The following is a 60,948-nucleotide window of genomic DNA, read 5'->3' as shown; positions in this document are numbered from 1 at the left end:
TACGGACAAAACTCTGTAAACACTGTTAGTAATTATTTTTTTGTGTATTTAAAAAACCTCGAACGTTAACCATCTTAACATTTGACACGAGAGCCATTATCGGAAAATAATGGTATATATTTGGCGCTTAAAATAAAAGCATGCGAATTGAGTGGTTGTGAGAGCCGTCAACACTGGGAGGGCGGGAAGCAGGGGGAGGGAGAAACAGTGGGTGAAACGGCGTGTAATTATCACGGTCCTGTATGCGTAGCTGTGCAGCAAACAAATACACGCGCATTTGGCGGAATTTATGTAATTATGTAGCTACAGGCACCAATTTTAATATTAGTGTTGGGAATAAAAACCCGAGCGATCTAAGAAAACAATAGTTTTAATTAATAAAAACAAACAATTTTAATAAGAACTTGGTGTAGGGGATTATACCAATATATTTTTAATTTGTTGATGGGAAAACTAGCCAGCGTTTACAAAGGACAGGAAGGCAGTCCTAGGTTGGAGTAAGCCAACGTTGCAAGCGTCGACAGTGGTTGCAAGGCGTGGAAAGTGCGTGCTTGAGTCCTCATTCCGGCCTTCACTGAAGCCGGGACCTGGAGTTTGGAAGAGCTGAAGAGTCGATATGGCGGTAAACTTGGACAAAGAGGCATATTACCGCCGAATTAAACGACTGTATGGCAATTGGAAGGTAAATACATCAGGTCTGGGAGGTTGTAAGGCCGGCTGTTGGCCGAGACTAGTAAATCTAGTCTTGCTGTTTACAACTGGTTAGCCGTTATCTGTCCGCGTTTTGACGTGCGTAGTGCCGTTTGTTGCCTGTGGTGATGCGCGAGCCATGCACGAGCCATGAGCATCAATAGGAAGGCCTCCATCATCGTCTCGGTGTTGATTTACATTTAACTGTTACGTCTCATACTCCGAGCTCTAACCGTGTGTGGATCGTTTGTAATGTCTAAAACGTGTGTACAAAAATAAATCGGTCAAAAAAAAAAAAAAAAAAATCAAAGCAATAGCTTGCTATTATAGTAGTTTAGCCAGACCGTTACCAATGTAGCTAGCTCGCTCATTTGTCAGGCTAATGCTAACTAGCTAACTTTAGCTAGCAGTGCGTGTTTAGCCATTTATCCTAGCCACCTGCAGAGTTGGCACTGGAGGGTTTTCTTTAATTAAACCGTTAACTTAATTCTTAAACAGTTTGTTTACATAGTGCTTTTCGTGACTATAGTTTTTGTAGCTAGTTAACAATGTCGATTTATTGTGACACATCGGGCTTTTAGATATACTAGCTAACGAGCTCTGTAACTAGCTAGCTAGTTAGCCAGCTAATGGGCTAAAAGTTTAGCTAGCTAGCTAAAGAGTTAGCTAACGCTTTAGTTGCAAAGTTTAGTTTGTTGGATGTTTCGTCTGAAATAAAGTTTAATGCTGTCCCCCTTAATATGTCACAATGCAAGAAACTCTAAAGTGGTAATGGGTGGTTAATGGTTAGTGTTCTTTAGACTGATGAAACATTGCTTTCAGCTTCACATTTGCTAACGCTACCTACACAAGAGGCATTACTTTTTAATATAATGGCGACGCAATAAAAACTATATAAAATATTCTGCAAGAGAGTCTTATGTCTATACGTGTGTATTTTTAAATTTGTGCATTTTGTTTCACAGAAAGGCGAAGATGAGTTTGGTAAGGTGGATGCCATCGTGGTGTCTGTTGGAGTGGATGAAGAGATTGTGTACGCGAAATCCACTGCACTTCAGGTAAAGTGATGGGGTTTGCAATTCTAGTTACATATTTACACAAAGATTTTATAGGTTATTCTAGGTCACTTTTGTGTTCATGTAACTGGTTTTACAATAAAACATCCTCTGTCGCACATACAGACATGGCTGTTTGGTTACGAGTTGACAGACACTATCATGGTGTTCTGTGAGACCAAGATCATTTTCTTGGCCAGCAAGAAGAAAGTGGAGTTCCTTAAACAGGTGGCCATTACCAAGGGCAATGAGAATGCCAATGGAATCCCACCCATTACTCTCCTGGTCAGAGAGAAGGTGAAGTACCCAGTAGACCCAATGGACCATTTTAACATTCTTTCTCTCTTCTCTCATTCTGTCAGAAATTTCAATCCCTAAATTTGAAGATTCCATGGACTCCCTGATGTGGCAATTTTTAGCACATTTGACATTTACATTATCATGCAGCATGGTTAATTCTGAAACTTGTCTGTCCATGATACTCTACATTATTAGCCATAAAATAAGTGTCGTAAATAAAACTTGTAAAAGTAACAGCAACATTCTCTTCCTCTCTCTGGAACTTGGGGTTCTTTCTCAGAATGAGAGCAATAAGGCTAACTTTGAGAAGATGATAGAAGCAATCCGTGGCAGTAAAGCGGGAAAGACGGTGGGCGTCTTTATCAAGGACAAATTCCCTGGAGAGTACATGAAGAGCTGGAATGACATGATCACAGCTGAGGGCCTGGAGAAGGTGGGAGAGCGAATTGATTGTATTTGTCGGGGGGGGGCGGTGGTGGGTTAGATGGTTAGTCGTGAAAATATGGGAAGAGATATAGGCAGCAAGTTATTTTTGCACACTGTGCGTCTGTCAGGTGGATATCAGTGCAGTGGTGGCATACACGATGGCAGTGAAAGAAGACGGTGAGCTGGCCCTGATGAAGAAGGCCGCTGCGATCACCAGCGACGTCTTTACAAAGTTCTTCAAGGAGAGGGTCATGGAGATAGTGGATGCTGACGAGGTGAGGAACGAACACACATGGACATATTCCTAACAAGGGACCAATAGGACTGTTGGTAACACACTATCAGATACCTGCTTTCTTTCCGAATCACTATATATCTGTGGGGAAATTGCCCGTCTCATACATTGCAGCATATAGGTATTGCCTTACATTCCTCAGTGTGTGTGTGTGTGTGCACATATGTATTTGTGTTAACAGAAAGTGAAGCACAGCCGGCTGGCAGAGTCTGTGGAGAAGGCGATTGAGGACAGGAAGTATTTGGGTGGTGTTGACCCCTCAACTGTGGAGATGTGCTACCCCCCAATCATCCAGAGCGGTGGCAACTACAGCCTCAAATTTAGTGTGGTCAGGTGAGAGGGTGTGATGACAGGCCCTTTTGGCTAATAGTGTAGGGGTCTGATGGGCTGGTTTATTTATATTAAAAAATAATAATAAAAAAAATCATTTGACACTTGACAGTCCTTCTGGAAGTATACAGTGTGACTGAAGTATTTAGAATGCGGTGTCTTCAATGTATTATATAATGAACAAGGTTTGGTCTTTTAATAGAACCCCACTTTTAATAGAACTGCATTCTTGTCTCCCTCTTGCTCACACTTAGTGATAAGAACCACATGCACTTCGGCGCCATAACGTGTGCGATGGGCATCCGCTATAAGTCGTACTGCTCCAATCTGGTACGCACCCTCATGGTGGACCCACCACAGGAAATGCAGGACAATTACAACTTCCTCCTGCAGGTGGAGGAGGAACTGCTCAAGGAGCTCAAACACGGTGAGAATGGTGAGAGTGAGGTGTGAAAAGTACAGAGGGCAAATGTGTCTATTTGCCTGCCTGGTCTTTGGGGGGGGTTGACCGGTGCAAGAGTTAGAAGATATCGGGGAAAGGATTGCGTTTCCTTATGCCTATGTGGCATGCTGTTGTAGTGATCCACTCATATGTAAACATATAGGCGTGAAGATCTGTGATGCGTACAATGCCGTCATGGAATATGCCAAAAAGGAGAAACCAGATCTGGTTAGCAAACTTACGAAAAACTTGGGGTAGGTTCAACACCCACAGCACAGAATGCAGGTTCATTCTTACACTTATTTATTTACATAAATGAATGTGTGCATGCACACACAAGCCTGTTTTAGATATAGTGTGGTGTATGTTTCAGGTTTGCCATGGGGATCGAGTTTAGGGAGGGCTCCCTGGTACTGAATGCTAAAAACCAGTACAAGCTGAAGAAAGGTGAGAACACCCTCCCCTATTTCAATCTTGGAGTACATGGACTGGTTAAAAGCAGTTGACTTCATCTGTGGGAGTATAAGTAACAGTCATGATGCTTTCCTTTGCTTGACTGCGCAGTATGTTGGTGTTGGAAAAAGGATCTTATTTCTCATTGAGCAAGTAGTGTGCTATTAACTGTGTATGGTGGGGGCTGTTTGTGTGTAGGCATGGTGTTAAGTGTGAGTCTGGGATTTGCTGACTTGGTGAACAGTGAGGGAAAGAAGGAGGAACAGAAGAAATATGCCCTCTTCATAGGAGACTCAGTTCTGATAAATGAGGTGAAGGTGCACATGCATTTAACATTTTAACAAACTGCTGGGTATATGTGCAACCATATAACACATCCTTAAAATAATGTATCATTACTCTGTGTGTCTGTCACAGGAGGACCCTGCCATTATACTAACTCCAGTGAAAAAGAAGATAAAGAATGTTGGAATCTTCCTCAAGGTATCTGTCTACCTTGTGTGTGCGTGTGCTAACTCGGACCACTGATGTATATGAATGCACTCCTGAATCTCTTACTCTCTCTAGAATGATGATGAGGATGATGAAGATGAGGAGGAAGATAATGCAGAGGAGCTTTTGGGTAAAGGAGCTCGTGCTGCCCTTCTGGCTGACAGGACCAGGGTACGATATGCAGCATGTGGTGTTTATCCTAACATGCAAGCTTGTGTACAGATGTATAATAATTATGGTGTGACTGCCTAATGAACTAATGCTCTAATCCAATTCATCAGAACGAGATGACTGCTGAAGAGAAGAGGCGGGCCCACCAGAGAGAACTGGCCAATCAGATGAACGAAGAAGCCAAGCGACGTCTGACTGAACAGAAGGGTGAACAACAGATTCAAAAGTAAGGGATAAACGTAAAAAGAAGGCATTGAGCTCCTCCTTGTAATGAGGCGTGATTTTACTTTAGTAGCTCAGTTGAAATGAAATCTGGGGGGGGGTTTGTTATACACAACTTCTGTAACATTCAATAAAACTTGAGTCTTTAGTTTTTTAATATTACACACAGACTACTGCACATGTATGCCTAATTGTTTAAGCAAATGCTTCTTGGTGCAACAGCAGTGTCCCCCAGCTGAAAAGCTGACTCTTCTTCCCCTTTTCCTTTGCAGGGCCAGGAAGTCAAATGTGTCCTACAAGAACGTGTCTCAGATGCCCCGTGAGAAGGACATTCGGGACATGAAGCTCTACATTGACAAGAAGTACGAGACGGTCATTATGCCAGTGTTCGGCATAGCCACACCCTTCCACATCGCCACGGTTAAGGTAACACACCCGCCCCTTCGCTCGGACATTGTGCAAATGGGAGAGCGGGGGTGTTGTCTATATATATATTTGGCAGGAGAAAGGTGTTGCATCTAAGCTGATGTTGACTTGTTTAAAAATATGGTCCATGTCCATCAGTATAAGCCATAGTTGAGCTGCTTTCACTCAGATGTGGCATATAGGAATGCAATGCTTTTGTAAAAGGGTGGTCATCACTCACAAGTGGCAATGTTCAGTGCTTGGTTCCCGGATTGAGAAAATGCTGTTTGTGTGTAGAACATCAGCATGTCAGTTGAAGGAGACTACACCTACTTGAGAATAAACTTCTTCGTGCCAGGCAGCTCGCTGGGGAGGCACGAAGGCAACATCTTCCCCAACCCTGAGGCCACATTTGTCAAAGAGATGTGAGTGTCCACCCCTTCATTAATCATGCATGAAGAGATGCCTGCGGTAGCAAGAACATGCTGTGGGAAAATGACGCATACACCTTTTGTATTCTTTACTTCATACGTAACATCTCGCGTCATGAGTCTGGCATGTCTGTGGCCTCTGCTCGTAGTACATACCGCGCATCGAACCTCAAGTCCCCCGGCGACCCGTCGGTACCATCTACCAACCTGCAGAATGCCTTCCGCATCATCAAAGAGGTGCAGAAGCGCTACAAGACGCGGGAGGCTGAGGAGAAGGAGAAGGAGGGCATCGTCAAGCAGGACTCGCTGGTCATCAACATGAACCGCAGCAACCCCAAGCTCAAGGACCTTTACATCCGGCCCAACATCGCCCAGAAAAGGATGCAGGGCTCGCTGGAGGCACACACCAACGGTGATTTTGTGTTTGGTTTTTTTTTAATTTTTATTGAACCAGTTAATTTGTAGAAATCTTTTGCTGCAGCTGCTGTTCTGCTGCTGCTGGGCACACCACTGTGCTACAATCAGTCATGGAGTAAATACTGAGTCAGCACATCTTTTTCTAGTAAAGGGACTGTGGAGGGGACGGGGTCAGTTTTTCATGTCAGCGCACAGGCAAGCCTCTGACTATCAAGCAGTAATATATGTCCTCTCTGTAGGTTTCCGGTTCACATCCGTGCGCGGTGACAAAGTGGACATCCTCTACAATAATATCAAGCACGCCATTTTTCAGCCCTGTGACGGAGAGATGATCATTGTGCTGCACTTCCACCTAAAGGTGTGCATGCTGTCATTGCATGTGGACAAGTCTGGCCAGTGCTTGGCTTTAAAATTGTGGATCTGGCAACAGAATCCTTCATGAACTGGTCATAAAGTTCCCTGAAATGAAAATGATTGGTTCTGTAAAAAATATCCTTATGAAGTCTGAAATGTGTGCAGCTCAGTGAATATCATGATTAACTGAAACTTTGATTGATGGAAAACAAACAAACTAGTCGTCTTTTACTTGTGAAGTTTCTTTCGAGGAAGTCGGTGTGCTTTCCATTCGAATCTCTACCGCTTGCTCCCAGAATGCAATCATGTTTGGGAAGAAGCGGCACACGGACGTACAGTTCTACACGGAGGTGGGCGAGATCACGACGGACCTGGGCAAGCACCAGCACATGCACGACCGTGACGACCTCTACGCCGAGCAGATGGAACGCGAGATGAGACACAAGCTCAAGTCGGCCTTTAAGAACTTCATTGAGAAGGTGGAGACCCTCACCAAGGAGGAGTTGGAGTTCGAGGTCCCATTCCGAGACCTGGGGTGAGGGGGAAAAACTAGCCAAGAGAGTGCAAAACGAACATTCTGTCTGTCCAGCTGTCCTTGCCTTTATTTTCTGTAGTTTCCTGGCATAAGAGCATTGAACTACAAAGCTTAGAACGTCTGCTGAGTTTGAAAGTTCCATTTGTGACTGTGTACAGGTTCCAGGGCGCCCCCTACAGGAGCACCTGCCTACTGCAGCCGACGTCTAGCGCACTCTGCAACGTAACTGAATGGGTGAGTGCCAGAGCAGTCGAAACACTAGTGGCCATTGCTGTAAGCACACCTGTCTCGACTCTCATCCTCTCTTCCCCATGTGTCTCCACTCCAGCCCCCTTTCGTTGTCACACTGGACGAAGTTGAGCTGGTCCATTTTGAGCGTGTGCAGTTCCATCTGAAGAACTTTGATGTTGTCATCGTCTACAAAGACTACAACAAGAAGGTGACGATGATCAATGCTGTGCCCGTCAACTCGCTCGACCCGATCAAAGAGTGGCTCAAGTATGTCCCAGTCCTTCGTATTTTAGTTTCAAGCTTTACATCAGGTTTAATCATGTATGCCTCTCCTTTGAAACTAAACATTATGGTGATTTTTAGTAGTAAGTTAATAATGACTGAAACTTGTAGTACTTGTAAATGCTCAGTTGTAGAAAGGCAAGGAGCTGATGTATGATCACTGATGTGGCGTCCACAATCTTTCCAGCTCATGTGACATCAAGTACACAGAGGGTGTTCAGTCCCTGAACTGGACCAAGATCATGAAAACCATTGTGGATGATCCTGAGGGCTTTTTCGAGCAGGGCGGCTGGTCTTTCCTTGATCCTGAGAGTGAGGTGAGTGGAGGAGGCTGCTTATCAGTGGATTGTTGGTTTAAGAAAAACATGGAAATGAATGGGATAACAAATGTGAAATGTACCTCCCAGTTTTAAGATCATTTTTGAATGAATTGTACTTGTTCACTTTAATAGTAGTTATCTGAAATTGTACACAGCACAATGATCATTCAGGATTCAAATTGAAGTAGACACTTGGGACAAGACATACGTTCACATCCAGGCTTATTTTTCCATCATTTAGGTACCATTTGAGATCATCTAATATCGAAGATGTCAACAAAAAACACCTTTAATTTTGGAGGATTACAAATATGTATCTGGGTGCTGGAGATTCATTTTCAGTCATGCTGTACATTTCCTGATTCACCAGGGTCTTGTTTATTAACCTGTCTAACACTTTTCGGCATATATGAAATTATTTAGGAGCTAGCAGTATTTTCCACTGTGTCCTTGGCCTCTCCAAAGTGCCCAAAAACCTCCAAATGCACACGCGCCCACACAGTCATCAGTCACTATACATTGAGTTTGCAAGATTTTTTTGGGGGGTGCTAAAACATAATGTTCAACCTGAAGACAATATTAGCTTCCTTGCAAGGCTATTGCCTAGGCTGTTGGGTTATGCTGGGGAAAATGCTATAAAGAAATTGTATCTATGCTTTCTTATTTATACTTAGAATTTATAGCAGGATTATGATTTTTTTCCAGCAGTAAATGGAAACATCTAGTGATTTTGTGATACAAACGTCACAGCTAGTCCATGCTAAAAGCCATTGAACCTTCTCTTAGGAACACTTCTACGTGAATTACGTGCATTTTATGGCAAATAAAGGCTTTTGTATTTTAGGTTACTAAGGAAAGGAATGCATGTTTTTGTACAAAGACATGAGCAATCAAAACTACTAGCGTTCTGTATACTTTTTAAACATCAAACAGATGCTTTGATGGTAATTGAATTTTGTATAACCAAAAATGCTGTGCGTTCAGCAAGGGATTTCTGGTGAACGGTTGCACATAGATGGCCTAAAATCGCTAAGCAGGTACTTGTATTGGTCCTGAGTGATTTTATGTTAATGGATGAAGTGTATTTTAAAAATATTCGGTGCCATCAGGTGATTGGTGTATGCCAGATGATTATGCTAGAGGGTGCAGGTGCAGTAACCAGTTAATGGGTTTTAATTTTGTGAGTGAGAGTGTGTTGGTTTTAGTACAGTGCACATAACGGCAGTCAAAGCCTCCCAACAAATCCACTGTAACATACTGTTTAATTAGGAATTCAGTCATTCTGTCCAACAGGCAGAATTTGCTCATCCTCTTGCCCACCACCCCAAATATTTTGTTGGTGGTTATTATGGAATTTAACTCTGTTTTCAACAGTAATGTTCTTGACCAGCAGGGGTCAGCATTTATCTAAAAACTTCTTAAATATTTATTGTTGATTTAAACAAATGATTTATACATTTAAAAGCAAACAAAATCACTAAGGCTTAAAATTGTGAGAAACGCAACCTTTTCCTTTGGAAAATTTACACAAAGCTAGCTTTGTGCAAAGGGAAGCAAACATCACATGGGCTGTGGCTCCGAAGTCCATGATGGCTGGAGTCGGGTGCTTCTGGCTGACCTGCTGTGCAGTGACCCTGGTTTGAAGTAATGTGGGTTGTGGTCATAGGGAAGCGGTGGTGAGGAAGACTCTGAGTCTGAAATGGAGGATGAGACGTTCAACCCTTCAGCTGATGAAGAGGAGGAAGAAGAGGAGGACAGTGATGAAGACTACTCTTCAGAGACTGAGGACTCGGGTAATTGAGATGAACCATGGTCCTGCTTTCATGTCCCTGAATGTTTGCTGCATTTAATGTAATATGTACATTTTCCTTTATACTTTCCTGCTTATATAAGTCATGCCTTTTTACTTTTCGCTTTCGCTCTGTTAGACTACAGCGCATCTCTGGGTAGTGAAGAAGAAAGTGGCAAAGACTGGGATGAACTGGAAGAAGAGGCCAGAAAAGGTGGGCTGACATTTCACCTTCAGCTTTAAACTGGTGTTGGAATGCAGCTGTTACCTAGAGCCAAGCGCATTGCATTACTTGCCTCTTTTTCTTGTATACTGTCCATTTAGCTGACAGGGAGAGTCACTATGAGGATGATGAGACCACCACTAACAACAGGAAGAGGAAGGGCAGATCAACAGCTCCACCCCCCAGCAGCAAGAAAAAGCGGCGGCATTAAGTTACACATGCATGTGTGCGCATACACACCCTCACCTGCACTGCCAATTAATGGTTTCTTCAACCCCCCCCCCCTCTGTGTGTGTGTGTGTGTGTGTGTGTGTCTGTCTGTCATTCTCACATACACACTGTAAATAAAGGCTTTTGCCCCTCGTGTTAAATGGTTGAGTGTCATAAAGAAATGCTCATGTACTAGAGAGCAGAAAGATGTTTGACTCATCTTTCTCAACTTTCATTCCTGTTTGGCATTGTGGGTGTGTGTAAGTGCGTGTATGAGCTAATGGCAGAGGGGTGTCCTGTAAATTTCATCCAGAATTTTTGTTAACCAACAGAGAGCTACAGCAGTGTTGGTGGGGTTTTTTTTTTTTTTTTTCCCCTCTCCTCCCTTTCCTGCCATGTGCTTTATTAGAGCCTTCTGTGTCTCTTCTCAGATTGTCCATCTCATTTTGCCCTGTATTTCCTTCCCCCCCCCAAAAGCTCTTGAACAGATTGACCTATAGATTTGTGTATAGATTCGTTTTGATTAATTTTTTTTTCTGCTCTCTTTTTGTTTGGGTGGGGGAGAAGAGGGAGGGTCATGGGTATACACCACATGTGGACATAAGGACAAACAGTTTATAGATGTGACGTAAACATACACTGTCTTTTGTTATTACCATTCTCTTCGTCCTGAATTGGTAGTCTTGTTAAAAAAAAAAAATAAAAAATTTCTTTTTTAAAAAAAAATTAAAGGAAATAAAAAGTCTTAATATTTGTGCTGTATTTGTTTTTATTTAATTGGGTTATTTGTCTCTTTTTTTGGGGGTGGGGCTGCTGCATGTTAAGATTGGTTGGTTTCTGGCCATAGCGCCAGTAATGTAGCGTGGTAAAAGTTGAGTAACCTCTTGTTATAGATTGTAACTACACCTCTAAAATCTGTGAAACCTAACAGGACATTGCTGTAAAATATAAGATCTCTACAAAGATGTGCAAGTGCTTCTTAATGAACTGCATGCAATGCATTAGCATGGCAGTGTCAGGAAAACTAGAAATGTGTGCAGATCTCAGCAAATGGAACATTGTCTACTTAGTACTGCCATCACCTTGCAGAGTGATGGCAACAGCATGCTCAGTGGCTTTAGGGTTAAAGTGGGCCAAGTTCATAGAAGTTAGATGTACATTTGTGGCCAAAAGTTGAGACATCATTTTGGTTTTCACAAAGTTTGCTTCCTCAGCTCTTTTTTTTTTTTTGTTTTGTTTTTTTTTGGTTGATCATTTTGTCAGATGTTTGTCATTGTACATTACTATACCAGATAAGGATTTAAAAACATTTTATTGACATACATCCAGTTTAAGCAAAGACTTTATTTACAGTGTTGATCTTTCTTTTTTAAGACTTATGCAATTTGTGTTGACATGCTGGATATCAGTTGACTGATGGCAACCCATTCTTGCCTAATCAGTGCTTGGAGTTGATCACAGTTTCTGTGTTTTTGTTTGACCACCCTCTTTTTGAGGATTGACCACAGGTTCTCAATAGGATTGATATCTGGGGAGTTTCCTGGCCATGGACCAAAAATTTCAATGTTTTGTTCACCAGGCTGCTTTTTCTGTTATCGATTTTGCCTGTTGACGTGCTGAAAAAAGCATTGTTCATCCCCAAATTGCTGCTGGATCATTGGGAGAATGCTCTTGGAGGGTAATTTGATATCATTCCTTATTCATGGCAGTGTTCTTAGGCAAAACCTTGTGAAACCCACTCCTTTGTGAACGGTCTCAGGATCCCTCACTGTTGGCATGGCACAAGACTTATAGTAGTACTCACCTTTCCTTCTCTGGACAATCATTTGTACAGATGTCCCAAACAGTCTGAATGGGGTTTCATCAGAGACAATAACTTTACCCAAGTCCTCTGCAGTCTAATCCTGATACTTTCTGCAGAATGTGAGTCTGTCCTTGATGTTTTTCTTGGAGAGAAGTGGCTTCTTTGCTGCCCTTCTTGAGACTAAGCCATCTTCCAAAAGCCTTCGCCTTCGCCTTACTGGGCATGCAGATGCACTCACACCTGCCTTCTGCCATTCCTGAGCAAGCCCTGCACAGGTGGTGACCTGATCCTATAGCTGCATCCTCTTTAGGAGAAGGTCCTAGCATTGCTGGACTTTCTTTAAAGCTTTCTTCACTGCAATTGAACATCTCTCTTTGAAGTTCTTGATGATTTGATAAATGGTTGATCTTTCAAGGAGCAATGCCCTTGGAGGTAACCATGGTTGACAGAAGAAAACTTCAAGCACCACCACCCTTCTAAAGCAACCAGTCTGCTCTTCTAATCAGCATGACAATGATATCAGCTGCCTTGTCATTTTGTGGCAGGGCTGAAATGCAGTGGCTGGATTGCAGTATTTTTTGTGATTAAGTTAATTTTCTTGGCAAGGAATGACTTTGCAATTAATTGCAATTCATCTGATCACTCATCACAATCTAGAGTTAATCCAAATTGCCACCATAAAAACTGAAGCAGCAAGCTGTGAAAACCAAAATTTGTGCTAGGCTCAGAACTTTTGGTCATGACTGTATGATGTATGTTGTGCTCAGTGTGATGACCACTTTTCTCAGTTTTCAAATTTAAATTCCATGTAGTTTCAGATAACTTGCTATTATCGGAACATCATCAAGCACTAAAAACACGCCGTGGTTCAGTTTCTCAGTCAGTGTTGCTGTCCTCAACGTTCGTGGCTTTTACAAAATGAAAATGGAAAACATATGTTCAGGTTGTCTGTGTTCTTTGCTCTTGTAAATTCAGTTAGCTGCCAGCACTGACATGGTCTCTCAGTGCTACACATACTCATTCATGATAACTGGAGAATATGCATATGTCATGCCTATTTGTATTAGTGTATAAATTGAATCTGTATGTGCATATTATTTTTATTGGTGTATAAATTGAACATGCATATATATTTAAAACTACTTTTGCAGTTACATTTTAAAGTTTAGACCAGGTACATAATGTTGCCACAGTCTCTCTGGGTCATACTAGAGGCATTTAGAAGGCAGAAAACCATGTGTTCTTTAACAGCACTTTCACAACAGCAATTTTTACAAATGTTTTTTTTTTTTTTTTTCATTCATCAAATTTCTAAATGACATGCTTAATGTGGCCTTTGTTAAGAATTATTTTGTGGCTTGGGCCAAACTGCTTGTGTCCAGTACTCTTCCATCCGTCGAGTAATCTATTACCACCAGGCCTACAGGTAAGTTTCAGAAAATAGATGGTTTTGTAGTTTATCAGGATAAGATTAAAAAAAAATCTTAGAAACTGCAAAACAATTGAGGACATGGCATTCTATTTTATTATAAGGTTTTTAGCAAATATACCTTGTGGGTATTTTTTTTTCTTTTTCTCTGTCTCTATATTTTCTCTGTATTTCAAACCCATCGGCTGCTTTAAGATGAAACTAGCTGCACCTGCATGACCATAACCTATTCTGGACCTGAGGCGGGAAATGTCTAAAAAAAACTCTCTTTACTATCAGGCATTCTTGTGGCTAATGTATTCTTCCCCATTTTGAGAGTTATAGTATGGGACCAGTTGTTAACATAGGGGTCTTAAGATATATGGTTAAAATCTAAACAGCACTAGGAGACCTTCAAATGGTTCAAGTTAAACTTTCTGTCATCTTAGTAGAGGCAGATGAAAGTAACGGTCCAGAGTTTTAAGTGCAGACAGTTGAGCTAATGAATTAAGTCATCCAAGATTTAGTTATGACATGGCTGAATTTTCGACTCAAGAACAGGAGGTCAAATCTTTCCTGGTGAAATATAATGAGGCATTTAGCCAGGGGCAGGGAAACATGGCTTGTACTAATTTACTTGGGTACTATAGTTTTAGATTATGCACTAGTACGGCAATAACATTGCCCCTCCCCCCTTCCCAGTTTGAGTTGGTGAAAGTTTATATTTAGGAGCTGTTAGATGCAGCTTTTGTATGGATGAGTCACAGTCCCCATTCCTCTCCCACTGTGGTTGTTTGGAAGAGGGATGGCGCTATTTGCCTATGTGTGGATTATCGGCAGTTGAAAAGATTATTGAGAACTGAGTCCTTGGATCCATCATCATTGGTCCAGTTTCCTTGAGAACCTAAGATAGCATTTTACTCCATTTGGATTATTTGAAGTTCAGTGGATGCATTTTGGCCTATGCACCGAATACTATTTTTTTTAGCGACTAATGGAGAGAATTATTGTTTATCAGCGGTTCCAGTTTTGTTGTGCCTGTGTGCTGTGAGCTTTCGATCATCTATTCAAGAACATCTTGAGTTGCTGGAGCTAGTAATATCTCGAAACGTCACTTCAGTCCATAGAAACATAGAATCAGCGACGCCTAGTGAAATCTAAAAACCAGCTAAAACAACCTCTTATCATTCACCTTTCACTGCCCCATGATGAGCAAAAGCTTTTCATGATCAGACCATGGGGTGTATCAGTTTAATTGTTCCAGCCTCCGTCCCTCTCTTCCACTGGGGCAGGCCTACACAAATTCAACACAGGGAGAAGCAACCATATAAAAATGGTACAGCCCAGCATTTTTAAACATATCCAGTGCTGGAGCGTCGGACCTTAGCCTTTCTTTCCTGATGTAATTTAACACACTTGTTTCTGCCCACTGATCAGTTTAGCTTGTGATGTTCTCTACGGGAAATGCAAAATGTTAACTTCATCATGCACAGCAGCTATCCTGAGGGCTGTACAGTGCGATTACGCAAGATAAGAGATGAACATTTTAGAATGAATGGCAAAAAACTCCCTTTGCATTGCCACCACTAACTTACTGAAATGAGTATTCATAGTATTTATTCATCCAGTATGACTGACATTGTTGTAAGTATTACAATTGTTAAAATCCTAAATATAGGATTCAAATTTCAGATAGCAGAGCCTCTCAATCTAGTGGAAATGGATTTGGTAGGAAAATGAACACCAGTACCAACAAGAGGACCTGAAACAGGCACTAAAAAGCAAGAGTACACAAGAGGTGAATAAGTGCATTAGACTTTTTCTACAAATTTGGTGCTGTCATGCCCTGATCATTGCACCTCAAAAATACTCATCCGTTCATCAGTTTATTGAATGATTAGCTGCACCTGTTCCTCATCTCCCCTTCTAATTAGGTCCCACAGGTGACCATCTCCGGTGCTTCACATTTGAGTACTGTTGTCACTTTTGAGTTTTGTTGTTCTGTTTAGGTCAGCTGTCAAAAAGTGCAGAGTCACCGACAAGACAACTTCTGAAACAAACAGAAACCCATGACATTGTTAGGAGATACAACACAAATACTCAACAAAAAGGTTTGAAGAAGAAAATGGAAAGATGACAGGAAAATCATTTTGTGAAACTAGGTTTTATTGAAAAATGTCAAGAATAGAGTAAAGGAAGGAAAGGAAAAATGACTCCAACCATGTTGATTCCATTCATATTCCTCACAATTGTGGGAAAAATGTCAACTTTGTGTCTAAAAGGGGAAAAGCTGCAATAAAACGAAAATAAACCTTTTAAGGAGATTACTTATCCAGAACCTTGCATCCCCCAAAATAGAGGACATCTGTTCCAACTGGCCAATCTGTTCAGACTCCACCATTGACTAGACACTCCTCCACATCACATCAGAATGCTGACCTCAGAACAGACCTCAACATATTCTGTGACAACCATTAGCCTGGCTTCCTTAAAAACCTCATCTTCACTTCAGTTTTCTACTTCCACTCCAAACTACATTCAACAATCCAAAACACATCTGGAAGCCCCTGAAGTTCAAATAACATTTCCAGGGCCACCTAACTTGCCCGTATCTAATATAACCTATAACTGATTTGGTGAAGTTTGTCCCAGATATTTCAGTTTGTCCCAGAAATGGATGTCTTACTCTGAGGCAACACGTTTTCCTAGTAATAACTGAAATAGGGCGAAAAGGTCAAAAGATGTATTGTGGAGCAAGATCGGTCCATATACGATATTTTCAAAATACTCGGATTTTGCCCCAGGTACACATCTGTAAAGTGAAGTAGGATTAAGTGTACATTCTTCATGCATTATCTGTAATTATTGCTCTCTTATTCATAGAGCTTTCATGAGGACAAAGGGCATAAATATTTCAAGGTGGGGCACTATTGTACATCCTATACAGCAGGATTGAACATACCTTGTTTCCAAAGTAAGAATTAGATTTTCTCTAGCCTTTCTTCAATATCTTAGTAACATGTGATTCATACATAACTATCTTGCAAAATAGCTAGCAGGACTTCCTTGTGGATGAAGCAGGAGTTAATTCAGAGTATATTGCAGTAACAACTGAATGAAATAAGTAGGCATAACCAATAACTTTCATATTTATTTTTCAACTATTCTGTTTTACACTTTAATGATATCTACTTTCAGTGTATCCATTTACTTTTGTATGTTTTATTAGTGTATTCTTAATCACACTCAGTTTTACTCAAAGTGTACAGTAAAAGTTACAGTTGGTCAGTTACAGTTGGTAAATATAATTGGGGCACAGGGATTAACAGGGAAAATGTACTAATTTTAATTAATTTATTAATGACTAATAATTCAGTCTCAACTCATGAGTCACCAATTCCATATATGATTATTTATCGTTTACGAAGCATTATAATACCACTCTGGGCTCACAAACGTAATAACCAAGGTATGTTTATGGAATAAGCAGAGATCAGAAAAACAAGCACAACAATTATTGACTGAGATTCATGAATGACCAGGAGTGGCCAGTTCACTAGAATCATAATCGCAAGCCTAACAATGTAAACAAGCAAAATTTAACACAAAAATGTGGTGGATACATGTAGCTAGCTAAATTAATGTAAATAAATAGAGAAACAAAGTAAATAGATTGGTTTACGTAACTTATGGGATTTATCAAACGGGTAATCTACTTATCAATCAAGACCAACAAAGGAAACTTATTAATCAACAAATTGGTAGTAAAAGTATGCCTACAGTCTAATAAGAGGATCAGGAGAGAAAGCCGTTGCAACAGTGAAGTGGGGAACTAATTAGGAGTTATGAGGCTGTGTCACAGGTGAAGGGAAATAGTTAACTCATCTAATTTAATTAACAAACATTAAAGCTAATATTGAAACCAACTGATAACATATAAAGGAAATGTCGGCTATCATGACTCGCTGGCGCTCGACCCTGTCAAACTGTCTGGAGATGCATGCATGTGTTTCATTGGCTCATCCAGACAGTGTGGAGAGAGTGCGGGAGAGTCAATTTAACTTCGGGTGTCAGGTCAGTGTGCCAGAAGATCAGTTTTTTGTCCAACTGCATGAATGGCAGTGAGTTTAGTGACCTTGCTGTGAAATTGTTCGGTGACTCTTAAGAGTTCGCTGTCCTTGGAGTCGTGGTCACACTAATGAATTAAATTAGCAAGATAATAACAAAAGAACAACGATATCAAAATTAAAATATGGTAAACTAAGACAACATGGATTTGAGTATTTCTAGCTGCTTAGTGAGAGGTTATTGACTAGTTTAAGAAACGAAAAAAATCTTTGTCTCCGCTGGCCTTTATTTCAGTCAGTCTTGCAGTTCGCACCTCAGACCAGAGCATACTAGACTGCCAGGCTGCTCAACTCAACTGCTGTGAGGTTAAAATTTGTCAGTTATATCTTGGAGGCCTGCCTATGCCACGTATATTCAATAACCTCTTTTCACGATTGGTGGCAAAGAATTTAGAGATATAGGAATACAGGAATGCATGGGATCCACCATGGGGGGGTGGGGGTGGGGGCATCCTCCACTGGCCGACAATGTTCACCACAATAATCATTTTAAGAGAAAAATAAATAAAAAATGAAACAATTAGAAATTAATGTCTAGTCCAACTTTCTAGAGGTCCTAGTCTTGTCCCAATAGTGTGCATGTGTCCGAGACCCATCCCACAAGAGAATGTCCATTAAGGGCAATGGAGAAGTAGTTGGCTAGGGTGAAGGTGTGGTCAGCTACAGGAGGGGACATCAGGGGATGGTGGGAGTAGTCATGGCAGCTGAGATGGGTTGAGGCTCAGTAACATCGTGACATCAGGGGTAGGTGTACCTCAGTAGAAAGAGGGACTGGATTATTAGGCATGTCCAGGTATGAGGGTGTGTAAATTAGGGAACTGTAATGTGCAATGATGGATACCAGCAGATCTAACTATGGCAGCACAGCTAAAAGGCTAGCTCTAGAAGGAAACACAGGCATGAGGACACCCTGGTTCTTCAGCACTCTCTCAGTCAACAAACTTGAGTGACAAAAGAGAGGTGAAGTGACAGCATCACAACATCCCAGTTTACCATAACTCTCAATGCACATGGATTCACAGATCTACACCTCTACCTAAAATGGGAAGTAGTTAATAAAATGCCTGAGTGTACAGATAGGTTTTCAGCCTTTCCTTAAATATTGAGACTGTGTCTGAGTCTCGAACATTTACAAGAAGGTTATTCCATAGTGTTTTCCATATTCAACAACATTATTAACACCGCTGCATCACAGGCTCTCTGTCAGTGAGATCAAAGAGGATTATGTGGTGTGCAAAAACCTTGCTGCTCTTGCACCAGTACATCACTCCACTAATGGTGTCAATTCATTTATCTAATTTACGATGTTAATGGTAGCTAATTCCATAATAATGTTAGTTAAGGGAATCCTAAAGTAAAGCAGTACTATCCTGTCATAGCTTCATGCGGTTACAACATGGCTACAACTCAGTGGTTTTGAAATTTCCATCACCTATTTCATTACTACATTTCTAGTGTTTCAATCTCTTAAGAAATATTTTAAGGTTTTCAGCCTAGCCTTAAATATTGAGACTGTGTTACGGGCAAATCCAGATTCAGAGTCGTTATAACGGTCCCGGGTCATTGGGCCAATATGGAGAGTACTAGGATACATGATAACAAACAAGCAAACAAAAGCACATGAAGGCAATACAAGGGAAGCAGGCTATAACAGGCTAATAAACACAGGATACCCATACAGACTAGGAGGCATGGAGTATAAACTTACAGGCATACAGGCATACAGATACAGGCTTTCAAAAACATCCAAACATACAGACATTCATTCAATGAACAGCAAAAACACAGAGAACCAGACAGGGTCTAAATACATGAACGAATGAACACTAAACAAGGCACAGGTGCAAATCAGGAATGGTGAAAACCAAAACATGGACTGGAATTGAAATGAAGAAAGAAACATGACATAGAAATCATGAAACATGGACGATAGGAGGGACCAACCGTGACACCTGTTATTTGTGTTTTTCACATTTAGTTGACTGCTGGGGTTGAGAAAATCTGTTATGAGACAAAGTGATAATTCAATCAACCATTTTTATTATGTTCCATATGTTCCAAGCAAAGCAAAAGAAAGCAGAAACTGTATCTGAACATTGTGACATGGCTGTTAATTTTATCTCAAGACAGGAAAGGCATAGGGAAAGGCATCACAGGCAGCATATACATTGGTTTTAAAAAACATTCAAATTGAATTTGCTGTAAAGGGTTCTGTATTATTTTCTAACCTCTTGTCCAATGAACATAAAACATAGGAAAAAAATGTACAATCAAAATCTAGAAGGTTCTGATCAGGGCAGTGAGGAAATCCAAACTAGTCACCTCCTTTTGCTGGACTCTCTATGTGTATGGGTTGTCTGAATTTTGTGATGTCCTCAGCTCTATAGCTGTGTTGTGTTGTGTGTGTGTTTATGATCTCTGAGTCCAGTAAACCATTCCACAAAGGAGAGGGTCTGAAATCTTTGTCAGGCTTATCACAGCAATAGTGATTACCCACATTTCCCAGTATTCCCACCAAAAAATAATTACGAGCACAAATGAAATATACGTAACTACTGTGAACACTACCAAAGCCAAAACTACAGGATGTGGTTTTTTGGTCCTGTAGGGGATGTCGTCAGTGTGGGCTGGCATTCTGCATGTGATTATCCCCGTTGTGGCTGTTATTGCAATCAAAAGTGATAGACTCAAGACAAAAATAGCAGTTAAGCTGAAAACCTCACAGAGGACAAAACAAAAGAATGCAATGATTGAAACTGTGATGGAGCAAGATGGAAAAAAAACATGAGTTGAACAGGGTGGATGTCTCAAATAGAGAACACTCTCCAGTGCCACCACCGGATGGAGATGAAGACCAAAGATTCTTGACCCTGACCATGAAGAAGACAATATTTTGCATGTCATGCTTTTGTACCAGCAGTTTTCATCCTGGAGCAGTTTTGTCACAACATATATATTCAGGAGGAGCTCCAACAGGTCATTCAGGAGGAGCATGATGATAAGAGCTGAGATTTGGCCTCCACTCTTAAGATGACGCCACAGAACATGGCCAGCCCATAGTAGCGCTATCACACTTGCACATGAACCAGTAATGAAGACAATGGATAATGTTTTCTTGCCAGCCACGCGTGCTTGATCAATATCAGGTCCAGAAAATCTATAATAAGCAGGAAGGTTTGAGAAAAGGACATGTGCCATGGTATTCTTCAGTTGAATGAGTTGTTCTTTGTCCTGTGATGAAAATTACAGATTAAAGACCTTTATTGTAGCAATAATCTTTTAAACATTACAAAGGTGTGGCAGTGTTAGACTACTCACAGAAGCGATCCATGGACTGCAAAAATGAGAGCTGCTATTCCACTACAAACGCCCAACTGAATGCAAATAAAAATGAGAAAAAATGTTTTGAATAAATCTATCATAATTTATGGTACAAGAGTCATAACATTGAGTGCTGTTTTTGCTATAATATGTTGGTGAATATTCAGTAGTATTAATGTTATCCAAAAAGGAATGTCAGTAGACCTAGATAAGAACTGTGAGCTGGGATGAAGACTATAATCATAGTCCACCCAAATGAAACCATATAGTCATCTCTACCAGTTTTGTTACTGTTTACTCATATTGACCATCCACCACCATCACCACCACCACCCCTCAGTAAAGCTGCCCTCAAACATCTTTGTAATTTTATTCATTTTTATGTGGAAAGGTCATAAAATATATAAAATGCTGTTGGGGCCCAGATTTAGGAAAGCAAACAACCTTTCATAAATGTAGCAGATGAACTTTCTGATAGTGCCTTGTTAGTGTGTAGTATATCATAAACATATAAAACATTTAACCATTCCTTCTACATAGACATTTAACAGCTGAAAATGTCTATGTAGAAGGAATCTACATGGACACTGGATATAAGTGCTTCTATACATTTAAATAACTTGTATACAAACTAAAAAATACAAATTTGTTTTACAGATTAAAAACATTTCTATATCAGACAATCTCTATATGAAATATATACATGCTAGATATGATTTGCTCTTACCTCTGTAATCAGTTGTTAGCAAGGTTTTTTGCAATGGAATGAAATGTTCTCTCTGAGAAGTTATTTCTTAAGAGATTGAAACACTAGAAATGTAGTAATGAAAGTGGTGATGGAAATCTTCCAGCTATGGGTAAATACTGTCCAAAATTTCAAAACTTCTCATTTGTAGCCCTGTTCTAACCCCATGAAGCTATGACAGGATAGTACTGCTTTACTTTAAGATTCCCTTAACTAATATTATTTATAGCATTAGCTAACATTAACATTGTAAATTAGAGAAATGAATTGACACCATTAGTGGAGTGCTCTACTGGTGCAAGAGCAGCAAGATTTTTGCACACCACATAATCCTCTTTGATCTCACTGACAGAGAGCCTGTGATGCAGCGGTGTTAATAATGTTGTTGAATATGGAAAACACTATGGAATAACCTTCTTGTAAATGTTCGAGACTCAGACACAGTCTCAATATTTAAGGAAAGGCTGAAAACCTATCTGTACACTCAGGCATTTTATTAACTACTTCTCATCTTAGGTAGAGGTACAGATCTGGGAATCCATGGGCAATGAGAGTTATGGTAAACTGGGATGCTGTGATGCTGTCACTTCAACCCATCTCAGTTGCCATGGCTCCTTCCACCACTCCTGATGTCCCCCTGATGTCCCCCTGCTGTAGCTCACCACACCTCCACCCCAGCCAACTAATGCTGCATCTCTGTTGTCCTTGATGAACATCCTCACGAGGGATGGATTTCGGACATGCGCAAGACGTCGAGACCAGACTAGGACTTCTAGAAAACCGGACTAGACATTGATTGCTTATTTCTTTATTTATATTCTTTATTTAATTTATGTTTTTTTTCTTCTTCTCTCTCTCACTACTTATTCTGCTTCTTATTGTTTATATTGTTGCTATTGTAGTGTCCTTTCTCAGCCAGAGGAGGATGAGCTCCCCTTCTTTGGAGTCTTGCTTCCTCTCAAGGTTTCTTCCTCATGCTCTAGGGAGCTTGTCCTTGCACTGTCACCCTTGTCTTGTTCACTGGGTGGACTCTGACATTTGTAAAGCTACTTTGTGACAATATCTGATAAAAAAAGCTCTATATAATGGATAATGGATAAGGGCAACATTCCTCCCAGTGGAAGTGGTGTAACCCTTACCCTAGCACAAACTTCAATGGTGAGTAATCTGATCACCCAAGAGGCACGATAATACCAGGTGTAAATGGTGCGCCAGATTCTGCTGTCCTGGCACCACTTCCTGCCACTGAATGTAATGTTCCTCCACTGGTATTACAGACCACATATATTCTTCTTCCTTCCCTCAAATCTCTCCCATCTTTTGGGTGCTCTAGCATCTAGTCACTTTGCTTTGACTTTGCTTTGCATTGACATGCCTGCATGTGCTATTATCTGAAATGAGAATTGTAAGGTTCCAAATAGTTATGACACTAAAATGCTAAATGTGCCCAACATAATATAAATTAGAGGAGTTAGTAAGTGTGGTGTCTGTATATGCATGTGTATATTTTCATACTACATTTTGAGGCAATAGAGTGAGGGCACAGAGCAAACACATTCTTTTAGAACAATTGGTTTGTCTCACTGTAGTGAGAATATCTGTAATTTCATTACTACACATTTGCTGCCTCACATTAACATTGATGTTTTAATGCAAAATATCATTTGTTTCACATATTTTATTCTCTAAGAATTATATATTTTATTCACTTTTATATTTTATTCTATCTGTGAGTTGTGCTGACTGTGTTTCCTCATTTCCTAATTGCATGAGAAGTGGTTAATAGACCCTCACTCTGTAAATAACTATAGTCCCATATGAAAAGACTGCTAAAAACACTTCACTGATCATTTTGATTATTACACATATTTAAATAAGGAAAAAGAGAAACAAAGACATATTTAAATAAATATAAAGTAATAGCCAATGAACCATCTTAACATTGTAAGGTTGGTTTCCATTTTATCACTAAGCAAACAATATTAACAACGCAACCAGAAAAAATAAAAAACAACCCAAAACCCCCAAAAACCCCAAAAAAACAAAAATGATATATTTAGACAGAGAGGTGATTTTGATACATTTTCTCAAGAATTTGCTATGGTGGGTTATGAAATGCTCTCTGAATACGACAAAACAGAAGACAGCGTACACATCCGAGTACAAAAGATTCTGCTGTGAACAGTGAGGAACCCTAACTGGTCACCTCAGATTGCTGAGCTGTGTGTTTTGTCGGAATTCTGTGATGGTGTCATCTCTGTAGCTGGGTTGTTCTCTGTGGGTGTTTGTGTTGTCTGACTGAGATTCTCCCTGTAGACCAGTATGCAAAGGAAAGTGTCTAAGATAATCCTTAAACTCATCAGACAGTTACCAGTCACCCGAAGTTCCCAGGAATTCCACAGAAATAAACACAGGACAATATATACCATATATGGGACAACTATGAACATTAAAAAAACCAACAACACATAAGGTGGCTTCCTGGTACTGTGAGAGGTTTCCTCTGTGAGGGGTGGTGTTCTACAAGTGACTATCCATGTCATGGCTATCATAGCTAACAACAGTGGTAGACTCGAGATATAAAGAAAAGGCAAGCCAAAAAATTCACATAAGAAGATACAAATGAACACAACGACTGAGACTATAATGGAGCATGAAGGAAAGAAAACATGAGCAGAGCAGAATTGATGTCTTATTGAGAGAACACTCTCCAGCACTACCACTGCATTTAGGTGAAGACCGAAGTTTCTTGCCCCTGACCACAAAGAAGTAAATGTCCGACATGTCATACTTGTTAACCAGCAGTTTTCACCCTGGAGTAGTTTTGACACTATGTATGGATCCAGAAGCAGCTCCAACAGGTCACTAAGGAGCAACATAATCATGAGGGCTGAGATTCGGAATCCGTTCATACGATGCCGCCACAGAATATGGCCAAACCAAATTAGAGCTGCCACACTTGCGCAGGCACCAATGATGAGGAGGATGGACAGCCTTTTCTTGCCAGCCAAACGTTCTTGATCAATATCAGATTCTTTAAAATAAAATGGAATTTTGGCAAACAGGACATACGCCATAGTTTTAGTCAGTCACTGAATAAGCACAATCCTGTAAAAATAAACAAAAACAAACAGGCTGAAAAAAGCTTGGAAAACAAGTTACAAATAAAGGCAAAAGCTCTAGTATGTGCAACAACATGCAGCTGTTATTGTAATAAAAAATAGATCAGTAGACACTGGAAACAAGGAAAAACCATTATTACATATAAAATTATTAAAGTCTACATTTTAGAATTAATAATCCTTCTTAGGTTCAATGTAAGATCATTATTATTAGTGTCTAACATTAATCTCAGTTAGAATCCAGTGACAGGCACTCTCCCTTCTCTAATTACTGATGCACATTGCATTTACTGTCAGAACAAATTGTTTATTGCATTTTTTTTTTTTTGTAGGTCTAGGTAATATACCAGTTGATTGATTAGCATTGCAGCTTTGCCTTGATTATTGCATTTCCCTGCCATGTGCCTTATTACCTTGAGACTGTGCCTGTTGTACTTGCATGCTGGTATTTAATTCTGTTCCATCACTGATGGATCATTTTTCTGTTTTACAGTAAACCAGAGTTACACTTTGAGAATTGTTGCTTGTGTTTGCCAATTCAGGTGACTTTTACCACCAGTATACATAATGGAGTTGTTTGGGATCACAGCTACTAATCTCTTTTCACCCAAAAGTCAGAGCATATACACACTTATCACTACACGTTACATGCTACACTGGCGTCACAATATCATTAGCAACATTTAACCTTAAAGACTGAAATGATCACTAAAATAGTAATAATGTACATATGATTTAGTCTTACCTCTGTCATGAACAGTTCACAGTGTTTTTTCTGGGACAGTGATATGTTATGAAATAACAGAAGAGAAGACCATCCCACCCTATTTCACCAAACTATCACTGATGAAATGAGAACTGAAACATAAAAGGGTAAATGTGGTAATGCAAGCTTCCTGGGCATTGGTCCTGCTATAACTGCTATACCCTGCTATAATCACTCATCAATACATATTTATCTACTTTTGACTTTCATCTATCACCCCTGTGGGTCCTCCCATTTTTTGGTTTCTATCTGTTTTAGCATCAAAATACAGGAAGATGAGATTTGAAAAGTTGAAACCTGTCTATCTGATATTGTCTTGCAAGATGGCAGTACATCATTAGCAACATTTAACCTTGAACAAAGACTGAAAAATTCAATTTATAAGACATAGTGCCTCTCATACCGCCATTAAATAGATGAAATCCAACTTACAAACATAACACCTAACTCTACAACACGTATGTTTTCTTAACAACTATTACACTGAACTGAAAATAGATTTTTTTTTTTTTAATGTTTGTGTTAAGTATTTTGAATATGTTTCTTAATTAAGAAGTCTGGATGCATCCAGTTTGTGACCCTCAGGTGTGTGGAGGGACATTCTGGGAGCAGAGAAGACATGTCGTCAGTATGCAGTCAGACACACTCTGGTTTATTGTGGAATAGCATGAGTAATACATAGACAACATGTGTATGACAAAAAGAGGAAATACAGGGGTTCCTTGTGACAAGAGACCATAAAAGCAACTGTAAAACATATTACCAAGACCAGATGTTTCTACAAATGCATTTGCCTTTGGTATCTGTATTTTATCTGGGTCAGAACAGCGTGTGTTCCTTTTGGACTGTGCTTATGGCTTGATAGCTTAAGGCAAACTGTCTTATCTGAGTTCTTTGGCCCTGAGCTACTTTACACAGAGGGGATAGAAATGAATGTAATGTATCAATAAATGTATTTTTGGATCATACTGTAATAATAAATCGTACACATTACTTGATCATTCCACAAATATAAAATAATATATTGTAGCTTTCCCATAAAACCCAGCCTTATGTTCAAAGGAAAATCAAGACATTATTTTTGTTTTTGATTTAACGTTTGAGTCTTACAATGCTCATGTTTTGGCCTAAAACATAACATATGTCAACCTGTGCATACTAACTAATTTCAAGAGGTTGCTGTATCTCACTGATAGAATGCACAGATAAAACACATATAGAATATGCTACAAAAGGCTATGCATATGATAATCTAATTTAGACATCTCCAGCATGACCAAATTCTAACCAGTTCTGTTGAAGTGAGTGATGGGAGTATGATAGCAGAGAATCAGAGGAATAAAGATCAAAAAGTCTGTGCGCAAGGCTGTTAGGTGCACATTTCTGTCAGCATTTCTGCTATGTACAGATCACTGAACTTGAGGTTCGAAGTACTCGAGGTATGGATCAGCTCTGATGATTGTCATCATGTATGGAGGGGCTGGTCCATTTTTGGCTTTGTAGGCGAGCATCAAGGTTTTAAATCTGATGTGGGCAGCTTCTGGAAGTGGAATTAAGTGGAACTTTTTTTAGCTATGTTATGTTCAGAAAATGGATAAATTAACGACATGGTTATCATAGATGAATAAGAAAATTATGATGATGATACACTTTTTAAAGATTTTCCTCGACATGCCATTGGATTGTTTCTGCCATTGTGGCAGAGAGCGCCTGTGCATGTGACTTCACTGAGGGTGAGTGTGCATTTGGCTGAGAGTACATGTCTGCAGCCAAACCTTCTTGCAAGGTTCTCCATGGGAGAACTGAATAATTTTAACTCATTTATTAATAATCAATGATTTAGTCTCAACTCACAAAAGTCCTCAGTTTGATAATGTGATTATATCTCATTTACCAAAAATTAGAATATCACCCTTGACTCACAGACATACGATTTCTAGTAAAAACAATTACAACAAGTGAATTGATCAGGATGAATGACAAGTAATGAATAATGAAATAAAGAATAATGACATTTGCTTCTATTATTTGAAAAGGAAACTATCAAATAATAGTGTAACGGCCCCCTCCTAGATCCCTCCCCCTCAGCCCAGGTTGCTTCTCGGCACATGGTCTTTATGTTTGCATTGTCTTGTCTGTGTGTGGGTGTGTGTATCTTTCCTCATGACTACACCCCCATCATGTTAGTTACTCTTCCATTTCACCTGTCCCTTGTCACAGTCCTTGTTAAGGTTTGTGTTTAAGTCCTGTTGTTGTCAATAGTGCTTGTCCATGTTTGACCCGGTGTTTATTGGAAGTGTTAACTGTTTATTGGAAGTGCTAACTGTTTCTCTGTTTGCTGCGTCATTTAATCTAGAGTAGTTTATTCTCATTCTTTGTGGTTTTTTATTTATTTATTTATTTATTTTTATTATTATTATTTTTTTTTTCCATAATCAGAATTAGAATAAGGCTTTATTGGCCAAGTATGCTCCCACATACAAGGAGTTTGTTTTTGGTTATAGTAGCTCACCCTGCACAGTAGCTTGTTCACAGTACAACAAAAGACATTTTCACCACACTCACAACAACACACCCATACATTCACACACATACACACACAGTCATAATCATACATGTGAACCTTACATGTGCATCAATTGCTAGGAGTACTGAGTGCAGCGATTGGGAGATGACATTGTAAAATGATGAAGTAAAAAAATGTAATAAAATAAGTAGAGTGGCAGGTAAAAGGTAGGGCAGAAAAGTGCAGATAAAGGTGAAGTACTACAACATCAAGTTCAAGTTCAAGTTCGGTTTATTTGTCACATACATAGTCATACACAGTACAACACGCAATGAAATGGTGGAGAGTGCTCTGTCCAAACTGAGGAAGAGAACCAGGGGTGCATAGAGAAAAAAATATATATACAGATAAATATATATTCTATGTATGTACAAAAATATATTAACAATGTATGTACAATATATGTATATTATGATTATATACACAATGTACAATGTATATGGTTGAGTATATATGTACACAATCTACAGAATGTACAGATCCATTGTATAGTACCATATCTACAGTTGTTGTAACAGGTTAATTGAGTATAAATCTAAATCTATATATACAGATGTACAGATATACAGTCATGTTACGTGGTGCTGGTCCCCACAGTTTATCAGTTTCCCTGATTCAGGGCCCGAATGGCCTGTGGGAAGAAGCTCCTCTTCAGCCTCTCTGTCTTGGCCTTCAGGGAGCGGAAGCGCCTCCCTGACCTCAACAGAGAGAAGAGTCTATTGTTGGGATGGGTGGGGTCCTTCACAATTTTCCTGGCCTTGGTTTGGCACCGCTTGTAGTAGGTGGTCTGCAAGTCAGGAAGTTCCGAGTGAGTGATGCGCTCTGCTGAATGCACTACCCTTTGGAGTGCTTGTCTGTCCTGCTTGGTGCTATTTCCAAACCAGACTGTGATGTTCCCCGTGAGGATGCTCTCGATAGTGCAGGTGTAGAAGTTCCGCAGTACCTTGGAGGGCAGTCTGAAGTCCCTTAGGCGTCTGAGGTGGTAAAGACGCTGACGAGCCTTCTTTGCCAGGGAGCTGGTATGGCGGGACCAGGACAGGTCCTGCGAGATGTGAACACCAAGGTACCTGAAACTATCTACTCTCTCCACCGTGGTTCCACTGATCGTCACAGGTTGGTAGTGCCGCTCCTGCTTCTTGCTGCAATCCACGATCAGCTCCTTTGTCTTACTGACGTTTAGGAGGAGATTATTTTCCTGGCACCAGTTTTCCAGGTGTTTAATCTCCTCCAGGTAGGCCCTCTCGTCGTTGTCCGAGATCAGACCCACGACAACGGTGTCATCAGCAAACTTGACAATGGTGTTAGAGCTGGAAGTGGCTGTGCAGTCGTAGGTGTACAGTGAGTAGAGCAGGGGGCTTAGGACACAACCCTGAGGAGCTCCAGTGCTGAGGGTGAGGGTGGATGAGGCGCAGTTGCCCACCCGTACTGATTGTGGTCTGTCTGTTAGGAAGTTGGAGATCCAGTCGCACAGGGATGTAATCACGATGAAAAAGTTAGGGTGTGTGATTATGAATATTATGGTGAGTTTATATGCACTGAGGTATTCAGCTGTTCATGAGTTTGATGGCATTTGGAAAAAAAAAAGCTTCTCTGTAACTGGGTTGTCGTAATCCTCATTTGGCTACAGCGCTGGCCTGAGGGAAGGCGCTAAAACAGGTGATGACTGGGGTGAGATTGGTCTGCTGTTATTTTATCCACCTGCCTCCTGATTCTGGAAGTGAGCAGATCTAGCAGTGTAGGCAGCTTAACACCATTAGTCTTCTCTGCAGACCCGATAACGTGCTGCAGTCTGTGAATGTCATGCTTAGTGGCTGAGCTGCCGCACGCAGTAATGGATGTGTTGATGACTGATTCTATGATGGCAGTGCAGAACTGGACCATCCGCTCCTGGGGCAGGTTGAACTTCCTCAGCTGACGCAGAAAGAATATCCTCTGCTGGGGTATCTTGATGATGGAGCTGATGTTACTGCCCCATCTTAGGTCCTTGTTTCTGTTTTAATAAAAGATGACTGTTTATTACTGTTTATTATGGACACTTTCCTCGGCATGCTGATTCCTCATTACATCTCAACATTACAAATAGAAGCAAATATAATTTGAAGATGACATTAAACTAGTTATACATTACTGGACGATTACCATTTGACATCATAGTAGGTTAAATGGCAAATTGTCAGTTTGTCAATCTGTAGCAAAGAGAAACATATATCTGTGAACATACCTCTGTGGGATGAGGAATGTTGGTTGTCCTGGTAAGGGTTTGAGTTTGATGGAATTTATGGTCACAGTTCCTTGAAGGACAACGAGGCTGTTTCTTGCTTTCGAATCTGTGGGTTTTATGACACATAAGAAGGGTCAGGGGGTCAGAGGGAAGGGTCAGAAAGCCAGGTCAGCATGATCAGCGTGATCAAATGGCCAACGGCTAGGCCGTTTATGGTTTTCTTGCTCAGCGTCATTGCACCAGAGGGGTCCTTGTTCCTATCTGTGGCCAGGGCATGAGAGAAAGTCCACCGTGACTAGATCAAAGTTTCATCAGAAGGATAATTTGTAGTCTGTCTTCACTGGATTCCCCCATTTGGGTCAAAAATTCGATAAGGGTGGAAATTTTGGAACATCAGTGTGAAGGTAACTGTGGGCAGAGAAGAGCAGACACACAATTTCCATACATACAAGTTGGTATCACTGACATTCTCCTGAGAGATGGGTTTTGGACAAGCCCACACAGTCGAGACCAGACTAGGACTTCTAGAAAACCGGAACAGACATTGATTACTTATATCTGTAAGGGTTGGTGCCAGGCTGAGCTCCCCTCCAGCCACCAGAGGGAGACCTTGATTCAGGCACTCCACTAATCAGGCTTAACACCCAACAGCTGGGATAGACCTTATATAAGCCCAGTCATTCAGTTCTGGGTCTTTGCAAAAGTTCTGAGCCAAGCGCCTCACTGGTAACTCCAGGTATTGAGCTCTGCAGTTCCCTTGTGCTACATCTCACTTCTTGTCTGCGAGGGTGTTTGTGTTTTTACACGTCTCTTTCCCTCTCGAGTCTGTCTCTCTCACGAGGCTTCCCTTAGCTATTCAAGTTCCTCCCTGTTTTCTGGTTTTGTTTGGGAAGTTTTAATTTGGTTTTCCCCAGTGCATTGGGGTTGCTACTTCTTCCCGTGGTGTCTTTTGTTCTCCCTTTTACCTTGCTTGGTGTGGTGTTTAATGTTATGTTTTCCTTTTGGTTTACCTGATCCAAGATCTAACAGTTCTGCACATAGGCCCACCAGTGTTAGTGTGGTTGCTCATCCAGTAGGCTGTTGGTGTCATCACCTAATTGACCTGGGTTTGAGCCCACCTTAAGATACTTTAATAATATTATTCTCTCTCATTACTTATTCTGCTCCTTATTGTTCATATTGTTGCTATTGTAGGAGGATGGCGACCCCCTTTGAATCTTGGTTCCTCTCAAGGTTTCTTCATGTTCTTGCCACTGTCGCCCTTGGCTTGTTCACTGGGGGCTTGGACTCGGACAGGTGTAAAGCTGCTTTGTGACAACAGCTGTTGTAAAAAGTGCTATATAAATAAATGTGACTGACTTTGTTTGCTTGTCCTCTATAGGGAGTACAAGTCTGTTGGGTATAAACATGGTATTTGCCTACTGGCAATTCACACCTGTATGTTGGCTTATTGTTTCTGACCTAACCCAGGCACTGGAGACCCAATAAACCCCTTATAGGGTTTAATATGCTTGTATCGAAAGTGCCACAATCTGACATTGGTGAAATCATGTCACAGACAGACAGACACCACGAGCAGGGAATTAATCAGTCTACGAGCAGGGCCCACATGTGGCCTCCTATATTACACCTTCACAAAGGCCACTTTGCGTGTATCTTTGGTGTGTGCAGTACATGTGCTAAGCTTGCTGGTAATTAATATTTCAAGTACAGGATTTCAGAGTTGTTTTCTTCACATGTTCTAAGAGGAACAGCCTTCCTTCATGTTGTGTCCTAGTTGTTTATCCTCTCTGTTGTCTCTTGTTTTTTGTCTCCTCCCTGAATCAATTCCACAAACCTTTTGAGAGAGCCTTATGGCTGCTTTCCTCCCTTGACATCTCCTCTAAACTGTCGCCTCACCTTCTGCTTACATCATTTACTCCCAGTAACCTCATTCCCCTGTAGTTGGCAGTTCTGTGTGAGCTAGTACCCACTTCTTCAGTTAAAACCCTGCCCCTGTTGTGGGCTGCTCTTTTCAGTTACTATTCACCTCATCTGCACTTGGGTCCATCTAGGAGGTCCTTCCCTCCTACTGAGTAACCTCTAAGAGTGCAGATTTTCAGGATACTTCACTCCTTCTCATCCTTCCACACCATTATAGACACAACACAACTAATTATTAATTTATTTGCGTGTTACATTGAAAGGGCTTCCTCATCACACCCTCACTCTGTAAATAACAACAATGCCCTATGAAAAGACTGTTTAAAAACAATTCACTTGTGATTTGCATTACACATATTTTGAATCAGCTTAACATTATAAAGTTGAATTTAATTTTATCACCAAACAATATTAACAATATAACAGGACAAATGCAAACAAAAAAGAGATATATTTCTACAGTGAAGCTATTTCCTCAGGATTCTCATGAATGTGATCTGGTGGGTTACAAAATACAATCTGATCCCTTTTAAACAGAATAGGCCAAAGCAAGAAGAAAGTGTACCTGTATGAGTCTACCCGTAGATTGATAAGCTGTCACAGTCTGAAGGATTCTGCTGTGAACAGTGAGGAAACCATAACTAGGCATCACATATTTCTAGATGTGTGTTTGTTTGGAATCATCTGGATTCTGTGATGCTGTCATCTCCATGGCTGGGTTGTGCCCTGTGTGTGTTTGTGATGTTTGACTGAGATTCTCAAAGGAGACCAGTATACAAAGGAAAGGGTCTGAGATCATCCTCAAACTCATCAGACAGTTAGCCATCACGTGAAATTCCCAGGAATGCCATAGAAAGAAATGTAGGATAGTGTATACAATATATGGGACAACGATGAACATTACAAAACCCAACAGTGTATAAGGTGGCTTCCTGGTACTGTGAGAGGTTTCATCTGTGAGGGGTGGTGTCCTACAAGTGACTTTCCATGTCATGGCTATCATAGCTAACAACAGAGGTGGACTCAAGCTATAAAGATAATGCAAGCTAAAAAATTCGCATAAGAAGATACAAATGAATACAACGATTGAGAGTACAATGGAGCACGAAGGAAAGAAAACATGAGCAGAGGAGAATGGATGTCTTATCGAGAGAACACTCTCCAGCACTACCACTGCATTTAGGTGAAGACCGTAGTTTCTTGCCGCTGACCAGAAAGAAACAAATGTCTGGCACGTCATGCTCATGTCCCAGCCGTTTTCATCCTGGAGTAGTTTTGATACTATGTATGGATGCAGAAGCAGCTTCAACAGGTCACTAAGGAGCAGCATAAGTACGCGGGCTGGGATTTGGCCTCCGCTCTTACGATGACGCCACAGAACATGGCCAAACCACATGAGAGCTGCCACACTTGCGCAGGCAGCGATGATGAGGAAGATGGACAGCCTTGTCTTGCCAGCCAAACGTTCTTGAGCCATATCAAATACAACACTAAAATATATGAAATTGGGACTATAATATTTTGAGAACAGGACATGTGCCATGGTATTGTTCAGTTGAGTTTTTCTTTTCCTGTGATAAGATTTAGATCATATTTAGGATGTGTAAGATCAATTAAATATTTGGAAACAGGATATATACCATAGTGTCAGTCAGTCATCGATTAGCAATCCTGTAATAAAAGGAGGTGATGGCGTACAAACCGCAAACAGGCTGATAAAAACTAATAAGAAATGAGTGCAAATGGGGTCATGATATTATAAAATGTCTCAGTGTGTGCAAAAATATGTAGCTGTCAATATAATCAAGAATCAACATTAGACACTGGAAACAAGGAAAGCAATTATTTCACATAAATGTATTAGTTTTAATTTCATAATTGCTAATCCTTATCATAATCTAGGCTCACCAGTTAAACTCAATTACTGAGTTCCTATTGTTAGGATAAAAGAGTGTAGTATATATTATATATTTAATTATGCAGGACTTCTAATTATATAATATATATTTTTGACTCTCTCTCTCTTTTTAAACTCCACAATTTAGAATCCAGTGACAGACACTCTCCCTTCTCTAATGACTGATGCACTGTGCACTTACTCTTAGAACAAACTGTTTTTACCTCAATTTCTTTTAGGACTAGGTAATACTCCAGTTGATTGACTAACATTGCTGCTTTGCCTTGATTATGGCCTTTCCCTGACTTGTACCACAACTATACATCATGGAATTCTTTGGGATTACATCTTCTAATCCCTTTCCAATCAGAAGTCAAATCACATTCACACTACATGTTAGCAACTTTTAACCTTGAATAAAGACTGAAATAATCACTAACAAAGTAACTCTAAATAGAACCTGAATGTGTGTTTTTAAAACTTCTTCATTGTACATAGGAAACATACATACATAGACTCATCAGTTTTATATAGGTTCTATGTCAAAATGTGAAATGACAAATAATACACATACTAATTGCTCTTACCTCTGTCATGAACAGTTTACAGTGTTTTTTTCTGGGACACTGAAATGTTCTGAAATAACAGAAGAGAAGATCATCCCAAACCCTTTTACCAAATCATCACTGCTGAAATATAAAAGGGTAAACGTGGTAATGCGCGTTTCCGGAGCTGTGACCCTGCTATAACAGCTGCCAAGTAGTGGCTACTACTGTATATTATTATTATTATTATTATTATTATTATTATTATTTAAATTTATATAGCACCTTGCTCAGACTCAAGGATATGTTACAGATAGATATCAGCTTTTTGCAAACACACACACGGATGAGATTCATCTACATTTAGAAACTACATCTACATTTATACGTCTCCATTTAGACACTAAATTTTTATATAGCAGACCCCTGACTGAACCCAACGGCCAAATGCAGTAAACAAAGAAACATCCGCTATTCAAATGCCAGAGGCCATCGTTTGTGTTAAGTATTTGGAAGATGTTTCTTAATTAAGATTATGGATGCATCTAGTTCCTCATGTGCGTGGAGAGAAATTCTGAGGAGCGCAGGAGACATGTAATCAGTATGCACTCAGACCTAGTCTGGTTTATTGTGGCATGAGAAATGTAGAGACAGCATGTGCGTGACAAAAAGAGGAAATACAGGGGTTCTTTGTGACCAGAGCAGCAGAGACTAAAAGCAACTGTGAAACATATTAGAATCTGTTTATAATGACTATAAACAATAACTATCTGTTTAATAACATTCTAAAATGATTGTTAAACAAGAACTGTCTAACAATTGTTTAACAATAACTATCTGTTTAATAACAACATGATTGTTTAACAATGACTGTCTAACAATTGTTTAACAATAACTATCTGTTTAATAACATTATAAAGTGATTGTTTAACAATAACCGTTAAACAATTGTTTAACAATAACTATCTGTTTCATAACATTATAAAATGATTGTTTATAATAACATGGGCAAAAGTGGTCTGTGGTAGGTAAAACAGGCCTTGAATGAATAAGCCCCATGGCAGCAGTATGTGCGACCAAAAGTCAGCACTACTTCCCTAAACTTAGAGGTGCAAACAGTGAAAACAGACACATTTTATTATTGCATTGCCCTCTTCTATTCTAACAGAATAAAACATCAGAGAAAAAAACAAAAAACACTCTGATCCCTTTTAAATGGAATATGCCAAAACAAGAAGAAAGTGTACCTGTCAGAGTCTACCCGTTGATTGATAAGCTTTCACAGTCTGAAGGATTCTGCTGTGAACAGTGAGGAAACCATAACTAGGCACCACATATTTCTAGATGTGTGTTTGTCTGGAATCATCTGCATTCTGTGATGGTGTCATCTCCGTGGCTGGGTTGTGCCCTGTGTTTTGTGGTGTTTGACTGATTCTCACAGTAGACCAGCAAACAAAGGAAAGGGTCTGAGATAATCCTCAAACTCATCAGACAGTTAGCCATCACGTGAAATTCCCAGGAATGCCATAGAAAGAAATGTAGGATAGTGTATACAATATATGGGACAACGATGAACATTACAAAACCCAACAGTGTATAAGGTGGCTTGCTGGTACTGTGAGAGGTTTCATCTGTGAGGGGTGGTGTTCTACAAGTGACTTTCCATGTCATGGCTATCATAGTTAACAACAGAGGTGGACTCAAGCTATAAAGATAAGGCAAGCTAAAAAATTCAAATAAGAAGATACAAATGAACACAATGATTGAGAGTATAATGGAGTATGAAGGAAAGAAAACATGAGCAGAGCAGAATGGATGTCTTATCGAGAGAACACTCTCCAGCACTACCACTGCATTTAGGTGAAGACCGTAGTTTCTGGCCCCTGACCAGAAAGAAACAAATGTCCGGCACGTCATGCTCATGTCCCAGCAGTTTTCATCCTGGAGTAGTTTTGATACTATGTATGGATGCAGAAGCAGCTCCAACAGGTCACTAAGGAGCAGCATAAGTACGTGGGCTGAGATTTGGCCTCCGCTCTTACGATGACGCCACAGAACACGGCCAAACCACATGAGAGCTGCCACGCTTGCGCAGGCAGCGATGATGAGGAAGATGGACAGCCTTGTCTTGCCAGCCAAACGTTCTTGACCCATATAAAATTCATAATCAAAATATATGAAATTGAGACTATAATATTTTGAGAACAGGACATGTGCCATGGTATTGTTCAGTTGAGTTTTTCTTTTCCTGTGATAAGATTTAGATCAGATTTAGGATGTGTAAGATCAATTAAATATTTGGAAACAGGATATATACCATAGTGTCAGTCAGTCATCAATTAGCAATCCTGTAATAAAAGGAGGTGATGGAGTACAAACCACAAGCAGGCTGATAAAAACTAATAAGAAATGAGTGCAAATGGGGTCATGATATAAAATGTCTCAGTGTGTGCAAAAATATGTAGCTGTTAATATAATCAATAATGAACAATAGACACTGGAAACAAGGAAAGCAATTATTTCATATAAATGTATTAGTTTTAATGTCATAATTGCTAATCCTTATCATAATCTAGGCTCACCAGTTATATTAGTATCAATTACTGAGTTCCTATTGTTAGGATATAAGAGTGTAGTATATATTATATATTTAATTATGCAGGACTTCTAATTATATAATATATATTTTCTACTCTCTCTCTCTTTTTAAACTCCCCAACTTAGAATCCAGTGACAGACACTCTCCCTTCTCTAATTACTGATGCACTGTGCACTTACTCTTAGAACATATTGTTTTTACCTCAATTTCTTTTAGGTCTAGGTAATACGCCAGTTGATTGACTAACATTGCTGCTTTGCCTTGATTATGGCCTTTCCTGGACTTGTACCACGACTATACATCATGGAATTCTTTGGGATTACATCTTCTAATCCCTTTCCAATCAGAAGTCAAATCATATTCACACTACATGTTACATCAGCGTCACAATAATGTTAGCAACGTTTAACCTTGCATAAAGACTGAAATAATCACTAACAAAGTAACTCTAAATAGAACCTGAATGTGTGTTTTTAAAACTTCTTCATTGTACATAGGAAACATACATACATAGACTCATCAGTTTTATATAGGTTCTATGTCAAAATGGGAAATGACAAATAATGCACATACTAATTGCTCTTACCTCTGTCATGAACAGTTTACAGTGTTTTTTTCTGTGACACTGAAATGTTCTGAAATAACAGAAGAGAAGATCATCCCACCCCCTTTCACCAAATCATCACTGCTGAAATATAAAAGGGTAAATGTGGTAATGCGCGTTTCCGGAGCTGTGACCCTGCTATAACAGCTGCCAAGTAGTGGCTACTACTGTATATTATTATTATTATTATTATTATTATTATTATTATTTACATTTATATAGCACCTTGCTCAGACTCAAGGATGCGTTACAGATAGATATGAACTTTTTCCAAACACACACACCAATGAGATTCATCTACATTTAGACACTACATCTACATTTAAACGTCTCCATTTAGACAATTAAATTTTTATATAGCAGACCCCTGACTGAACCCAACGGCCAAATGCAGTAAACAAAGAAACATCCCCTATTCAAATGCCAGAGGCCATCATTGTTTGTGTTAAGTATTTGGAAGATGTTTCTTAATTAAGAGTATGGATGCATCTAGTTCCTCATGTGCGTGGAGAGAAATTCTGAGGAGCACAGGAGACATGTAATCAGTATGCACTCAGACCTAGTCTGGTTTATTGTGGCATGAGCAATGTAGAGACAGCATGTGCGTGACAAAAAGAGGAAATACAGGGGTTCTTTGTGACCAGAGCAGCAGAGACTAAAAGCAACTGTGAAACATATTAGAATCTGTTTATAATGACTATAAACAATAACTATCTGTTTAATAACATTCTAAAATGATTGTTAAACAAGAACTGTCTAACAATTGTTTAACAATAACTATCTGTTTAATAACAAAATGATTGTTTAACAATGACTGTCTAACAATTGTTTAACAATAACTATCTGTTTAATAACATTATAAAGTGATTGTTTAACAATAACCGTTAAACAATTGTTTAACAATAACTATCTGTTTCATAACATTATAAAATGATTGTTTATAATAACATGGGCAAAAGTGGTCTGTGGTAGGTAAAACAGGCCTTGAATGAATAAGCCCCATGGCAGCAGTATGTGCGACCAAAAGTCAGCACTACTTCCCTAAACTTAGAGGTGCAAACAGTGAAAACAGACACATTTTATTATTGCATTGCCCTCTTCTATTCTAACAGAATAAAACATCAGAGAAAAAAACAAAAAACACTCTGATCCCTTTTAAATGGAATATGCCAAAACAAGAAGAAAGTGTACCTGTCAGAGTCTACCCGTTGATTGATAAGCTTTCACAGTCTGAAGGATTCTGCTGTGAACAGTGAGGAAACCATAACTAGGCACCACATATTTCTAGATGTGTGTTTGTCTGGAATCATCTGCATTCTGTGATGGTGTCATCTCCGTGGCTGGGTTGTGCCCTGTGTTTTGTGGTGTTTGACTGATTCTCACAGTAGACCAGCAAACAAAGGAAAGGGTCTGAGATAATCCTCAAACTCATCAGACAGTTAGCCATCACGTGAAATTCCCAGGAATGCCATAGAAAGAAATGTAGGATAGTGTATACAATATATGGGACAACGATGAACATTACAAAACCCAACAGTGTATAAGGTGGCTTGCTGGTACTGTGAGAGGTTTCATCTGTGAGGGGTGGTGTTCTACAAGTGACTTTCCATGTCATGGCTATCATAGTTAACAACAGAGGTGGACTCAAGCTATAAAGATAAGGCAAGCTAAAAAATTCAAATAAGAAGATACAAATGAACACAATGATTGAGAGTATAATGGAGTATGAAGGAAAGAAAACATGAGCAGAGCAGAATGGATGTCTTATCGAGAGAACACTCTCCAGCACTACCACTGCATTTAGGTGAAGACCGTAGTTTCTGGCCCCTGACCAGAAAGAAACAAATGTCCGGCACGTCATGCTCATGTCCCAGCAGTTTTCATCCTGGAGTAGTTTTGATACTATGTATGGATGCAGAAGCAGCTCCAACAGGTCACTAAGGAGCAGCATAAGTACGTGGGCTGAGATTTGGCCTCCGCTCTTACGATGACGCCACAGAACACGGCCAAACCACATGAGAGCTGCCACGCTTGCGCAGGCAGCGATGATGAGGAAGATGGACAGCCTTGTCTTGCCAGCCAAACGTTCTTGACCCATATAAAATTCATAATCAAAATATATGAAATTGAGACTATAATATTTTGAGAACAGGACATGTGCCATGGTATTGTTCAGTTGAGTTTTTCTTTTCCTGTGATAAGATTTAGATCAGATTTAGGATGTGTAAGATCAATTAAATATTTGGAAACAGGATATATACCATAGTGTCAGTCAGTCATCAATTAGCAATCCTGTAATAAAAGGAGGTGATGGAGTACAAACCACAAGCAGGCTGATAAAAACTAATAAGAAATGAGTGCAAATGGGGTCATGATATAAAATGTCTCAGTGTGTGCAAAAATATGTAGCTGTTAATATAATCAATAATGAACAATAGACACTGGAAACAAGGAAAGCAATTATTTCATATAAATGTATTAGTTTTAATGTCATAATTGCTAATCCTTATCATAATCTAGGCTCACCAGTTATATTAGTATCAATTACTGAGTTCCTATTGTTAGGATATAAGAGTGTAGTATATATTATATATTTAATTATGCAGGACTTCTAATTATATAATATATATTTTCTACTCTCTCTCTCTTTTTAAACTCCCCAACTTAGAATCCAGTGACAGACACTCTCCCTTCTCTAATTACTGATGCACTGTGCACTTACTCTTAGAACATATTGTTTTTACCTCAATTTCTTTTAGGTCTAGGTAATACGCCAGTTGATTGACTAACATTGCTGCTTTGCCTTGATTATGGCCTTTCCTGGACTTGTACCACGACTATACATCATGGAATTCTTTGGGATTACATCTTCTAATCCCTTTCCAATCAGAAGTCAAATCATATTCACACTACATGTTACATCAGCGTCACAATAATGTTAGCAACGTTTAACCTTGCATAAAGACTGAAATAATCACTAACAAAGTAACTCTAAATAGAACCTGAATGTGTGTTTTTAAAACTTCTTCATTGTACATAGGAAACATACATACATAGACTCATCAGTTTTATATAGGTTCTATGTCAAAATGGGAAATGACAAATAATGCACATACTAATTGCTCTTACCTCTGTCATGAACAGTTTACAGTGTTTTTTTCTGTGACACTGAAATGTTCTGAAATAACAGAAGAGAAGATCATCCCACCCCCTTTCACCAAATCATCACTGCTGAAATATAAAAGGGTAAATGTGGTAATGCGCGTTTCCGGAGCTGTGACCCTGCTATAACAGCTGCCAAGTAGTGGCTACTACTGTATATTATTATTATTATTATTATTATTATTATTATTATTTACATTTATATAGCACCTTGCTCAGACTCAAGGATGCGTTACAGATAGATATGAACTTTTTCCAAACACACACACCAATGAGATTCATCTACATTTAGACACTACATCTACATTTAAACGTCTCCATTTAGACAATTAAATTTTTATATAGCAGACCCCTGACTGAACCCAACGGCCAAATGCAGTAAACAAAGAAACATCCCCTATTCAAATGCCAGAGGCCATCATTGTTTGTGTTAAGTATTTGGAAGATGTTTCTTAATTAAGAGTATGGATGCATCTAGTTCCTCATGTGCGTGGAGAGAAATTCTGAGGAGCACAGGAGACATGTAATCAGTATGCACTCAGACCTAGTCTGGTTTATTGTGGCATGAGCAATGTAGAGACAGCATGTGCGTGACAAAAAGAGGAAATACAGGGGTTCTTTGTGACCAGAGCAGCAGAGACTAAAAGCAACTGTGAAACATATTAGAATCTGTTTATAATGACTATAAACAATAACTATCTGTTTAATAACATTCTAAAATGATTGTTAAACAAGAACTGTCTAACAATTGTTTAACAATAACTATCTGTTTAATAACATTATAAAGTGATTGTTTAACAATAACTGTCTAACAATTGTTTAACAATAACTATCTGTTTCATAACATTATAAAATGATTGTTTATAATAACATGGGCAAAAGTGGTCTGTGGTAGGTAAAACAGGCCTTGAATGAGTAAGCCCCATGGCAGCAGTATGTGCGACCAAAAGTCAGCACTACTTCCCTAAACTTAGAGGTGCAAACAGTGAAAACAGACACATTTTATTATTGCATTGCCCTCTTCTATTCTAACAGAATAAAACATCAGAGAAGAAAACAGAGCTGGAACCCAGCATTTACATGTCTGCGTGTATGGAAGAGAAATAGTCACATACTATTACAGGAAGGCAAAATCTCAACAGCTTCATAATTCTGAGCCAGGACATATATCAGGGGTTAACACATGAATTCACAGTGCTCTTGACTATGGGCAAGCAGCACCATAGAAAAATAATAATACCAATGATATGGATGAGGACTGTGATCATCCAGTGATCATCCATTATCCCCTTGTTTACAGGTTTAAACTGGTGAGTTGGTTGGCTGTTACAGAACGCTCGTCTCCTGCAAGACACGTGGTTTGGCCAGCCAAGTGTAGTGGGAGGATCTGTTTGTGGCCACACCTGCACACACCTGCACCTTGTTTGTTTATATGTATTTAAACCCGTGTCGAAGTGTACAAAGTGTTGGTCGTTGCTGATGTAACGTTATTGTTCTTATTGTCAATGTTAAACGTATGCATGTTTCTTGAGTGTTTAATGTCAACCGTTACATGTTCATGTTCTGTCTTTGTAATATGTGTGAGTGCTGTTGTCGTTTTGTGTTAAATGTTCGTCCATGTTGCTGGAGTCTGTCCGTCCTGCCCTTCGGCACTCGCGCCACACGCTTTGATTGAGCAACGGTGAGGTTTTTAATGACCGCTGCAGTATAATCATAGACGATTGTGTTTAAATCGCCAGCTAGCATTTGGCCAAGTGGGCCCTTCACCCACGGTGTGGGCAAAAGATCTTCACATCAAAACTTCAGAAGGAGACTTTTGTGGTTGGAGACATCGCTCATTTCACATAGAACTACAGCTAGCATGTCTACTACTTTCCTGTCTCTTGTATTGCTTTGGTCAGCCCATGTTTAATTTTGTGCTTTGTTCACTCAAATATGCCTGATGACTGAGAGTGACAGGGGATGTGAAACCTCCAGTTGATGCTAAAATTTTAGCAGAGCTGCTGAATGAACCAGCATTAGTTAGAACAGCCTGCATGCAGGCATGGCGGTGACATTCATTTTCAGAGACTGAAAAGGGGCCTCAGGTGGTGGGAGCACATTGTTTAGCTGTTATATCAACATGTTTTGTGCACAAATTAAAAAGGGAATCTAAGATCAAATTTGTCACTTGACATGTCCAAAATGCAAATTTTTTTTTCCAATAACCTTTCAATATTTTAATATAACCCCCCTTATGCAGAATGAGACACACAATAACAATGAGGAAAGGGTCGCAGAATGAGGGCACAGCCAGCCGTCCCTGTGGGCATCTGATTAACTTGTCTGCTACAGTGAGTCTCACCCGATGAATAGGGCAGAGAATGGTCTTTGAGAATTACATTTGGCAGTGTGCACACATCAGTCACCGACATGACCCATCAACATGTGATTCGTGCTCCAAAGGAGTGGATGCTAAATCATTCCTACAGCAGATTTGTATGAGGATTGTAGAGGAACAGTCCTGTTCCTATGGTTTTGTGCTGAATTTTGCATGGACAGCATTTAATGCAAGCATTTGATGAGGAGGCCTACAGGGAAGAGATTGTAAAATTATTACTAGGGCACGTCATAGCCGCAGTGGACGTATTTACCTCCGTGGTGATCTGATGGCTAGTATGTAGTGTTAAATTGTCTGCATTCTATTGTCCTACATCAGCTGCAGCCTTAGCGTGTAAGCATGCAGACAGGCCCTGTGCCACATTATCTAATGCTTTCAATACGAATGCCACAGGTCTGTTACCTCCACCAAGCTCCTGTCAGGGTCACGTCAGGGGGACTATCATGCTCACAGGCGTAAACGTTCAAGGGTAGGCTGTAGTTGGGCAAGCCTAATGCCGCAGCAGAGCAGAGAGATGATTTAAGAGAAGGCTGACATCAGCTCAATCTGACCATGAGTCAAGAGTGTATGGGGTCTGCATGCGAGTAGGAAGTGATTCTTAAATCGGCAGTATGCCATGTTACCAGGGTTTGAAGATTGGATATTTAAATTATAAATTTTAAAAAGCTATACCATTAAACGATCAGATTGTTCTATTACTCACACATCAGTAGCATCTTCTCCAACAGCATAGTTCGGTGTTTCTCAGTCCAGTCCTTAAGCCCATCAGATGGTTCCATGTTTTTCTCAAACCTGTGTTGGGAACTTGGACAGAGCGAAAATGTGGAACTTGTGGGAAGTAGTCACGATCAGTTCCTCCCAGCTTCCGTGTTTTCCCTGTCTTGTGTACCTTTAGTTCCATTCCGTTGTTTCAATTTCTGACCTTGTCTAATTTTCCATACATGTACCTTGTTTCTAGTCTTGTTGAGTTCATGTATTTAAACCCTGTCTTGAGCCCTATGTTTTTGTTCATTTAATGTGTTTGATGGTTGTGTATCTTTATTCTAATGGTTGTTTCTTTGTATTCCGTGCCTTCGTGTTATCCTAGCCTCCATGTTTCCTGGTCTGTTATAGCCTGCTTATCCTGTGTGCTTCCATGCGTTTAGTTCTCATCGCTGTTTGTGTTTAGTTACTCGTGTATCCTAGTCCGTGTCTTGTTTGTCATGTATCCCCGTGCTCTCCGTGTTGGCTCAATGACCCTAGACTGTTATAATGACTCTGATTCTGGATTTGCCCCTATTAAATCTCACTCTTCTCTGCATATGCGTCTGCCTCCTTAACGCTCACTGTTAGCGTGGCTTATTATAGTGGCTATGATTTTCTTGTAATGTTGAGAGCCATATTTTTAGTTATTTGATTCTTTAAGTGTTAGGATTTGAGTCTTGGTTTGATTTATAGTCTTGACTGTCTTGGTGGAGCATGTTTAGTTTGCTTATAAAATCTGAATTTGAGTTGAAGTAAAGAAATAAGAGTGGAAAGGAAGAAAACAACATACATACATACATACACTTGAAGGTACCTTGACTATTGTGATCTGTTCCTACTGAGTGTTTGTCTTGGCCATGTTGCATTGGCTCCCAGTAAAATTTCCTAATTGTAAAATACTGCTGTCCTACAAAGCACTGAATTGTCTAGCCACACAGAACCTTGGAGAACTCCTAATGCATTATGACCCAACACGTCTGCTTAGATCAAAAGGTGCAGGCTCTTTACTAGTACCAAGAATATGAAAACCTACCGCAGGGGACAGAGCCTTTTTCTATAAAGCCCCCACACTATGGAATAACCTTCCTGTAAATGTTTGAGACACAGTCTTGGTACTTAAGGCTAGACTGAAAACCTAGCTGTAGGCATGCATTTTATTAACTACTTCACACTTTAGGGAAAGTTAATCTGGGGGTTCATGAGCATTGAGGGTTATGGTAAACTGGCTTGTTATGATGCTGTCACTTTACCTCTCCTTTGTCATTCAAGTTTGTTGACTGAGAGCAGCAGTGTGCTGATGTGCCAGGGTGCCCTCATGCCTGTGTTTCCTTCTGGGTGTATCCTTTTAGCTGTGCTGCCGTAGCTAGATCGGCTGGAGTCCATCTTTGCACATTATAATTCCCTAATTTACACACCATTGTACCTGGACATGCCTAGCAATCTGTTCTCTCTTTCTGCTGAGGGACCCCTACTGCTGATGTCATGTTACTGAACCTCAACCCATCTCAGCTACCATGGCTCCTCCCACCACCCCCTGATGCTCCCCTTCTGTAGCCCACCACACCTCCACCCCAGCTAACGGCTTCTCTGTTGCCCTTGGTGGATGTTCTCCTGCGGCATCGGTTTTGGACACGTGCGCACCATCGAGAACAGACTAGGACTTCTAGAAAAATGGAATAGACATCGATTTCTTATGTTTATTTTCTCTCACTATTTATTCTGCTCCTTATTGTTTATTGTTGCTATTGTAGGAGGATGGGGGGGCCCTTTGAGTCTTGGTTCCTCTCAAGGTTTATTCATCATGCTGTAGTGAATTTTTTTGCTGTAGTGAATTTTTTTCTTGCCACTGTTGCCCTTGGCTTGCTCACTGGGGACTTGGACATTTGTAAAGCTGCTTTGTGACAACAGCTGTTGTAAAAAGTGTTATATAAATACATTTGACTGACTTGCTTGACCTCTAGGTAGTACAAGTTTGTTGCGTATAACCATGTTATTTGGCCACTGGCAATTCACACCTGTGTGTTGGATGACTTATATTTGTTTGTGACCTAACCCAGGTACTGCAGACCCGATAATCACATATTGGGGTTGAATATGGTTGTATAGAATTCCGTACAATCTAACTTTGGTGAAGTCATGTCAGTGTTGTATGCTATGATGGGCCAGTGTCAGATCTTTAGTTAGATCAGATGATGCTGATCTAGGGCTATCCATGAGGTTTTCCCCCACTGGAAACTCCTGACTAAATACTGCTGGTCATGCATACCTGCAGTTAGTTATACTTGTAGATATAGTTATTGCCAATACAAAGCTGGTTGCTTCACATTGTAGTGAAGATCTCACTAATGAAGTGTATCTTCAATACAGTGCATACTCGGTGCTACCAGTTCGATCTGGATCTACCATATTACACAATGACATAACAATCCACTCACCTTCAGTCCTCCATATACCCATAACACAGAACACCTGTGCCATTCCACCTTTATATTGTATTTTCCCAGCTAGCCCATGCTCTTATCCACAACCACTGACTAGCTGCTTTCAGATAATTCATTCAAAGCTTCACTTAGTTTACAGCCTCTAAAACCAAATTCTGCAAGCATGTGGCAGACTTGGCTATAAATCCCCTTGCGCCTGTCTGTACTGGACTTGTATTCCCCTGCCAGCTGCATTCTTTCTCCTCAGTCACAAAGTCTGTGTAGTTCAGTTTCTTCCTTTCAAATGCTTCATCTACTGCTTATCAAATGCACTTGTTAATTCTATAAAATAAACTCAAATCTGATTACTTTCAATTTACAACACCCTGTCTCAGTGTTTATTATGCCTGTGACAAACTAACCTTACATGCTGATAAAGTATGCTTTAATGTACCAAATACTAAGTTATATGCACAATTAGGATCTTCACTTACCTACAGTCCAAGGTTTTGAAGGTTTGGAAAGACATTGTAAGTCACTGCAAGCAAAACATTTATCGTGACACATATCCATTAGCCACACCTCTCACCAGATGATTCTCCACTTCTCTAGATTATTTTAATTTGTAGCCATTGCCCCTGTTCTTCTTGCAAAGCTGCTGTTGCATGTCATGCTTCCTCGCCTTGTTTTGTGAATAAAACTAGTCCTCATTCACCTTCTCTCTAGTGATGTGACCTTATAAAATGAACCACCTGACCCAAGCCCTGCTCTTCCATTTTGCACCTGCCATAACACACCCCTATGCTCAAATGCACTCTTGGCTAATTGTACCGCCATTTGTGGATTCCACTTTCTCCCTGGTTGTAATGAGCTACAGAGGGAAAGCACAGAGAGCAAAGGAGCTGTTATGCTTTTTTTTGTTAGAATAATTGGTTTGCTTTTTTTGTTGTGTGTGTGTGTGTGTATATAGATAGATATACACATACCACCAGAGGGAGGCCACGAGCAGGGAATTAATCAGTCAGCCTGATCTCCCACATTTGGCCTCCCCTCTATATTACACCTTCACAAAGGCCACTTTTTGTGTATCTTTTGGTGTGTGCAGTAAATGTGCTAAGCTTGCTGGTAATTAGTATTTCAAGTACAGGATTTCAGAGTTGCTTTCTTTACATGTTCGAAGAGGAACAGCCTTCCCTCATCTTGTCTCCTAGTTGTTTTTCCTCTCTGTTGTCTCTTGTTTTTTGTCTTCTCCCTGAATCAACTCCACAAACCTCTTGAGAGAGCCCTCTGGCATCTAGGAGGTCCTTACGTCCTAGTGAGTAACCTCTAAGGGTGCAAATTGTCAGGAGACAATGCTCACCCTTCCACACCATTATAGACACAACACTACTAACGTTACCAATATAACAGGACAAAAGCAAACAACAAAAGAGATATATTTATATAGTGAAGCTATTTGCTCAGTATTCTCAAGAATGTGATCTGGTGGGTTACAAAATACACTCTGATCCCTTTTAAATGGAATATGCCAAAACAAAAAGAAAGTGTACCTGTCAGAGTCTACCTGTTGATTGATAAGCTGTCACAGTCTGAAGGATTCTGCTGTGAACAGTGAGGAAACCATAACTAGGCATCACATATTGCTAGATGTGTGTTTGTCTGGAATCATCTGGATTCTGTGATGCTGTCATCTCCGTGGCTGGGTTGTGCCCTATGTGTGTTTGTGGTGTTTGACTGATTCTCACAGTAGACCAGCATACAAAGGAAAGGGTCTGAGATCATCCTCAAACTCATCAGACAGTTAACCATCACGTGAAATTCCCAGAAATGCCATAGAAAGAAATGTAGGATAATGTATACAATATATGGGACAACGATGAAAATTACAAAACACACCAGTCTATAAGGTGGCTTCCCGATACTGTGAGAGGTTTCATCTGTGAGGGGTGGTTTTCTACAAGTGACTATCCATGTCATGGCTATCATAGCTAACAACAGAGGTAGACTCAAGCTATAAAGATAAGGCAAGCTAAAAAATTCACATAAGAAGATACAAATGAATACAACGATTGAGAGTACAATGGAGCACGAAGGAAAGAAAACATGAGCAGAGCAGAATAGATGTCTTATCGAGAGAACACGCTCCAGCACTACCACTGCATTTAGGTGAAGACCGTAGTTTCTTGCCGCTGACCAGAAAGAAACAAATGTCTGGCACGTCATGCTCATGTCCCAGCAGTTTTCATCCTGGAGTAGTTTTGATACTATGTATGGATGCAGAAGCAGCTCCAACAGGTCACTAAGGAGCAGCATAATCATGAGGGCTGAGATTCGGCCTCCGCTCTTACGATGACGCCACAGAACACCACCACACCACTGGAGGGCTGCCACATTTGCGCAGGCAACGATGATGAGGAAGATGGACAGCCTTGTCTTGCCAGCCAAATGTTCTCGATCCATATAAAATCCATAACCAAAATATATGAAATTGAGACTATTATTTTCTGAGAACAGGGCATGTGCCATGGTATTGTTCAGTTGAGTTTCTTTTCCTGTGTTGAGGTTTAGATCAGATTTAGAATGTGTAAGAAATTAAATATTTGGAAACAAGATATATACCATAGTGTCAGTCAGTCATCGATTAGCAATCCTGAAATAAAAAGAGGTGATGGAGTATAAACTGCAAACAGGCTGAGAAAAACTAATAAGAAATGAGTGCAAAAGGGGTCATGATATGATAAAATGTCTCAGTGTGTGCAAAAATATGTAGCTGCTAATATAATCAATAATGAACAATAGACACTGGAAACAAGGAAAGCAATTATTTCATATAAATGTATTAGTTTTAATGTCATAATTGCTAATCCTTATCATAATCTAGACTCAACAATTATATTAATCTCAATTACTGAGTTCCTATTGTTAGGATAAGAGTGTAGTATATATTATATATTTAATTTTGCAGCGCTTCTAATTATATAATATATATTTTCTACTCTCTCTCTCTTTTTAAACTCCACAACTTAGAATCCAGAGACAGACACTCTCCCTTCTCTAATTACCGATGCACTGTGCACTTACTGTTAGAACAAATTGATTTTGCCTCAGTTTCTTTTAGGTCTGGGTAATACGTCAGTTGATTGATTAACATTGCTGCTTTACATTACATTGGACCTGTGCCTGTATTATTTGCATGGCTGGTCTTCTGTTCCATCATTGATGGATCAATTTTCTGTTCTTCAGATAAACCAGAGATCCACTTTCAGAAATTTTGCTTGTGTTTTCTGATTCAGATGACTTGTACCATCACTATACATAATGGAATTCTTTGGAATTACATCTTCTAATCCCTTTCCAATGAGAAGTAAAATTATATACACACTACATGTTACATCAGCATCTCAATAATTTTAGCAACATTTAACCTTGAACAACGACTGATCAAATCACTAAAAAAGGAACTAAATAGAACCTGAATGTTTGTTTTTAAAACTTCTTCATTGCACATAGGAAAGATACATACATAGACTCATCAGTTTTGTATATGTTCTATGTCAAAATGGGAAATGACAAATAATACACATACTAATTGCTCTTACCTCTGTCATGAACAGTTTACAGTGTTTTTTTCTGTGACACTGAAATGTTCTGAAATAACAGAAGAGAAGATCATCCCACCCCCTTTCACTAAATCATCACTGCTGAAATATAAAAGGGTAAATGTGGTAATGCGCGTTTCCGGAGCTGTGACCCTGCTATAACAGCTGCCAAGTAGTGGCTACTACTGTATATTATTATTATTATTATTATTATTATTTACATTTATATAGCACCTTGCTCAGACTCAAGGATGCTTTACAGATAGATATCAGCTTTTTGCAAACACACACAACAATGAGATACGTCTACATTTACACACTACATCTACATTTATACATCTCCATTTAGACACTAAATAATAATAATAATAATAATAATAATAACAATTTTTATATAGCAGACCGCTGACTGAACCAAACGGCCAAATGCAATAAACAAAGAAGCATCCGCTATTTAAATGCAAGCGGTCTGTGGTAGGTAAAACAGGCCTCAAATGAGGAGGCCCTATGGCAGCAGCCATGGCAGCAGAAGTCAGCACTCTTCTATTCTAACAGAATAAAACATCAGAAAGAAAACACAGCTGGAAGCCAAGCATTTACATGTCTATGTGTATGGAAAAGAAAATCATAGTGACATACTATTACAGGAAGGCAAAATTTCAACAGTTGTCTTCATAATTCTGAGCCAAGACATATATCAGGGGTTAACACAGGAATTCACAGTGCTCTTGACTATGGGCAAGCAGCACCATAGAAAAATAATAATACCAATGGTAGCACGTCTTATCTCTTTCCTGTCTCTTGTATTGCTTTAGTCAGGCTATTTTTAATCGTGTGATTTGTTCACTCAAATATGCCTGATGACTGAGAGTGACAGGGGATGTGAAACTTCCAGTTGATGCTCAAATTTTTGCAGAGCTGCTGAATGAACCAACATTAGTTAGAACAGCCTGCATGCAGACATGGGGGTGACATTTATTTTCAGAGACTGAAAAGGGGCCTCAGGTGGTGGGAGCACATTGTGTTTAGCTGTTTTATCAACATGTTTTGTGCACAAATTAAAAAGCGAATCTAAGATCAAATTTGTCACTTTTCACAAGTTCAAAATGCAAATCAGTTTTTTTCAACAATCTTTCAATATTTTAATATAACCTCCCTTTATGCAGAATGAGACACACAATAACAATGAGGAAAGGGAAGCAAGATGAGGGCCACAGCCAGGCGTCCCTGATTAACTTGTCTGCTCCTCTGCTACGGTGCTGTGAGTCTCACCCGATGGAGACTGAGCGCTCTTTAGTACTTTCTGCTGAATCGACTAGACAGTTACAATTGCTCACAGTTGGGATCTCATGTCCGTTTGCCTTGATGATTGCTAAAGGACTAAGATGTATACATACCTGCAACAAATCCGCAATGAGATTGGAATGTGATATAGGCTTACCATCTGCTTCCGTAAACCCCCTCTGTGACCAGATACTTCTAAAGTCATGGGCGATGCAAAATAGTGTCCTGCACTATAATAGCAGCTGCAGCCTTAGCGTGTAAGCATGCAGAAAGACCATGCGCCACATTGTCTAATGCTTTTGATAGGTATGCCACAGGTCTGTAACCTCCACCATGCTCCGGTGCCAGTTCCCCTGCTGTGGCCCCATCATGCTCAAAGGTGTAAAGGTTTAAGGGTAAGCTGTAGTTGGGCAAGCCTAATGTGGAAGCAGAGCAGATAGATGATTTAAGAGAAGGCTGACATCAGCTTGGTTGTTCACTCAATCTGACCATGAGAGTCAGAGCATATAGGGTCTGTATGCGAGTAGGAAATGATTCTTAAATCAGCAATATACCATGTTGTTACCAGCCCTCAGATTTCTCTTGTTGCACATTTGACCTTTAACCCAAATCCTACAAATCTCTGTGTTTATTTGCATTTATTTAGTGCATTCCATTTTAAAGGCGACTGCCTCCCAAATAGACCACATCTATTGTTTTGCAATGTTAATTACAATTCTACAAAACACACAACCCTCTCTCCCTTCACGATCAGATTCTTCTTTTACACACACCTCAGTAGCGTATTCTGCAGCAGCATAGTTCAGTGTTTCTCAATCCAGTCCTTGAGGTCCAGTAAATACTTACACATTTTTCTCTAACCTGTGTTGGGAACTTGGACAGAGCAAAACTGTGGAAACTGTGGGAAGTATAGGCTTATGATGGTGGCTATGATTTTCTTGTATTATTGTGAGAGCTATCGTAAGGAAGGCCAGACTGCCGAAGGACGTGGAGAAGGACGCACAGACTCTCTCGATGGAGTGAAATATTTAATTATACAAAAACATAAAGACGATGGTGGCACTTACAAATAACATTAACGATGAACACCAACGACTTTAACATTTAACACAGGCTAGACAAACATGATTACTGATATTATATTCAGACGCTAACAAACAAACAATGACCAACGGTGAGGCATGCACTGATGGGGGTTTAAATAGACAGACACACTAACACTTAACCCCGTACAGCTATGTTGCTACTGATTTCGAATATATATATATATATATATATATATATATATATATATATATATATATATATATATATATATATATATATATATATTAGTTATTTTTTTTAATAATAATTATAATACATCCTGACTTTTTGGAGGTGGTCCAAACAGTAGTAGCACAAAGGGGAGCAAGAAAGGGAGGAATTTAACTTATGCCTGGATTGTCTACTGCAGGCTTTATATTCTCATGGGTGTCAGACTTTACCATATCCTAAGAACTGCTCATGAGAGCTTGGCCCACCTAGACGATGAGCAGGGCCCACAGGTGGCCTCCCCTCTATATTTACACCTTCACAAAGGCCACTTTTTGTGTGTCTTTGGTGTGTGCAGTACATGTGCTAAGCTTGCTGGTAATTAGTATTTCAAAGTTGTTTTCTTTACCTGTTCTAAGAGGAACAGCCTTCCCTCATGTTGTCTCCTAGTTGTTTATCCTTTCAGTTGTCTCTTGTTTTTTGTCTCCTCCCTGAATCAACTCCACAAACCTCTTGAGAGAGCCCCCTGGCTGCTTTCTTCCCTTGACATCTTCTCTAAACTCTCCCCTCAACTTCTGCTTACATCATTTACCCCCAGTAACCTCATTTACCCCCCGTAACCTCATTCCCCTGTAATGGGCAGTTATGTGTAAGCTAGTACCCACTTCTTCAGTTAAAACCCTGCTCCTGTTGTGGGCTCGTCTTTTCAGTTACTATTCACCTCATCTGCATTTGGGTCCATCAAGGAGGTCCTTCCCTCCCAGTAAGTAACCTTTAAGTGTGCAAATTGTCAGGATACTTCACTCCTGCTCATCCTTCCACACCATTACGAACACTTAACACAACTAATTATTAATTTATTTGCGTGTTACATTGACAGGGCTTCCTCATCACACCCTCACTCTGTAAATAACAACACTGCCCTGTGAAAAGACTGTTGAAAAACAGTACACTTGTAATTTGCATTATTACACATATTTTAAATAATAAATTGCCATTGAATCATCTTAACATTGTAAAGTTGGTTTTAATTTATCACCAAACAATAATAACAGTATAACAGGACAAAAGCAAACAACAACAACAACAACAAAAAAGAGCTTTATTTCTACAGTGACGCTATTTGCTCAGAATTCTCAAGAATGTGATCTTCTGGGTTACAAAATAAACTCTGATCCCTTTTAAACAGAATATGCCAAAACAAGAAGAAAGTGTACCTGTCAGAGTCCACCCGTTGATTGATAAGCTGTCACAGTCTGAAGGATTCTGCTGTGAACAGTGAGGAAACCATAACTAGGCATCACATATTGCTAGATGTGTGTTTGTCTGGAATCATCTGGATTCTGTGATGGTGTCACCTCCGTGGCTGGGTTGTGCCCTGTGTGTGTTTGTGGTGTTTGACTGAGATTCTCACAGTACACCAGCATACAAAGGAAAGGGTCTGAGATAATCCTTAAACTCTTCAGACAGTTAGCCATCAAGTGAAATTCCCAGGAATCCCGTAGAAATAAATGTAGGATAATGTATACAATATATGGGACAACGATGAAGATTACAAAACCCAACAGTGTATAAGGTGGCTTCCTGCTACTGTGAGAGGCTTCATTTGTGAGGGGTGGTGTTCTACAAGTGACTATCCATGTCATGGCTATCACAGCTAACAACAGAGGTAGACTCAAGATATAAAGAGAAGGCAAGGAAAAAAATTCACATAAGAAGACACAAATGAACACAATGATTGAGAGTATAATGGAGCATGAAGGAAAGAAAACATGAGCAGAGCAGAATGGATGTCTTATCGAGAGAACACTCTCCAGCACTACCACTGCATTTAGGTGAAGACCGTAGTTTCTTGCCGCTGACCAGAAAGAAACAAATGTCCGGCACGTCATGCTCATGTCCCAGCAGTTTTCATCCTGGAGTAGTTTTGATACTATGTATGGATCCAGAAGCAGCTCCAACAGGTCACTAAGGAGCAACATAATGATGAGGGCGGAGATTCGGCCTCCGCTCTTACGATGATACCACAGAACACCTCCACACCACGAGAGAGCTGCCATACTTGCACAGGCACCAATGATGAGGAATATGGACAGCCTTGTCTTGCCAGCCAAACGTTCTTGACCCATATAAAATTCATAATCAAAATATATGAAATTGGGACTATTATTTTCTGAGAACAGGGCATGTGCCATGGTATTGTTCCATTGAGTTTCTTTTCCTGTGATGAGGTTTAGATCAGATTTAGAATGTGTAAGAAATTAAATATTTGGAAACAGGATATATACCATAGTGTTAGTCAGTCATCGATTGGCAATCCTATAATAAAAGGAGGTGATGGAGTACAAACCGCAAACAGGCTGATAAAAACTAATAAGAAATGAGTGCAAAAGGGGTCATGATATTATAAAATGTCTCAGTGTGTGCAAAAATATGTAGCTGTTAATATAATCAATAATGAACAATAGACACTGGAAACAAGGAAAGCAATTATTTCATATAAATGTATTAGTTTTAATGTCATAATTGCTAATCCTTATCATAATCTAGGCTCACCAGTTATATTAATCTCAATTACTGAGTTCCTATTGTTAGGATAAGAGTGTAGTATATATTATATATTTAATTATGCAGGACTTCTAATTATATAATATATATTTTCTACTCTCTCTCTCTTTTTAAACTCCACAACTTAGAATCCAGTGACAGACACTCTCCTTTCGCTAATTACTGATGCACTGTTAGAACAATTCGATTTTGCCTCAGTTTCTTTTAGGTCTAGGTAATACGCCAGTTGATTGATTAACATTGCTGCTTTACATTAAATTGGACCTGTGCTTGTATTATTTGCATGGCTGGTCTTCTGTTCCATCACTGATGGATCAATTTTCTGTTCTTCAGAAAAACCAGAGATCCACTTTCAGAAATTTTGCTTGTGTTTTCTGATTCAGATGACTTGTACCATCACTATACATCATGGAATTCTTTGGAATTACATCTTCTAATCCTTTTCCAATCAGAAGTCAAATTATATACACACTACATGTTACATCAGGGTCACAATAATTTTAGCAACATTTAACCTTGAACAACGACTGAAAAAATCACTAAAAAAAGGAACTAAATAGAACCTGAATGTTTGTTTTTAAAACTTCTTCATTGCACATAGGAAACATACATACATGAACAGTTTACAGTGTTTTTCTGGGACACTGAAATGTTCTGAAATAACAGAAGAGAAGCTCATCCCACCCACTTTCACCAAATCGTCACTGCTGAAATATAAAAGGGTAAATGTGGTAATGCGCGTTTCCGGAGCTGTGACCCTGCTATAACAGCTGCCAAGTAGTGGCTTCTACTGTATATTATTATTATTTACATGTATATAGCACCTTGCTCAGACTCAAGGATGCGTTACAGATAGATATCAACTTTTTCCAAACACACACACTGATAAGATTCATCTACATTTAGACACTACATCTACATTTACACGTTTCCATTTAGACATTAAATTTTTATATAGCAGACCCCTGACTGAACCCAACGGCCAAATGCAGTAAACAAAGAAACATCCACTATTCAAATGCCAGAGGCCATCGTTTGTGTTAAGTATTTGGAAGATGTTTCTTAATTAAGAGTATGGATGCATCTAGTTCGTCATGTGCGTGGAGAGAAATTCTGAGGAGCGCATGAGACATGTAATCAGTATGCACTCAGACCTAGTCTGGTTTATTGTGGCATTAGCAATGTAGAGACAGCATGTGCATGACAAAAAGAGGAAATACAGGGGTTCTTTGTGACCAGAGCAGCAGAGACTAAAAGCAACTGTGAAACATATTAGAATCTGTTTATAATGACTATAAACAATAACTATCTGTTTAATAACATTCTAAAATGATTGTTTAACAATCAACTGTTTAACAATTGTTTAACAATAACTATCTGTTTAATAACATTCTAAAATGATTGTTTAACAATAACTGTCTAACAATTGTTTAACAATAACTATCTGTTTCATAACATTCTAAAATGATTGTTTATAATAACATGGGCAAAAGTGGTCTGTGGTAGGTAAAACAGGCCTTGAATGAGTAAGCCCCATGGCAGCAATATGTGGGACCAAAAGTCAGCACTACTTCCCTAAACTTAGAGGTGCAAACAGTGAAAACAGACACATTTTATTATTGCATTGCCCTCTTCTATTCTAACAGAATAAAACATCAGAGAAGAAAACAGAGCTGGAACCCAGCATTTACATGTCTGCGTGTATGGAAGAGAAATAGTAACATACTATTACAGGAAGGCAAAATCTCAACAGCTTCATAATTCTGAGCCAGGACATAGATCAGGGATTAACACATGAATTCACAGTGCTCTTGACTATGGGCAAGCAGCACCATAGAAAAATAATAATACCAATGATATGGATGAGGACTGTGATCATCCAGTGATCATCCATTATCCCCTTGTTTACAGGTTTAAACTGGTGAGTTGGTTGGCTGTTACGGAACGCTCGTCTCCTGCAAGACACGTGGTTTGGCCAGCCACGTGTAGTGGGAGGTTCTGTTTGTAGCCACACCTGCACACACCTGCACCTTGTTTGTTTATATGTATTTAAACCCGTGTCGAAGTGTACAAAGTGTTGGTTGTTGCTGATGTAACGTTAATGTTCTTATTGTCAATGTTAAATGTATGCGTGTTTCTTGAGTGTTTAATGTCAACCGTTACATGTTCATGTTCTGCCTTTGTAATATGTGTGAGTGCTGTTGTCGTTTTATGTTAAATGTTTGTCCACGTTGCTGGAGTCTGTCCATCCTACCCTTCGGCACTTGGGCCACAAGCGTTGCATGAGCAATGGTGAGGTTTTTAATGACCGCTGCAGTATGGTCATAGACGATTGTATTTAAATTGCCAGCTAGCATTTGGCCAAGTGGGCCCTTCACCCACGGTGTGGGCGAAAGATCTTCACATCAAAACTTCAGAAGGAGACTTTTGTGGTTGGAGACATCGCTCATTTCACATAGAACTACAGGTAGCACGTCTACTTCTTTCCTGTCTCTTGTATTGCTTTGGTCAGCCCATGTTTAATTTTGTGCTTTGTTCACTCAAATATGCCTGATGACTGAGAGTGACAGGGGATGTGAAACCTCCAGTTGATGCTAAAATTTTAGCAGAGCTGCTGAATGAACCAGCATTAGTTAGAACAGCCTGCATGCAGGCATGGCGGTGACATTTATTTTCAGAGACTGAAAAGTGGCCTCAGGTGGTGGGAGCACATTGTTTAGCTGTTATATCAACATGTTTTGTGCACAAATTAAAAAGGGAATCTAAGATCAAATTTGTCAATTGACATGTCCAGAATGCAATTTTTTTTTTTCCAATAACCTTTCAATATTTTAATATAACCCCCCTTATGCAGAATGAGACACACAATAACAATGAGGAAAGGGACGCAGAATGAGGGCACAGCCAGCCATCCCTGTGGGCATCTGATTAACTTGTCTGCTACAGTGAGTCTCACCCGATGAATAGGGCAGAGAATGGTCTTTGAGAATTACATTTGGCAGTGTGCACACATCATAGTCACACCGACATGACCCATCAACGTGTGACTCGTGCTCCAAAGGAGTGGATGCTAAATCATTCCTATAGCAGAATTGTATGAGGATTGTAGAGGAACAGTCCTGTTCCTATAGTGTTGTGCTGAATTTTGCATGGACATCATTTGATGCAAGCATTTGATGAGGAGGCCTACAGGGAAGAGATTGTCAAATTATTACTAGTGCACGTCATAGCCTCAGTGGACGTATTTAACTCCGTGGTGATCTGATGGCTAGTATGTAGTGTTAAATTGTGTCTGCAATCTATTTTGTGTCCTACATCAGCTGCAGCCTTAGCGTGTAAGCATGCAGAAAGGCCCTGTGCCACACTATCTAATGCTTTCAATACGAATGCCACAGGTCTGTTACCTCCACCAAGCTCCTGTCAGGGTCACGTCAGGGGGACTATCATGCTCACAGGCGTAAACGTTCAAGGGTAGGCTGTAGTTGGGCAAGCCTAATGCCGCAGCAGAGCAGAGAGATGATTTAAGAGAAGGCTGACATCAGCTTGATTGTCCACTCAATCTGACCATGAGTCAAGACTGTATAGGGTCTGCATGCGAGTAGGAAGTGATTCTTAAATCGGCAGTATGCCATGTTACCAGGGTTTGAAGATGGATATTTAAATTATAAATTTTAAAAAGCTATACCATTAAACGATCAGATTCTTCTATTACACACACATCAGTAGCATCTTCTGCAACAGCATAGTTCGGTGTTTCTCAGTCCAGTCCTTGAGGCCCATCAGATGGTTCCATGTTTTTCCTCAAACCTGTGTTGGGAACTTGGACAGAGCAAAAATGTGTAAATTGTGGGAAGTAGTGTCACGATCAGTTCCTCCCAGCTTCCGTGTTTTCCCTGTCTTGTGTACCTTTTAGTTCCATTCCGTTGTTTCACTTTCTGACCTTGTCTAATTTTCCACACATGTACCTTGTTTCTAGTCTTGTTGAGTTCATGTATTTAAACCCTGTCTTGAGCCCTGTGTTTTTGTTCATTTAATGTGTTTGATGGTTGTGTATCTTTATTCTAATGGTTGTTTCTTTGTATTCCGTGCCTTCGTGTTATCCTAGCCTCCGTGTTTCCTGGTCTGTTATAGCCTGCTTATCCTGTGTGCTTCCATGCGTTTAGTTCTCATCGCTGTTTGTTTAGTTACTCGTGTATCCTAGTCCGTGTCTCGTTTGTCATGTATTCCCGTGCTCTCCGTGTTGGCTCAATGACCCTGGACTGTTATAATGACTCTGATTCTGGATTTGCCCCTATTAAATCTCACTCTTCTCTGCATCTGCGTCTGCCTCCTTAACGCTCACCGTTAGAGTGGCTTATTATAGTGGCTATGATTTTCTTGTAATGTTGAGAGCCATATTTTTAGTGATTTGATTCTTTAAGTGTTAGGATTTGAGTCTTGGTTTGATGTATAGTCTTGACTGTCTTGGTGGAGCATGTTTAGTTTGCTTATAAAATCTGAATTTGAGTTGAAGTAAAGAAATAAGAAAGTGGAAAGGAAGTAAACATATATACATACACTTGAAGGTACCTTGACTATTGTGATCTGTTCCTATTGAGTGTTTGTCTTGGCCATGTTGCATTGGCTCCCAGTAAAATTTCATAATTGTAAAATACTGCTGTCCTACAAAGCACTGAATTGTCTAGCCACACAGAACCTTGGAGAACTCCTAATGCATTATGACCCAACACATCTGCTTAGATCAAAAGGTGCAGGCTCTTTACTAGTACCAAGAATAAGAACCTACCACAGGGGACAGAGCCTTTTTCTATAAAGCCCCCACACTATGGAATAACCTTCCTGTAAATGTTTGAGACACAGTCTTGGTACTTAAGGCTAGACTGAAAACCTAGCTGTAGGCATGCATTTTATTAACTACTTCACACTTTAGGTGAAGTTAATCTGGGGGTTCATGAGCATTGAAGGTTATGGTAAACTGGCTTGTTATGATGCTGTCACTTTACCTCTCCTTTGTCATTCAAGTTTGTTGACTGAGAGCAGCAGTGTGCTGATGTGCCAGGGTGCCCTCATGCCTGTGTTTCCTTCTGGGTGTATCCTTTTAGCTGTGCTGCTGTAGCTAGATCGGCTGGAGTCCATCTTTGCACATTATAATTCCCTAATTTACACACCATTGTACCTGGACATGCCTAGCAATATGTTCTCTCTTTCTGCTGAGGGACCCCTACTGCTGATGTCATGTTACTGAACCTCAACCCATCTCAGCTACCATGGCTCCTCCCACCACACCTCCACCCCAGCTAACGGCTTCTCTGTTGCCCTTGGTGGACGTTCTCCTGCGGCATCGGTTTCGGACACGTGCGCACCATCGAGAACAGACTAGGACTTCTAGAAAAATGGAATACACATCGATTTCTTATGTTTATTTTCTCTCACTATTTATTCTGCTCCTTATTGTTTATTGTTGCTATTGTAGGAGGATGGGGTGGCCCTTTGAGTCTTGGTTCCTCTCAAGGTTTATTCATCATGCTGTAGTGAATTTTTTTTCTTGCCACTGTTGCACTTGGCTTGCTCACTGGGGACTTGGACATTTGTAAAGCTGCTTTGTGACAACAGCTGTTGTAAAAAGCGTTATATAAATACATTTGACTGACTTGCTTGACCTCTATGTAGTACAAGTTTGTTGCGTATAACCATGTTATTTGGCCACTGGCAATTCACACCTGTGTGTTGGATGACTTATATTTGTTTGTGACCTAACCTAGGTACTGGAGACCCGATAATCACATATTGGGGTTGAATATGGTTGTATAGAATTC

The 60,948-nt window shown here is 39.8% G+C and overlaps 1 protein-coding gene and 1 long non-coding RNA gene across 3 annotated transcripts; one reads left to right on the top strand and one right to left on the bottom strand.

The window, feature by feature from the left end:
• Window positions 1-209: 209 nt before the first annotated feature.
• supt16h (SPT16 homolog, facilitates chromatin remodeling subunit) lies at window positions 210-10,827 on the top strand. Its single transcript, XM_027032000.3, has 24 exons — window positions 210-682; window positions 1,656-1,748; window positions 1,872-2,042; window positions 2,326-2,478; window positions 2,600-2,746; window positions 2,948-3,099; window positions 3,351-3,523; window positions 3,702-3,792; window positions 3,912-3,985; window positions 4,190-4,302; window positions 4,409-4,474; window positions 4,559-4,654; window positions 4,765-4,880; window positions 5,149-5,302; window positions 5,579-5,706; window positions 5,862-6,124; window positions 6,369-6,487; window positions 6,780-7,018; window positions 7,177-7,252; window positions 7,347-7,516; window positions 7,719-7,848; window positions 9,518-9,644; window positions 9,780-9,854; window positions 9,965-10,827. The coding sequence occupies exons 1-24, from the start codon at window positions 617-619 to the stop codon at window positions 10,072-10,074; spliced, it is 3,102 nt and encodes a 1,033-aa protein (XP_026887801.1). The 5' UTR covers window positions 210-616; the 3' UTR covers window positions 10,075-10,827.
• A 5,679-nt stretch (window positions 10,828-16,506) lies between these two features.
• Window positions 16,507-25,433, bottom strand: LOC113591501 (uncharacterized). Of its 2 annotated transcripts, none has more exons than XR_003412200.3 (4): window positions 25,346-25,433; window positions 21,461-24,586; window positions 20,731-20,786; window positions 16,507-20,643 (listed from the first exon to the last, which is right to left on the bottom strand). It is a non-coding gene; the product is annotated as an uncharacterized LOC113591501 (long non-coding RNA). The 2 variants fall into 2 exon arrangements; XR_014123840.1 differs by lacking the exon at window positions 25,346-25,433 and adding an exon at window positions 25,014-25,331.
• Window positions 25,434-60,948: the final 35,515 nt, after the last annotated feature.

Source organism: Electrophorus electricus, chromosome 5 (assembly GCF_041902795.1).
Source record: "Electrophorus electricus isolate QZ-2024a chromosome 5, ASM4190279v1, whole genome shotgun sequence".
Taxonomy (NCBI): domain Eukaryota; kingdom Metazoa; phylum Chordata; class Actinopteri; order Gymnotiformes; family Gymnotidae; genus Electrophorus; species Electrophorus electricus.
Note: the sequence above shows the minus strand (reverse complement) of the source record. Positions and strands in the feature narration are given on the sequence as shown.

What these genes read in the sequence shown, in the direction of transcription:
- supt16h (XM_027032000.3), top strand. Translation starts at nt 617, where the DNA reads ATGGCGGTAAACTTGGACAAAGAGGCATATTACCGCCGAATTAAACGA. An exon ending in AGATAGTGGATGCTGACGAG is followed by an intron (nt 2,747 to 2,947) that starts GTGAGGAACGAA and finishes TTGTGTTAACAG; the next exon opens with AAAGTGAAGCACAGCCGGCT. An exon ending in TTCAGAGACTGAGGACTCGG is followed by an intron (nt 9,645 to 9,779) that starts GTAATTGAGATG and finishes TCGCTCTGTTAG; the next exon opens with ACTACAGCGCATCTCTGGGT.